Source organism: Castanea sativa, chromosome 6 (genome assembly GCF_040712315.1).
Source record: "Castanea sativa cultivar Marrone di Chiusa Pesio chromosome 6, ASM4071231v1".
NCBI classification, from domain to species: domain Eukaryota; kingdom Viridiplantae; phylum Streptophyta; class Magnoliopsida; order Fagales; family Fagaceae; genus Castanea; species Castanea sativa.
This window is the reverse complement of record NC_134018.1, coordinates 40108920-40160458: the sequence shown is the minus strand read 5'-3', so window position 1 is coordinate 40160458 and position 51539 is coordinate 40108920. Positions and strand designations below refer to the sequence as shown.

The window sequence follows — 51539 nt, the reverse complement described above, 5'->3', positions numbered from 1 at the left end:
ACCCTTCCATTTATTTTTATTGTTTATATTTTTATATGGAGCAATGATGTGTCAAGTTCTCCCCTCTGACTCCCACCGCCTCAAGTCCACCATTGTCTCATAACACCCCCTCTGGCTCCAGCCTGTACTCCGTCTCCCTCCAAGCCAGCTTCTTGTCTTGTGATGCACATTTATGATGATAATAGAAGCCCATAGTAATATTATTGGGTTTGGGTTATATTAGGTTGGATGTAGTTCCAAAGCCCAATTCAAAGTTTAGTTTAAGTATGGACAAAAACTTGGCCCGGCAAGGCTAGGTTTTAGTTGGGCTTGGATTGTAGCAGCTATCAAGTATCAATCTATCATCTATGCGCAGATATACATGTCCCGCCAAATGCCAAGCATTCAAGAATTTGACAGCTTGACCTAAAACTTTGATTAAGACAGATTTCGAAAATCGAAACTGCTGTGTCGGAATACAAGATTGTGTCAGAATATAGCTTCATTTCCTACTTGAGGTAACTTTTTGCCATTAAATTTTAAAGGTTTACTTTTGTCATTAAATTTTAAAGTTGTATCGGAATGGCAATGAGCTTTTGTTTATTTTAAATTAAAAAAAGTTGTCAAAAAGTTTTTTTTTTTTTCATAAAATGTTTTTTTAAATGGTTTACCTAGAGTATTTAGCATTAGGAGTTAGAAAAAAAATACTTTATTTACATTTTCAAACATTATTTTACATATTTTACTAATTTATTTTACAACTTATTCTACATTCTAGTTTTTAATTTTACATATAATCCAATAAAATAACTAATAAAATAATAAAAAATATTATTTTCTCTCTTTTTCCCCCACTCACGTTTTCTCTTCACACACAATTACATATTAAATTTTTTTTTTTTTACAACCTATGAACAATAAAGTTGTAAAATTTTTTAAGTTTATAAACCTGGATAGAGTGGATTTTGGGTTTAGGTTGTAAAATAGCAACTAGGAGATGTTTACACCCCTAATGCTAGTGCTGTAATGTATGCTCTTAAGGCATAGGATATACGTTAGTAAAACCCTTGTTCAAATAATATTTCCTTCTCTAACAAGAATATAGGTGTAAGATAAGGTCCTACACTAAGAAGCACAAACACATACACAGACACGAATATGGGTACGACAAGTAACACGAGCAATTATTGAAAAATTATAACATAAAATGGCCAGTACGACACTAGTATGACAAGTGTATGACACAGATACAATACGGGTACTACATCTTAAATAAAGTATTCATGCTTCCTAGGTCCTAAGTTCAAAACCTATTAAAACTGTGGAATAAAGTTTTGTCTTTTACTCTGGAACACTGGATCCAAGGAAAACTCAAGTGATTGTATAACTCGTTGATTAAAAAGAGAGAGATAGAGAGGTATAATCAAAAATTGTTTCTCAATTCCAGCATCCTAATTGGAACAATTATGAAAATTTTCTAAATTTCAATGAATCGACTTGGTTGATGCTTCTGGTCCTGACTCCTTCAAAGCCTATGATAGAAATTATGTTCGTGCTTGCCCCAAAAAAAAACTTTAAAAGTTTAAACTAGTGTTTGTATAATATATTCACAAAAATCAAATGCCTTTGATTTTCAGTGGGTCTCAAAGCAAATTGCGGAGCAGATTTTAGCAAGTTTGGAAGCTTTTCCATAATTTTGCTTTAGCATGTATACCGGATGTTAGGGAATATGTTCACCATCTAGAAAGTTTTTCTAACACCAAAGAAGTCTTTGATCACAAAAAGCATCGTCAACATATCCACCCATCGATCTTGACCATATGAATTGACTCTGTCATCAAGGATTTGTCATGCGTCCTCTTGACCCATCAAATCGTTCCCATGCCGATCGACTCTGTCATCAAGGATCCATCACGTGTCCTTCTGACCTATCGGTTTGGAAGACCGACGAGCCAGGACCTCCCCTCCCTTGACGATTGATTACTCCAGACTCCATGTAGGATTTGCATGCTCCTCACTCATATGCCTCTACATGGAAATAACTTGCATACCACGCCCAAATACCCTACTACACAATCAAATCTTCCATATATGGGAAGAGAAACCCTAAGTTATCAGGGCCTTTAACTCCATATCCTCTCTATAAGGAAACCCCCTACACCAAGGGATTCGGGTCAGATTTCCACTACTATATAAGTACCAAACCCTAAACTTCTCAAGGTACATGAATTCTCTTTAGCTCTTGCGCTCTTGAGTTCTTAGGAGATTATTGTATCACTAACTTAACCTTTGAAGGGTCTTTGGCCGGCACTCCACTGGTACTCTTTGTTTGGTTCTTCTCTTTTGTTCTTCTCTTTTGTTCTTCAGGTACACCCATTGGCACATGTGTGGACAATCAACTCACTGACAATTTTGTGCATCATCATTGGAGAACCATTTGTATGGTTCAATGTTTCAGTATCTTGTACAATCTGAAATTTTTGTTCCATAAATACGGTCATGCATATAATTTGGACCAAGCAGACAACATTCATTATTCATTAACAAAACTTAATGGAACACTAATCAAGTTATGAAAGACAATATTTTGGATTGAGACAAGATTTGATAGCTTTGAGATGATATATCAAGAAAAAGGGTGAAATGTTCAAATCCCAGTTAGTGTATAACACTATAATTTAAATCACTACAAGTTATTTGATATCTTCTTCACTCTCAAGTCTCGTGCGAATAAGAGATCTGAAGTTCAATTCCCATTTGAACCAAAAACTGATTGGTGTCTTGGTTTAATGATAAAGAGTTATCATTAAAAGCAAACACCATAAGTTAGAACTCTCTAAAAAAAAAAATAAGTCTCATGCTAATAATTAATAAATGTTTTCCATTTGCAAGATATCAACGTCCCTGCTTTAGACACGACAGTTGCTTTGAAAATATGTTTGAAACCAGTAAAGCCAGCACGTTTGGGCACTAGTGTGTGGTACTAGTTAGCCACATGGGCATTAATGACATGCTTGAAATGTTTGGTTAAGCATCAAACGAATTCATTTGTTTTGGGTGAGAAATATGAATAGCTTCTCATATTTGACATCAATGAGCATCACAAATTTTAAAACCATTCATCCAAAATTATTGGGATAATTGCAATATGCACCACAAATTTTAAAATTTGGCAATTGCATCCTAATTTTAGATAATTTGCGATATTTAACCCCAATCAAAATTAAAAAGTGTATATTGCAAATATTCTCCTAGTTTATGTTCACATTGTAAATGTGCTCATAATTTAAGATGAAAAATTTCTCACTAAACTATTAATTTTGACATTAATTTGAAGTTGGATTTTGACAATGCAATCTAATGTTAGTTAAGGTATTAAACTATAAAACTATAAATCCCTGATAGTTTATGGTAACGATTGTAATTATTAACCCTTAGTATTTTCTATTTTTCTAAAAGAAATTATAGATATGATAAGATTCAACCTATAACATCTACTATATGATTATTGTTCTTTATCATTATGCTAAGACATTAATTAGTTCAATTAAATAAAACTCACTTTTCAGTTTGATTACAATAAGGGGCGCTAAGAGCATCCACAGCAGTGGAGCTAAAAATTTAGCAATTTAGCTCCACCAAAAATTACTTTATCTATTTTACCTACACACATGTTGCAGCAGTGGATCTATTTTAGCTTTCAACACAATAAAATAATATAAACATCACAATAAAATAATATATCTACCACAATAAAATAATACATCTCACTACAATAAAAACACCACAATAAAAAAGTAATGTGAGCACAAAATAAAAAATTAATTTTTTTTAGCTTTCATGAATAGTGCACATCTATCTATAGATGTGTACTGTAGCAATGAGCTAAAAAAATATAGATTTAACTCCACTGCTGCATGCTTCTTTTTGGTGTTTTGGTGGAGCTAAAATAGCTATATAACTATTTAGCTCCACTACTGCAAATGCTCTAACACACAACCGTTTTCAATAAAGGGTGCTTGAACCTAGGTGCTTAAAATGGCAGCCAGACTGCAAAGTGGCTAGGCCTGGCAAAGGTGGCATGTAAACCTCATGTGGTTTTCAACTCAAAAAAGTACTCCTCACATCTCACAGGAACGAAGACTACTTTCTCACCATGACAACTGCAATCAGAGGCTTGCAAATGTAACCTTTGCCAATGGGGCAAAAGTCTTCTCAAAATCGATACCAAGAGTGAGTATGAATTTCCCTTAATAGTGGTCTTTCCTCTAACTAGATTCTGTACAATTCTTTACTTCCAAATTTTGGAGTGAGTTTCAAAACCATATAAGTCTAAATAAATGAGTTTTTAGTTAGTAAGTTAGTAATAGAGTTTAATTCAAAAGCATTGAACTTTCTCTTTAATGACAAAGTTTTTCTTCAAACCAATATGTTATTGGTATGAGATTATTAGCTAGCTTTCTTACTTTTAGTTTTTATGCATATTTCTTTAAAACTCTACTCTTTTTTTTCACTTTTTCAAAATATAAATATATTTTAGCATATTTTTAGTAAAAAATTAAATAAACTGTTTTCAAACGGACACATTCAAAAGTGTTATTACATGACTATACATGTTTGTTCTAATCAAATGAAACACTTAAGTCATGTTTTACAAAAAAACAAAAAAAGACTAGCTCCAATAAGGTAATGGCAGAATTTGATTCATTAGCATATATCTAGAATGTGTAATGAATAATTCAAGTTGGCACAACAAACAATACTGCTCACATTTTGAATTAGCAAAAGTGGGCCTTAAACGATTTTTTGGTTTTATTTTTCCATCTTATCTCTTATGACTATTTGGAGGCTATTTTAAAAGACAAAGAAGTCTTTGGGTTTGCAATAATATATATACCATCTTTGTATTCAAAACAAAAGACTTACGTAAAAAATTATTCAACATGTTTGTGCATCAATATTAGTAATGATAAGAACCATTTAAAAAATGAACAATAATCGTACACTTGACTCATCCTACAATCTTTGATGGCAATAGGAAAAAATATATGCAATCGAGAGAGTGGATCCAAATTTTTTTTCATTTTTTTTCATACGAGTGGATCCAAATTTTGTACCATAGCGCCAACTTGTTGTAAATAATTCCCCCACGTGTGTCATGTTCTTTAAGGAGATTGGAACTGCCCGGCCCTATTGACCTCTTTTTTGGTCCACCAATGTTGTACGAATTAGTAGTACTAGATGGACTGGATCTAGTCGTGTTTTTTTTTTTTTTTTTTGAGAATCAAGTCGTGTTTGGTAGTGGTCGTCATTTTGCTATTTACGCCTTCTTAGAGCAACCACATCAGCTCTTTTAAAAATTTCCTCTATTTTACACAAAAAATTTACCTTTTCTATTTTAAACTATCACTTTTACAAAATACCTATATCAGTTCATCTATTCTAACCCATCTTTTAATTAAATAATCAACTTTATCAAATTTTTTATTATTTCTCTTTTAACCACCACTATACATACGCGCCTCATTCTCTCTCTACCATTCTGAAATTGCTCTCTCTCTCTCTCTCTCTCTCTGTACCCATTTTCCAGATCACTCTTCGATTCGAGCTCCGATCCAACAATCCACCACAGCTCCGGAGCTATCCAACGATCCACCACAGCTCCGAGACATGAGCTCTGATCCGACGATCCACCACAGCTCTGATGAGCTTCGATCCGACTATCCACCACAGCTCCGAGCCACGAGCTCCGATCCGACGATCCACCACAGCTCCGACGAGCTTCGATCCGACGATCCACCACACCTCCGAGCCACGAGCTCCGATCCGACGATCCACCACATATCCGAGCCACGAGCTCCGATCTGAGCTCCGATCCACCATCCACAGCTCCGATCCGAGCTCCGACTCACGATCCACCATCCACATCTCCGATCCAAGTTCCGACCCACGATCCACACTGCGATCCGAGCTTCGATCCACCATCCACAGCTCCGATCCGAGCTCCGACCCACGATCCACACTCCGATCCACCATCAACACTCCGACCCGAGCTCCGATCCACCATCCACGATCCACGAGCTCCGTGTTTGTGTATCTCTGTCTTTTTTTCTTTTTCTTTTTAGCAAGTGTATCTGTGTGGATGTGTTTGTGCTGGGGATGAGCAGTTAACTGGGAGAAGAGAGAGAAAAAAATGAGCGAACTGAAAATTATTAAAAAATTAGATAGACGAGCTACAGTACCCGTGTAAATTTACACGGTACTGTAGCAATTTGAAGGAGCATGTAAAATATAGACAGTTATGCACGAGCTGATGTGGACTGTTTTTGATAAAAAAAAATGTGTAAATTTGAGCATTTCTTTTATTATACACACTTATACACCAACTGATGCAATTGCTCTTACTAATAGTATTTCATGCATAGTTATACTTTTACACTTTACCCTTTATTTATTTATTTTACAAATAAAGTATTGCCATTTTCCTCATTGAATGCAGTCTTTCAATTTCACATGCACTAGGTAATTATAGGGAGAATCTCAAAAAGTGACCCCAAGATGCTCGTGAGAGATTTTGAATCCAAAAGCTCATCTCATAGATATTATAAGGCCTTAAGAATCATTAAGTCAGCTCTTTAGAGTTATTTTTACAGTTTATAGTACTAGTAATTTCAACTAAACAAAGGGGTTATATTTTTATCTTTAAATTTTCAAAAGCTCTAGTTTTTGTTTTTTGTTCAATTGTCAAATTACATATATCATCCATGTGATATATGAGTCATATATCTTTAAAAGACACAATTTGGTTTCAAACCAATTTGATAGAAAGTTTTTCCAACTTATTATATGATGACTCAAATTATTATTTATATGTAATTTTAATTATATGAAACTACTTAATAGTCATGTCAAATATAAATTGCTTATAAATTATGCAATTTAATCTACTTGAGTAGTCTTTTAAACCTCCATGCAATGTGTTTAAGAAGATTTCTCTGATACAGTTTGAAGGAAAAATTTGTCCATCCTTAAAAGCATAGAGTTACCATGTGCTTCATTTTGTGATACTTATCGTATTTACAATTAGTACTACTTGGCATTTACATTTTGACTTCAACAATATTTGATGACGTAAAAAGTGCCAATATCATTAATTGACAAGGAATTGAGGAAAAAGTATGTTCTTCTCTAAGGCTAGGACAAAACATTAAATGGTGACAAACTTACTTTAATTTCACAATCACTTTTATTTCATAAGTGTTAGGGTAAATCAATTCTTTTCTTCAATTTATTTATAATAAATGTTTAACATATTTCACATTATCAAATTATGTTAAAAACTCAAAATTAATGGAAGTGACTAGCTTGTTTGGTATTAGCTTCAGCTTTTAGTTTTTAATTTTTTCACATTTTCTCATTTTTTCAAGGTACAAGTATACTTTAGTACAATTTTGTTGATGCTCATTTTGGGAAAGCCCAGTAGAAAGAAGAAGCCTAACAACGTGGGCAGAAGAGAGTTAGTAATTAGATAGAAAAGTCATTAAGCCCAAGCGGCAGGAATAATGGATCATAGGTCTATAAAACAAACAAATGGATTTCGAGGAAGCAAACGGGCCTAAAAAGGCCCGGAAAGAGAGAAATAGCAAACCCATGGGCAGTATGTGATGTAGAAAAGTGAGAATGGACCACAGCAACCACAATGGGCCTGAAGTAATGCAAGTAAAGAAAGTAAGGAGTAATGGAGAGTCTATAAGCTCTAAGGATGAAGGATAGAGTAATTAGGTCAGGGAAACCCAAGGAGTTAGTAAAAGCCCATGGGAAACGCAAAATTAGAAAGGGCATTGCTCAAGGAAAGTAAATGGGCCAAGGATACTCAAAAGGAAATAAATAAGACACAAGAACCCGCAAGTAATGTAGTAAAAAGACCAATAAGAATACTAGGTCATTAAAAAAGAAATAAGCAGCAAGCCCAGCATGATTGGGTCAAATAACATCACAGCAGAAATAACAGAATGATGCGGCATGAACTGATAGCAAGATCGCAGAAAGAAGCAAAAGAGTGGCCTAAGGGAAGGAAAGCCCACAATCAAGCAACGCTTAGCCCCCCTAAAGGAAGCAAGCTAATAAAGAACGAGAAAACAGGAAAACAGCTCACGCTGTAAGAAGTCAAAGATGGACGGCAGAATGTGCAGACATACCTTTAAACCGTAGCGAACACATGAGCAACATGCAAGTTTTGGACGAACATAAAAGTGAAGCACGTGCAAGGCCCAGACACTACCAGCCTGTACCCAGCCAATACAAGAAGTGGTGAGTCATGGGTCAGAGGTAAAAGGGCATGGTCTAGCGGTGGGGAGAGGGGAAAACTTATTCCGTGGTTCTTGCTCAGGCTCTTTTGGGGGAAGTGTCGTGCTGGGATGACATACCACCCAAAAAAAGTAAGGATGAGTTGGAACCACTAGGTGCATGTCATGAGGGATGGAAAAAGACAGCACCCACACCGTGGTAGGTAAGAATGTCACGGCAAGCAAACAAACAAAATAGTTCTCTTCGTCTGGTGATGTGGAGTGGCGCGGCCAGCATAGGTAAGTGGTGCTAGTTGGGCAACTGACTAATCAGTAATGATGGGCAATGACACCTACACTAGACAGAGGTGGTTAAAGGCTAAAATAGTAAAAGCTAATTGTGGCAAACATTGTATAAAAGGGGGAAGGAGCACGAACAGAGTAATAGTAACCTCTAGAAAAGAATCACAACAAAGAAGCAAGCATTGAAAAAGAAAACGGAAAGAAAAGAAAATGAAAATTAGAAAGAACAAAAATGAGAGAACATAGAATGACAGACATACACCAAATAGGTTAATCCCCTATCTCCCTCTAAGCCCCTGCTCTCTGCTAAAAATAAGAAACTCTTTTGGGCATAAACCATTTAGCTCCATTTCCTCAAAGCAATTAATTTCTTTTTTGAGGGAGATTATTTGCATTGAGGAAATAGTTCCCTTCTTGATTTCAGCCCTGTAAAATAGTTTGACACGGCAGACTAATGTTCTATTCTTTGATTCAATAAAATTTATTACTATCTTTTCCCCATTCAGTTTCAATAAAATTTATCACTATCCTTTCTCCATTTAGTTCTGTTGTTTTATGAATGGGGAGTCTTTTGTTACCCCCTTTATTTATTATGTCTAGATAGTGAACGCATTTCCTTTGTTATCTTTATTATATCTGTCTGCCGTAATTTCTCATAGCAGCTTTGCTTGTCATAGGCATGTGATCAAAAATCTTGACAAACAGGACATAGTTTGTGCACAAGTTAGACTAAGGTGGGTTGCAATTGGACCGATCTCAACTTCTTAATCTAGAACATTTTGGGTCTAGTACAGCAAGAGGCAGCCCAACCCAGCCCAACATTACAAAAAAGGCCCACCACAATTTTTAGCAAAAAGCTAGATAAACTATTTCCAAATGGACACCAATAAACTAACAACTGAGGAGGTAAAGGTTACAAAATAAATTACATGGTAACTCTATGTTTAAAGGTATATCATCGATAATTTACCATTTTTTAAGTAATATGATTCTTTTATTTATCATTTTTATAACATTGTCACAAAAATTATAGATGTGAATTTTTTCAACATTTGACATGTTAACAATTTGTCGAGAAAATATATTAGTCATCATCTATTTGTTGTTTCATTTCAATAAATTGAAAGAAAACAAAAAATTGAAACCCTTAAAAAATGTAAGAATGATATGGAGAAATTATTCTACATTTTAGATCTTGAAAATATATTTTAACGATTTAATATAAAAATGTTGAAATATATTTTTCGTCGTTGAGAATTTGGAATAAGTTTGATTTTTGTTTCTTAGAATGCTCTCAATTGGATAGAAGAGTTACCTAATGGAAAAATAAGAGTGGAGAGAAAATGAAGAATGGGTTAATTAATATTTATATTTATTCTTATTTGGTAAGGTAGAAAGTGTAATGAAGATTCTTAAAAAAAAAAAAAAGGGTTAATGAAGATGGAAAAATCAAAGATTATTGCTTCTATTCCTTCTAATCCCCTTTTTCTTCTTTTTTGCCCCCCCCCCCCCAAATGGGAGGAAAAGTATGAGAGAAATGTATTATAGTTATACAATTTATGGGTTTCAATTAGCTTATTTGGTAAATTATTTTTTCATTGAACAAGAGATTTAGGGTTAAAATCCTTTTTACACTAAAAATCTACTAGTATCTTGATTTGATGATAAAAATCAATTATCATGGAGAGGACTTTGTAACTTGAGCTCTTGAACTACAATGTCTTTTATGTTAAATTTATGTATTCTTACAAAAGATTCCTTTTTTCAATTCTTGTGCCCTAGTGGCCTAGCCTCATTGTTATCTACGTTAAAAAAAAATGAAAATATTTCTTTTACCCTTTATGTCTAATAGGCAACCCCAAATAAAGCAAACGTAGAAAAATAAAAACATTTTAAAAAAAGTATTAGCATTTGCAACACTTATTTTTGCAATTAAGCAATCACGACCATAATAGAAATGCACATTCTAGCAAAACACACAAGGACAAAAATCAATACCATCTACTCAAAACCTTATCATTGCCACAACCCTAAGCTCAATCTTGAATCGAAATTATCCTCCTCCATCATGAAGCATGAGCCAAATTGAAAAATTTTCCTCATGTAAGACTCAATGAGTTAGGGTCCGTTCGGTTAGAGAAGTGGAAAAGTGGGAGGATGGAAAATATTTAGTTTTCCCTCTTGTGTGTTCGGTTAGAGGGGCGGAAAAGTGGGAGGGTGGAAAACTCTTTTGTTTGTTTGGAGAGAAAAATGGAAGGATGAAAAATGTAATTTATATAAATTGACTATTATAATAGTGTACATATAAATTTAATTGGGCAAAAGATTTTGTAACTAGCAAAAAGGTGGTTACAAAATTAGGTCACGTTGAAAAAAAATAGATCTGGTCACATTGAAAAAAAAGAAAAGAAAAAAAAAAAAGAACATTGAATAGATCAGGTCTAGTTGAAAAAAAAAAAAGATAAGAGAACGTTGAAAAAAAAAATAGGTGGGAAGAGGGCATTTTTGTAAAAGTGCTGCTATAATACTTTTCTCCCCAGATTTTCCTCCCGATTTGGGAGGAAAAAAAAATGTGGGCCCGGAGAGTAAACTTTCTCCTGGGTTTTCTCTTCTTTCTATTTTCCTTCCCCAACCGAACAGTGGAAAACAATATTTTCCACCCTATTTTCCTCTCTCTATTTTCTATCCTCCCTATTTTCACCCCAAACGGACGAACCCTTAGGCCTGACTATATTGATCCTCTTCCAAGTTTGCAGTTGATAGTTGATTTACTCAAGGATTTCATACATCTAGAGCTAAATTGCATCACTTGTGTGATATTTTAAAGCACATTTGACTAGATTAGATTGTAATATTGTATTGATATGCATTGTGCATGTGTTAAGTCTCCTATGCATAAAAGCAAATGTAAAGAGTCATAATTGTAATTCAATTGGTCTTTTTGGGGTGTAAGTACAACTGTGGTTAATGCTTTTTATGTGAGAAAGATTTTGAATACCCAAATTGTTTGGATTCGATGGTTGAATATGTGTATGTTATGCATACATTTGCTTAGTCTCACAGCAAGTATTTACTAAGTGAATATTGGACATACAAGTAATTAGAGGAATCTCAACAGTAACTTGACTATTCATTTTAGGGTATGAGCATAGATGTGATTGTCACTTTCCTCAAGTCAAATGTGCCAAGTGCCAACAATGATAACTTGTTAAGGGGTCATTTGACCTGCTTAATGTGATAAAAGGGATACAAGAAAATTTTTCGATAGCAAATATGGAAGAGAAAGATGAAGGAAATAAAGTGGATGAAATTTTATTTATTTATTATATATTAGCATGTGTAATTTTTAATTCAGTTATAAAAGTAATTTTTGTTGATTGTATGCTAATTTCCTCCCCTCCCCCCAAAAAAGATTTTCTATCAAAAATCTAAATTTAATAAAAAAATACTAATGGTGAGGAGCAAATTTGCTTACAAGAATATAATAGTCCAATATTAAAGTTAAGAGAAGAGATTAACTGATTAAGATTGACTCCATATTCTAATTCTAGGGGAAAAGTAAAACTAATACTTAAATAAATAAATAGAAAATATGAAGATATAATAATAACTTTCTACTAGATATTTGGTTTTATTGCTACTTGTCTTTTTTCCCACCAAACACTATAATATATAACATTAATACCTCCTTTCTTCTTCTTCTTTTTTTTTTTTTAAAATCTTTATTACTTTTTATTTCCTCTCACTTTTCTATCACTTACAAAATTAAGTTTTGAATTTAAATTATATATGAAATGGGTTCAAGTTACATCTGGTGTAACTCTTTAGAGTTACACATTTTTTAAACCATTGGATTTAAGTTAATCTAGTGGTAAAAAAAAAGAGCCTCGTTGATGCTAATATTCTAATTTATCTCATTTATCATCATTTATTTAATACATTTCATACTTATTTCTAAACCCAAAAAAATTTATAACACAACTGTTGCTTTTAGTTGTTCTCTATCTCTACGTTTCTCTCCCTAGAACACTCTCTCTTTTGTTGCATCTCATGCCCAAATGTTTATCATCATTAGCAGATTGTTACGAAAGTTAAACAAATAGATAAACATGGGGACACTCTACCAACAAAAACAAAAGTTAAAAACAAATATAAAAAAACTCTGATTTTGACGATAAATTTAATTTTTTTTAAGGGGCCATTACAATGACCAATGGCTTATTTCGAACTTTCGGCCTCAGAAACAAAAGGGTAAATTAGTTTATCTTCATAGTTACAACATCTAATGTTGTTGCAGCAGATCATGTCCAATTGTTTGTCATCATCAGCACATAGTTTACAAATTAATTTACACAAACATAATAATGCAAGAAACTTAAGGGTCTGTTTGGGAGTTCATAAGGGAAGAGAATGAAATTGAATAGAATGGAATGTATTTAAGTAAGGGAAATGAATGGAAAAGAATGGAATGGAATAGAATTAAGTAACCTTGATTGGATGTTTTAAAATAAAGGAATGGAAAATAATGAAAATGAATGGAATGTAAGTAATCTTGTTTGGGAGTAACATGGAGGAAATAGAATGTAATCATTTTATGACAATATTACTATTAGACCCCTATTTTAAAATAAAGGGTTGAATATATAGGGGTATTTTGGGAGTTTTAGTAAAAAATTCATTAAATCTAATTTCATTCCCTCCCATTCCTCCCAATTTCGGGGGGAATGAAAATTTGAGGTTTTAAGGGAATAGAGAGGAATGAGTGTTTTCTCATACCCATTCCATTCCCTCCCACTTAGGCTCCGTTTGGGAGTTCATAAAGGAATAGAATGAAATGGAATGATCATAAAGGAATAGAAAGGAATAGAGTGGAATAGAATGTATTTAAGTAAGGGAAAGGAATGGAAAAGAATGGAATTAAGTAACCTTGATTGGATGTTTTAAAATAAAGGAATGGAAATGAATGGAATGTAAGTAATCTTGTTTGGGAGTAACATAGAGGGAATGGAATGAAATCAATTTATGAGAATATTACTATTAAATCCTTATTTTAAAATAAAGGGTTGAATAAATAGGGATATTTTGGGAGTTTTAGTAAAAAAATCATTAAATCTAATTTCATTCTCTCCCATTCCTCCCAATTTCGAGGGGAATAAAAATTTGAGGTTTTAAGGGAATAGAGAGGAATGAGTGTTCCCTCCTACCCATTCCATTCCTTCCTACTTAAACTCCCAAACAAGGGAATGAACTTTCCATTCTCTCCATTAAAACTCCCAAATAAGGGAAGAGAATAATATTATAAAATTATTCTTTTTATTCATTTCCCTCCTCCCAAACAAGGCCTTAAACTCCCAAACAAGGGAATGAACTTTCCATTCCCTCTATTAAACCTCCCAAACAAAGGAAGGGAAGAATATTCTAAAATTATTCTTTTCATTCATTTTCATTCCATTCCATTCCCTCCTCCCAAATGAGTCCTAAATTTACAAACAAAAACAAAAGAGAAGGAGAAATACTTTCTTAAAGAATTAAAAAAAATCCAGAGCAGAGTGTTCTAGAGAGAGAGACGTAGAGATAGAGAACAACTAAAAACAAAAGTTGTGTTATAATTTTTTTGGGTTTAGAAATTAGTATGAAATGTATTAAATAAGAGATAATAAATGAGATAAATTAAAATATTAATATTAATAAGGTTTTTTTTTTACTGTTGGATCTACTTAAATCCGATGGTTTAAAAAATGTGTAACTCTTTAAAGTTACACCAGGTGTAACTTGAACCCATCTTATTATATATATATATATATATATATATATATATATATATATATAATGAGATGGGTTTAAGTTACACACACACATATATATAAAGTTAATGAGAGAGATAAGTTCAAGCTTCAAATATGTATTGTGGGTGGTAAGAACTTGGTGTATGTGCAAGTACTTGGGCCCTTAATTTATTTGTTAGGGGGTTGAATCTCAATCCTACCTACGGGGCTCCAATTTAGACTTGGTTATCCTCCCTCAAACTCTTATCTTCCACCCTTTTTTTCTTCAGTTTCTCTCTTATCACCTTCCTTCCCTCACTTCCCCCCCCCTCCCGCGTAACTATGGCCTAGGCCTCTTTTTATATCCCTCCATGAGTGGAGTGGCTATCATTTTTATTCCTACTCACTCACATATTCCCACATCTCTCAGAATCCCAAGGGACCCTCACAAATTCCTAGGATTCCCTTGGAACTTGTTCCAAACGCCGGTTAAGGTTTGGTAGTGGGTTCTTCTCTTAATTATTGGTTCTTGGTTGCCAGCCTCCTTTAGACTGCGTATAGAATTCCTTCATGACTGTTTTAGATCCCCCATTCCAAAAGGACCCCTCGGGTAGGTCCGTGCTGAACTCTCTATGCTCGGCTGGTGATCGGGTTAAACATGAGGAAGCCCGGGGCAGTCTTTTTGTGGTACCCAGGGCTTGCTACATTCAATGGGCCCTGGGTTTCATATTGGGCTTTGCTTGTATGGACGGCCTAGTCCATCAGGCCTAGTTCACCCACATATATCTTCTAAAAAAAAAAATACAACTATTTACATCATAGATTCCTAACAGGATCTAATAATTAAAAATGGACTATAGGCTATGTTATCAATTTTCTAAAAATTAATGTTTTATTTCATATTTGATCAATCAATTATAGTAGGTTCTACCCCTAAAAAAAATTATAGTAGCTTCAGTTCTGCCTTAACAGGGTCTTAGAGATGTATACATTTTTCCCTAGCACAATTGCAGTATCACCAAGCTTAGGTTTTTTTTTTTTGTTGGTGAGAATCAACAGTAGCCTTAGTTTAAGTTGTCTTTTGTAGGCAAGAAAACATTGTAATCAATTTCATCACGCTATTATTCTAAAAAAAAAAAAAAAACAAAAACATCATGCTATTAATGTACAAATTTGGAAACATTACCATTTGGCTTAATCTTTTTTTTTAAAAAAATTTTATTTTATATTAATAAACAAGTTATACTCATGGAGTATGTAATTTATTCAATAACATATGTATTGAAGATAAATTTTGGTATGGTAAAATGTATTTTCATTGGTTCATTTTGTTTAAATAAATTGATTAAAAATACATATATATCATTATCAGGAGAAGTCGATCAAGCGTTAGTGGTATTAGGATGGAAGGTTGAATGGAATGGAATACAATATAATGAGATATGATTTACTTATAATTAAGATTGAAGCATATTTGGAAAGTTATAAAAGAATTGAAAATAATAAAATAAAATATAATGAAATCATACTCTTAAAAGACCTATGATTAGATGGAAAATGAACCTGCAATAAAAATAGGATAATAAAACTACTATTTCATCTATTTTATTAATGAATTATTTCGTGGAAGTAATGTTTATGAGAGATCCATTCCCTTGTATTAAACTCTATCATATTAAACTCCCAAATAGGAAATATAAATCAATTTTCAAATGTAACCATTGTAAGTAAAAATATTAAATAAATAAATAAAAATTAAAAAACAAAAGGGAGAGAGAGGGGAGTTTTAGGCAGTGTTTGGCAAGCTAGTTCTAATAACTTTTTACACATTTTAAACAATATTACACACATTTCAACCCACTACTATATTAAAAATACCAAAATAACATACACTCCTCTCTCAAACCCCTCTTAATCGACGAGCAGAGTTAATTGCACAGTTGTTTGTTTCACGCGGACGAGAAGGTGTGTGTGTGGATGTTGGTGAGCCACCAGCTGTGCCAGCTGGCTGTCGGAGAAAGGTCCCAGACCCAGATCCCCCCTCTCGCTCTGCACGTGACTCACCACCTCTTACTCTCTCTCTCTCTCTCTCTCAAACCAAAAGAAAAAAAAAAAAAACCCATCGCTTTCTTCAGCGATCAATTATATCAATCAAAAACCCCCCAAAAATCAAATCCATCTCCCTCTCTTCTCTCTCTCTCTCTCTCTTCGTTCCCCTCGTTTACATCAATCACTCTCTCTCTCTCTCTGTGTTTATATATATTCTCTCTCTCTCTCTCTCTCTCTCTATTTGGTTTTTGTAGGGATGAGGATTTGGAGGCGGAGCGATTGAGATTTGAATGTTGGTGTATAAGACTGAAGATTCGGATTCAAATGCTCGGATCTGCTGGTGGTAAAGCTTTTCCCTTTTTTCCATTTCAATCTGATTTTTCCCTTTTTCTCTTGGATTCTTGATCCTTATCTATCATTTCTACGTTTTTCCCATTCAAATTTGAGTTAGTCTTTTGAATCTTGCGTTGATTTTGATGGTGAAGAGTATTGGAAAATTGTTTGTGTTGCTATGTGATTTGGATTATCGAGATAGGTTTTGTACAAAAATAGGTCGGTTTCGAAGTTTACTTAAGGAATGTGTTTGTGATTTTTAGGGACTGAGGTGAAGCATCAGTTCTCATTAGCATTTTTTTTTTCTTCGAGTAATGGATGTGTTCCAAAGATCTTGGAATTTGATTTGAATTTGGTTTTTCTGTTATTTCTATGCAATGCTTTTGGTTTTTGGTTTCAGTGTTAAATTTTTTGAATTTTGGGATTGACTAAAGTTGGGAATTATACTCTATCGTAAGATATGTTGTTGGTTAATTGGTGAATTACACGTCTTCATTTTGAACTCGCGTCTTCATTGTGCGTACCCTTAATTTTAAGAGGAGAAAGTGCCATTTGAGCATTTAAGATATAGTTGAATTTAAATGGTGACACGGCTATTTGTTATGGGATCTATGGTGGAATGGGGATCAGAAGGTTTATCATTTGTGATAGGATTTTTATGTATTTTGGGAAATATATAAGAAAACCGTTTTTGGGAGGTAATTCTTGGTTGCTTTTCCAATAATGACGTAATCTGTTATTTGATGACTATGTTGTTGGAGATGGTAACATTGTCTTCAAAAATACGCATTTCTTTTTGTGGTGCAAAAATCAGAAGACAATGTTGGAAGTTATCCAAAAGAATTTTTATGCTAGGGATTCATTTTAAGGGTTATTGTTGATACATGCTTAAGTGGAGTTCTAGATCATTGAGGTTTAACATATCTAATCATTTTGATCTCCTACACTGTTCTCTCTAGCGCATCACATAAGGGTAGCTATGTAGCCTGGAAATTTTGATCACTTCAAATTCTCCTATTAAATTTAAATGATATTTTAAATAACTGTACATTTCCCCCAGACGTTGCTAGTGTGGACAAATGCTTCGGGTGTTTTTACTTCTAGTTATTTGACTGATTTATTAGATAGTTGTACTTTCATTGCACTACAGTTTTGCTGGATCCTTAGCACACTCCCTGTGTGCTTTGGTTCCCTGTATTAATTTCTTTTTTCAACGACATTTTGTTACTTATCAAAAAAATAAACTAAACTCATATTTACTGGTAGAAAGAAAAAAAAAATAAAGCATGTGTTCAAATAGTTTTTCTTCTTTGATATAAGTACCATCTGACTGACTGATTTTTTTGTGAGACATACGATATCTCCATTGAGATATTGGATCTCGTTTGAGATATTAGATATAATGACAGTATAGTTTTGGCTCTGGGAGCTTTATACTTTTCTCTAGTCATAATATCAAAGTTGTGTTTCTTAAACTTTAATGTTTTCTTGAGTAGAACTCTAGCTCCTTGACGTAGCGTTAGATTGATTGTTTCCTTATAGAAATTGTGTTTGTTAGGTATTGGCAGCATTTTTTTTTATGAAGGGGATGTGATTGGGGAGGTTTAGTGAGACTCTGGTGTTGGCCTGTGTAGGCTGTTACTACGTGCATTGGGAAATTTATTTCCTAAAGCAGATTTGACCATAAGTAGGAATTGGACTGTTTTCACACCTCATAGGCCTTGGAGTTATTAATATTAATAGGGAATAACACAATAGATTTCACTTGGAAGTTGGAAGCAACATGGAGTGTGAAGGCTCATTTGAGGGCGGTTTTCTTTGTGTGGATGGCTTCTTTGGGGAAGACACCCTGATTAGGTTATCTCATAAAACTAGGTATGCTGTGAATCAGTGTGTTTTGTGCAAACAGGATTGAGAAGACGTTGAGCACTTGCTTCTGTAGTACCCAATGGCTGGGGAGTTCGGGAATTTCATATTTGTGGCCTTCTGAGTTAAATTAATTATGCCTAAAGCAGTGACTGGAGTGTTATGATGCTGGAGTCTAAGATTCTTTTTGAAATTGGGTTTGGGATGTAGCTCCATTGTGTTTGATGTGGCAAATAGGAGGGAGAAGAATGGGAGGACCTTTGCAAGTTAAGAGTTGAATATTGAGTGGTTGAAAACCCAATGTTGGGTCCCTTTTCTATTGGATTTCTTTGGATGGTTTTAGATCTTTGAACTTATGTGATTTCGGAGATTTGCCGTTCTCTTGATTTTGTGTGCATACTTATGGGTATACAGCTGGTATACTCCATATTGTCCCCTTTGTACTCATTATGTAATTTCTTGTATCAATACAATTGTATGGGATAGGATCCTTATAGGTGATAATTTGAGGGGTAGAGGGATGGTTTTTGTTGACTGGTGTGTCATGTGCCATTGTAATGGGGAGACAGTGGGTCATTTGTTACTTCACTGTGGTAAGGCTCATTGGTTGTGGAGTTTGGTGTTTAGATCTTTTGGGATTTCATGGGTCTTGCCAAGATCGGTAGCGGATACTCTTTTTGGTTGGTGGAATTAGCCTAGAAAGGATGTGTCCAGCATTTGGAATTTAGCTTCTTTATGCTTGATGTGGTGTCTTTGGAGGGAGAGAAATTGGAGGACGTTTGAGGACATAGAAAGTTCGGATGACCAGCTATTGCCTTCTTTCAGTGGCTCTCTTTTTGACTGGTCTAGGGCTTGGGGACTCACCTCTAGTGACTCTCTCCCTATGTTCCTTAGCTCTCTTTTGTGTAATTAGTATATTTTCCTTTCTTTTTTCTCTTTCTTTCCCTTTGTATTTTTCTCTCTGCCTTATGCTTTTTGCATAAGGTAGTGTTCTTGAATATATATCTTTATTACTTATCAAAAAAAAAAAACAAAAAAGTAGAAAAGAAAAGAAAAGAAATTTCGGAATCATTATATAGATAATGTAAAATTCTGTTTCTTGGGTTTTGGTATATTTAATCTGAAAAAATTATCTTTGTAAATTTTCCCCTTTTAATGAATAACCTATAAAAAATTTGTGGACGTATATTGTATGTTAATTTTCATTCTTGTTCTCTTGTTTTTGCTCTCTACACTTGTCCTTGAGTTTGTAGGGGCATATTGTTTGTGATATTTTTCTAAATTCCTTGCTTGCTTAACATGTCTCTTTTTCCCTTTTGGTCTGTGTTTTGCAGGTCATATGGCCTCCAGCTTGAAGAATTCAGGACTATTGAAGTTTGTAATCCAATGTCTTTTTGGTCTAAGAACTTCTTGTAGATTGATAACATCTTTTATGGGGTGAGAAGTGGGGGCGAAATGGTTTTACATTCCAAATACTTAAAGACATGGAGGAGACACGAGGTGATTCAGGGCCAGCAGAGCAAGGGCCTTCAAATACTTCATGGTGGCCTTCAGATTTTATGGAAAAATTTGAATCTGTTTCTTTGGGTTCTCAAGAAGAGACCTTAAGTAATAAAGAATCTCCTAGAACTTCGGAGGAAGGTGGGCTGTCACCTCAGAGAGCATCTCAAATTCTCTGGCGCACTGGAATGCTTTCTGAACCAATTCCAAATGGTTTCTATTCTGTCATTCCGGTGAGTTTGAAGTCTGATTTTACTGGTGTAGAAAATCAGTCATTTTTTGTTGCAATAATTTCTTCCAGATATATATCCTTTGCCTGACTTTTGCTGGAACCTCTGTTGTCCGAGGGATTTATTATTGATATCACAATAAGGGAATGGAGTTTTCCTTTCAGTTTCTTTTGTTTTTCCTTCAAATGCTAGAATTTTTTCTTTTTGTGAATTTGATATGGTTATCTTCTTAAAAAACGTCCATAAAGTGAGTGTATCTAAAATGAGAATGTTCAAGATGAATAAATAGAATTAAAAGGAAAGATAGGATACAAAATGAAGAAATTCTAGATTTCATCCCTATGATTCAAAGTTATCCAGGATCTGTTTATCCATTTTCGATGAAAGTTGTCGTAAAAATGCCAATGTGCTCTAGCTCAAATGGTACTTCCAGTGAGGTCATGGATTTCAGACCTATTGGGTGCGCATGTAAGGATCAATTTGAAAAAAAAAAAGGAAATCTGACATGGAAATCCTTGCATGTGTTGATTTTCTATGGCAAGGCATTGAACCAACATAGTTGCTACCAGCAGTAGGTAACAACTGTTTGATAAGATGTCTTTGAACCTTGCACCATTGTCTGTTTACTGATCTATGCTCTAACTTGTAACTAGACGGGTTTTGTTTATATTCATATGTTGGTTGTTTTTTGAGATGGATGCTGTTCTTGATGCTTGTCTGATTTAGCTGGTTTGCATTCAAAGCCTAGTCTCATATAGCTATGGTCTAAATTGATATTATAAAACCGTGAACAGGAGAAAAGGCTGAAGGAGCTTTTTGATGCTATTCCTACTTTGGATGAGCTTCATGCTATGGGTGAAGAGGGTTTTAAAGCTGATACAATTCTTGTAGATGTAGAGAAAGATAAGAAGCTATCTATGCTGAAACAGCTGATTGTGGCGCTGGTGAAAGGGTTGAACTCAAATCCACCTGCAATGATAAAAAAGATTGCTGGATTGGTGAGAATTTTCACAACCCTTATGCTAAGAAGTTATTTTAAGTGTAATGCTTTACTAAATCATTGATGTTTATGATGATGGGAATGTAGATGTGATGCCCAATTTGGTTGCTTGGTTCTGGATGTGTGCTACTAGTCTATTACTTATTCCTTTCTTCAAATAAGTCATTTTGTTTACGTTTGAACTTTGTCGGTACACTTACATATGTTGTTCATCATGTGTGTTGATGATGAGATGAAAAGATGTTCTGGTGTGCTGATTATAAGATGTTTCACTGTTCAGATTGTGATACAATCTCAATTTTATAATTAAAGGAGTCTTTGTTGCCCAGCCATCATTGGGATCACCATTTACCATAAGCATTTAGTTTGTCTATATGATTTGACAAATTACTGCTGATCCCAAAAGTTTAAGCTAATATTAAGTTGGAAATTTAAGCAATATTATATGACAACATGATTAATATTGAGAGAGAATGTATTTCGATATTGCAGGTCTCTGATTTTTATAAACGTCCCAGTTTAGAAAGTCCAGCAAAAGCTGCACTAGAAGAAACCTCTCACATGTTTGAGAATCGAGGAGTTCAGATGTTGGGGCAAATAAGGCATGGTTCATGCCGTCCTCGAGCAATCTTATTTAAAGTTCTTGCCGATGCTGTAGGTCTTGAAAGTAGGCTCATGGTGGTAAGCTTTTTAACTCATTTGGTTAGTTAAACTGTTGCATTTTGTTTTTCCTATCAGGTGAAATATTAGTTGAATGACAAGAAAATTGTGAAAGATTTGTTTAATTGATCTAATGTCTGGATTTTCCCCCCTTCTCATTATTCTTATCAGGGTTTGCCAAATGATGGGGCTGTTGAGTGTGTAGACTCATATAAACACATGTCTGTGATAGTTGTCTTGAAATCTGTGGAACTATTGGTTGATCTTATGCGGTTTCCTGGCCAGCTGCTACCCCGATCAACACGTGCAATTTTTATGACTCATATTTCTGCAGCAGGGGAGAGTGATTCTGCAGAAAATGACTCCTGTGACTCACCACTGGAACCCAATAGTCCTCTTTGTGGGGTTTCAGAGAGACTAGATCCTGACAGGTTATTTAATGGCGTTTGGTTTTTACATTTTGAACCTGTATGAGTTCACATAATTTCTGGTAGTTCATGCTCTAAAGCTGGTTAGTATATAATTATTCTTGTTTCTTGTGCCACAGTACTGAGAAAGATGATAGCCTTCCGTTTCATAGGAAATTTGAAGCATCCTTAAATGTATCTGGGCCTTCATTGCAAAATATGATGATGCGATCAAATTCATCAATTGAAAGGAAGTTGAGGTAACATTTATTGCCCTGTCTCAGCAGGTTCCATTTTGTTTTCTGAACAGCTTTCGCAGTGACCCTTTTATTTTTTGGTGAATTCAAAACCTTGAAAAAGTGTATTTTAAATAAAAAAGGTGCATACATTAAGATTTTTGCCTATTAAATCTTTTTGGTCAATTCAAGTAGTTTGTCACATAGTGAGCCCAACATCGCAAATACATTTTGGCGGCGTAGCCGGAGAAAGGTCATTGCTGAGCAACGGACAGCTAGTTCCAGGTTTTTCTTATTCCCCCTGTTTTAGATTGATATGTTATGCAAATTGGATAATGTCATGTTTGAAATTCAGTTTTTTGTATTATTCATGATGGTAGGCTCCATGTTTTTGGTGCTAGTGTAGGTTACAAATTCGTCCAGTTTTATTTTGTATGCAAGTTTGCCAATTTTCTTTAGCTTCTCAGATGATAATTTATCATCCATGGGATAGCCTTGCTGAATACTTTTAATATAAATGACTTTGGATGTTTGAGAGCATGGTCTTGGTTAGTTGCTCATGCCTAGTCAGAGTGATGGTTGATTGCATCGCATTTTATATGTAAAAGTTATGGCTTTATGATGTAAGAAGCACAATGAATTTTATATCATAATCTATTGCTTTTCTAGATCATTTTTGAATTTTGAACTTGTTTCCTTTTTAACATTGAAATTTGAATTTGTTCTTTAATGTTGTTGAGGATTTTATGGGATGTAATTGTGGCTTAGGCTTTGGTTTTCTTGTTGGAAAATGTTTTGCATTTTTGGATGTTTATTTTATTTTTTAAATCTCTGTCAATCCGATTTTCTGTTGACTAGGAAAATATGGTGTAAAAGTTTGGAAAACGTTTTACAGCTATATTTTTGTAAAATATTTCCCAAAACTTAGATCACACACAGACCACCCTCCCTTCTTTCTTGCACACAGAATGCCCCCTCCCTTCTCTCTTTCTCGCACACATGGAAGCTGTTGGTGCGAGTAGTGGTAGTTGACACAATGGCGATAGGATTCATGGTTGTTGGATCATTGGGATTTGCAGTTGAAGCTGGGGGGTGGTGTGAAGGCTTTGTGGTTGATGAAGGCTTTGTGGTTGACGTGGCTTTTGCAATTGATGTTAGGGGGTGGCGCGTAAGCGCAAATTCTTAGTGGTTGACGGGTTCGTGGTTGACAGTGTTCGTTGGCGTGGTGGCACAGGGTGCTGTCACTGCGCAAACTGGCGAAGATTCTTCTTGGTGTTGAGCCCAACTTGACTAGGGCCGTGGGTCTTATGGGTCAGGTTTATGCCGATCTGGGGGGGTTTTGGCAGTTTTATGGTGGGTTTTTGCCAGTGCATCGGGTTTACACCAATCTTGAGTTTTTTTTTTGTCACGCTGAGCACTTGAAAATGTTTTTTGATGTACCTCTGCAACATTCTATCAGTTATTGATGACATTACCAAATGGATGAATATTATGGCACTGCCTGGACTATTCAATAATATTCACAGAAGTTACTTGTTGAACTTGTAACTTTGAAAATTAAAATAGTCAAATTATACTCTGATTTACGTGGCCAAATTTGTTTATAAAATGAATTAGTTTAGTTTAAATTCCTGGTTCTTAGTTGCTTATAAAAAAAAGTGCCAGGTTTTTGGTCTGATCACCTGAATCTGACAATGTCCTAAAAAAAAGTTCTGCCTGGCCTGTATGTTGTTATTTTTGATGATAAAGTGTCATTTATTGGTCCCACGATTCCATGAAAGGTGACATGCTCACGCGTAAGCATATAGGAGTGCTTGGACACTAGCACTGACATGCTTGTGAACATTGATATACCCAAATGCTAACTCATTTGTCCTTTAGTTGGTCCACATGATTTGTCAATTTTGGTGTCTTGATTTTATTGTTAAGCATGTATATAGGTGGCCGAAGTTTGTAACTTAACATGAAATTTCTATATGACGTTTGCAGTTTAAGTTTGTATATTATATATTTGAAATGCTTTTGGTTGTGCAGTCCAGAGCATCCTTCGTTTCGGGCACGTGGACGTTCCATGCTTAGTGGTGACAGAAAGTCATTTAGAGAATTTTCTGATGATGTCGCTACATCAAGGTTCATACCTCTGATCTCATTTTAGCATATGCATAAGTAACATTAGTAATTCTTGTGTGTTGGAAGTGTTTTTACTGAGAGAGACTGAAGATCACTTTATTTTAGCTGCTTGAGTTTGATTTTAAGGTTGATTGTAGAATTTTGGTTCCCCAATGTGCATTGTGAATGTTTCTCACTTAAGCTAAATATTCTCAATTTGAATGAACTTTTCTTTAGTAAGTCTAGAGCCCTTGGTTTATCCTCATTGGTCATTCCCCTCATAATGAGGGGGCTAGTGCCTTTTGGGCCAAGGGCCCTAGACTAAATATAATTGACTTGAGTATATCTATGAGTATAACTTCTTGGTGAATCCTAGGTGCTGCTATCCATGATTCCTGATTTTTATATAAATTCTGTCCTCCTGGCCTGAAAATCTGTGGTTTATCTGGTTATGTCTAGACATGCATTCCTATCTATATTAGTATACCAAGGGTCAGAACTGAATTTTTTCCGAGACAGATGAAGTAGAAATGCAATCTTTGTGGCCAAAAATCCTTTTTATTAGACTACCTCTGGCACAATCACACTATGGCTACTGCCTAGTTATAATGAATCATGATGGGATGCGTTGTAAAATTGTAATTCCTCTTGTACCCTGCAATTGTGAGATTTATTAATGTTTAATGAAAATTCAGAGAACACATTGTTATATTGTTCATGGAATTGGAAATCCATTTGTCATATCGATTTTCCTCTACTTTTGGACATCCTTTATTGATGATATATATTTAATTTCTATGAAGAAATCGTATATATATCATTCTTACTTATCAAAAAAAAAAATTTCTATGAAGAAAAAACTAGTAAAGTTCTACAAGCACACTTTTCCTTGGGAAACAGGATCTAATATGTGTGAGTTCCAATATGGTTTTTTATTGTTGCATTTATTTTATGTTAGAACAAAGTTTGTGCCTATTATTAACTTAAAGCTTGTCTATATTTTGTTGGTCCCATCTTTCTTTTAATTCAAAATTTTCTTCAATTATGTCTAAATTACAGTAGGAATACTTACTCTTTCTTTTCTGCTTGTTGGAGTTACTTCTTGTTATTTTTTATATTAGCTTGTTATTCTACATTAGCACAAGCAACTTGTCTGGGGAAAAAAATTTACATTAGCATAAGGGTATTCTAGTAATAATTTACCATTAACCCTATTATAAATATGTGCTAAGGTGAGGGACTAATTAACAGAGCCATACACCTCTTTTCAAATCTCTCTCTCTCTCTCTCTCTCTCCATTCCTCTTTTCTCCTTTTCTTTCTTTTGACGCTAATATATCATATGTTAGAACTCAACTTGGTATTAGAGTGCACTGATCCAACCCTAGAATGTGTTAGAACAATTTGGAGGTCTTCATCAGATGACTGGGGTGTGATGACATGTGTTTTGAAGGAGCGAATTTGTCAGCCTTTATCTTTTGCGTTTGTGTTTAGTACATAATTATTCTTTTTTGCTTTGCCATTTATTTCACTGCTTAATTTACTAATTGTTAAAGCATATGTATAATTTTGCACTAATTTATTTGACTACTCATATATCCTACTTTTATATATGGCTACAGGTCAGATGGTGCATCGACGTCTGAAGCTCGTAGAATAAGAAGAAGAAGCATTAGCATTACTCCAGAAATTGGTGACGACATTGTAAGGTTGATATTTATTTCATTTCTTTCTTGAAGAGTGGTTGCTTTATTATTAACTGTACTGACTTTATTTATGAATCATACAATACTAAAATAAAATTGTTTTCTTGCTCTCTCTCTCTTACTCTTCCTCACTCTTACTCTTTTTTTTTTTTCCTGTTTTAATCCAGTTTCATTGAATAACCATAATAAATTGGTGATTTTATATATCAAATTTTCTTTTTATGATTGCTAATAAGCTCCTGCCCAAATGAACCCCTCCCCCAATAAGAAAGAGTGGAGGGTGAGGTCGTGGATTCAAAATCCGTTGGGTGCAGCATGTGTAAGCTTACCAATCAAAAACCAAAAAAACTCTTTTATCAGTGTTTTATTCCAGAATATTTTTGTTTTGTTTTTTTTTTCCTCTCTTAATCAAATGTTATTTCTAGGTCACCTTTTGTTTTCTTTTTCTTCCTTCATCAAGTTTTTGTCTCCTGTTAAAAAGGACAAATACTCCATTATAATACCTTGATCTAGAAATAAAGAAAAGAATCATGTTATGCAACTCCAAATGATTTAAAATGAGATTGACATGTATTCATTATTTGTAATATAGATTTCTTTCTGTAGAGTTTTTTTTACCCTATATTGCTGGCATGAGAGGGAATGGCTTGTAGGTTTTTGAGAATTTTATACTTATAAAAAAAAAGGTATTTGAGAATTATCAAAAATTGAATCTCTCAGTCTTGCCATAAGTGGTTAATTTGATATAATAGTTAAAAAAAGAAATACGCTTATCAGAAAAATTAAAACAGAAATAGAGAGAGATTATCTTGGATAATTGAAAGATGAAATATTGATAGTGATTACTTTCTAAGTGACTTTTGGGAGAAAAGTTTAAGTATGGGAATAGAAGTGAGAAATTCTGCCTTACAACATCTGTATTAGTGATAGCATCTCTGCAATTGACGTCTTTATTTTCAGTATGATTAGAGGAAAAATAAAAAGCATTTAGAAAACCTGGTGTCGATGTGTGGTTCAGATTTGGGCTTATGACAATAATATGTTAAAGGAATAAATTTGTCTGCCATTTTCCTGCTTTAAGCTCACTTTTCTTAAATCTCAGATATCTTCCTATGTGGCTACTGAAGTCGGATTATACATATGTTAAGCATTTGTATTTCACCCTTAAGTATTTACTCAATCGAAGGCAGTTCACTGGCTCAAAGAATGCATTTTTCTAAATTACTTTGCTTTTCATTAGATCTGTCATTCTTCTGGGTTGCTACAAGTTGGGTGATTTTCACTTGTTTGTATGTTTTACTTGGGTCAAATATCAAACTGATCAATAATTTGTTTTGATGGTGTGTAAATCTTTTAAACTGGTTAGTCCTGTATTATTTTTATCAAGTTGGGGCCTTCACTACCTAGGTTGTTCTAACCTGTTCAAGTACATTGCCAATCCTATTTTTGGATAAGGCATTGCTTTTATGTAATTGAGTGTGAGCCATTTTGTTTGTGTAATGAACCCAAGTGAGCTATTCAGTTCTAAAAATGTAAATCTTAGTGAAGTAGTTACAGGATTGCAAGAAAAGCACTAGGTTAGTTGCAAGATTGCAAGAAAGAGCCTAGTTAGTTTAGACTTGCAAGAAGGAACAAGAAGTGGAGCCTGATTAGTTACATGTTATTTGGTTATGCTACCGTTGCTAATGCCTTGTATAAATACTTGTAAGTTAAGGCATTTCATTCATTGAAGAACAAATACCTTATTTTCTTGCTTTTTCTCTCAATTCTCTCTTCTCCCTTTTCTCTTATTGGAGGGTGATTACCTCAAATTAGTCAATTTCCCATTCATTCTCTTTCATTTCCACAGCAATCCCATTCATCAACCTTAAAGCCTAGCAGGTTCACTACATTTTGAACTTGCAGGTAATAAAAAATTTCTTATATTGTGCAATAACTTGGTCTATAATGAAACCCCCCAGGGCTGTACGTGCAATGAATGAAACATTGAAGCAAAATCGTCTTTTGAGAGAGCAAGGTGATGACGGGTCATTCTCTCCTTCAAATGACACAGTTTCAGATCTTCAGAAAAATGTATGTTTCTTATGTCTTGGTAACAGAGGACCAGTAAAATGTCTCTTCATTTTACAAATATACTGTTTCATGTCAAGACAATCATATAGATGAGTATGATCTTCCCCTTATGGTACATAAGTGTTCTACTTTGCTGCATATGACATGTTTTTATAATTTGCTGTATTTTCCAAGCCCTACAATAAATGTTTAAGATGGTGGGTTGTGATCATAATCTTGGGAAGGGATTTTTCTGTTATTAGTTTTGGGGTTTGGTTGTCACTTTTTCTTGGTTGGTACTAAATTTATCCCCATTCATCTTATTTTGTGCTTGTATGAGGTGGGAGATGTATTAATGTCCTTTGTTCCAACTGCATCTTAATTACTGTTTAGGAAACTTCTGAATGTTGCGTATAGCACATTTTAAAGTATGAAATTGCAGAAATTTTATATATCAATGCTTCTTCCCAATTTCTCAATTGGTATTTAAAAATTATCAGCTGTTTTTTATGCATGTAAAGGTTTGCATTGGATATCCTGTAACCTAGGATGCACGGACGCGGCGCCAGAGGTGCCGCACCCACGTCCGACACTGCGCGACGCGGCGACGCGCGAGGGATGCCGCTGCTTGCGCGTTGGTGCCGCGTCGGGCCGCGTCTACCACGTGTTTTCATTTTTTTTTTTTTTTTTCAGCTGTCTCGCGCCGACGCGGCTTGACTCGTGCCGAATCGGCTTCGATTCGTGCCGATTTGGGCCGAATCGGCCGTATCGGGTCGTATTGGCTGGCGGCCGAAACAGGCCGAAATGGGCCTTAAATCTTGCCGAAACAGCCGAAATCGGCTCTGAATGAGACCCAAACACCCTAAATCTGTCATTCCTCAATTTTATTTTGAATATTTGTTGCTTTTTTTGTGTTTTCTTTTTGGTTTTGTGTTTCTTGCTTTCTTCTTTCTTTGTTTTGTGAATCAAGGCATAGTAATATGTTTTTTAAGAATATTTTAATAGTAAAAATATATAGAAAATATAAATAAAAATATTTTTGATAATTTTTTAATTGCCGAGTCCCGCCGCACCCGCACTCACCTTTTTCAAAAATTGCCGAGTCCTACACCCGCACCCGCACCCAAGTCCCGAAACGCACCCGTGCTTCATAGCCTGTAACAGCTTGCTACTTATTTAAAAAGAAAAATGCAGTAACTGCCTCCATTGGGGCTCCCCTATTACTATGGCCATTGATCTTCTTTGCATTTTTTTCCACCATTACTATCACCACCCATCATTCTTTTTCCTTTAATGTCCACATCTTCTACGCAAATATTCCTTGATCTGTTGGCCTAAAGATTGCCAGTTTTTTAAGATCCCTTATTTCTTATCCGGTCATTCTCTGGACTTGACTAGTATGTTAAGTAAAAGTTTATGTTTGAAGAGTTGAATTTGAACCAAGACCGATTACAAAATAAAATAGGAGACCAAAAAATATATGGAACTCCTCTTCCTTACAGAAAATCCGATTATGTTTAACCACCATGTTTTTAGATAGAACATTTTACCCCTTCCTTTGGAAATTAAAGTTTCATGAAAAGAAAAAAAATCATTTCTATTAAAGAGCACATGTATGTTCCTTGCAAAACTGTTTATTTTTAGACATGCAAATTTCTGTCTTATGTGTCCCTTGCATTAATCACTTTTTCTCACTACTTTAGGCTTCCAATTTCCATCTTGATGGTCATCATGGCATATCTGGTGGAAGGTCCGCTATATATTCACTTCCCCGGGACATGCTAAATTCTCAAAAGGCGATGTCATTACCCTCGTCACCACATGAATATCGGAGTCAAACTTCTGAGAGAAGTGAATATGTTAGAAATGATGAATTGGTCTCAACATGGAAGAGAATTCTTGAATCTCCGATGTTTCAAAATAAACCTCTAATAGCTTACTCAGAGTGGAATATTGATTTCTCAGAATTGACTGTTGGAACTCGTGTTGGGATTGGTAAGCATACTCTTTTTAACATTCTCTGTAGTAGTTTAAATTTTCAGTTTTGTGACCCCTCCACTAAAATTTTGTTATTATTATTATTATTATTTTTTTTGCCACAATGTATAGTTGGAACAGTTTTTTATCCAAGAAAAAAAAAAGAATAATGAAGAGTAAAATTCTAGTGCACCCTTTCCTAAATTTATAAAAACAATAGGTTTTAATTACTTGTTAGTCAAGAAAACTTGCACAAAGCGGATTCCAACAAATTGCCTAAATTCAGCTTACCCAAAACCTATTCAAACAGGAGATTCATTCTGCTTTGCCAAAAGATTAATGGCTTCATATTTCATGTTATTCATAATCTTTTGTGCATTGTCGTATTTTGGTTTCAGTGGTAGATCCAGGAATTATAAATTTGAGGTGCAATGGAAAATTTGATTTAAAAATAATAATTCATTCACATAATTTTGTTTCCTTGGTTTAATTGAGTACTCTGTTAAATCCTCCCTCCCCCCAAAAAAGAACTTTTATAAATTTTAAATAGATAAGAACTACCAGTAATTGCAGTTCTGTGGCTGTTTTGGTGACCTAGCATTTGAGGAAGAAGAGAGAACTTATCAGTTGTATTGAAAATTTTAAATTATATTTATTTCTCTTTTATCCTTGTCTAGGTGTAATCAATGTGTCAGTTGTTATCTATAAAACATGAATGTAGCTTGAAATAAGTAATTTAATAAAATACAATCGAAACAAGGAACAAAAATTACCAATATTGTCAAACGAAAGATGAACTTATATACAATAAGAAGGTGAAATGTTGAATGATGATGGAAATCCAACAAAAAAAAAATGTTTTTATTTATTTTTATACTATGGAAGAATTCTAATGCTATTGAGTGGGTAGAGACCAAAACTAAAATCAATAAGTAAAATTACCAAAAGGGAAAATTTATTGTAATCAGACTTTGTTCATAATTTTTATCTGAGATTTAGAAAGACGCCATTTACAAGCATTTTTTTTTATAAATTTTATAAAATACTTATAAAAAAAAAGCATTGTTTATTAAAAAAAGAAGAAGATGCCATTTTCAACTTGTTGATTAAAAAAAAAAAAAAAATTCTAATGGACTCTCCTTTGAAACTTAGGCAAGTGTCACAGAGGAAACAAATTAGTAAAACTTGTCAGACCTGTTATTATTAGGTAAAACTTTCTTCGTTCAGCTTTATTATTCAAATTTTAATACATTAAAAAAGAAATATCTGCTAAAAGTTATTTTCAAAGCTGCAGCTTTTTGAAACTTGAAGATGGTCCCAATTTTACAACTCAAGAGTCAAGACACATGGGACCATATGGTATAATTAATGACATCAATGACACTTATTAAAAAATGACATCTGTGACATAGAGCTTAGCATGCTTTTCTGCAAGAGATCGTGGGATGCAGTTTGCTCCTCCCAAATCACCTCTACCTGCCATTGGTTTAGATTGGCAACAATCTGTTGCTCTTTCATTCTTTGACCCTGGAAATCCTACCAACTTCAGGCTCCAAAGAATTTAAAGAAGTGATGTCAACCTAATTGGTTGAGCAACATTTTACAGATCTCCTTAAGTTTAGAAGATTTAAGGAGGTGAATTACTCATTTATATATATTGAGCTGGTTGTAGGTTTCAGCATACTTGATGTCCTACCTATCAAAAAGCATACTTGATGTCCTAAATTTTCTTGGCGTCATAATGCTTCGTACAATAACAAGTAGAACTTCTATTTACAATGTTCCCATGAGTCTTGCTTGGCAGCACACTTCTACGTTTCCTCATTGTTAATATGTGTCTGGGTATTCATGTTCGAAAGCATTCTCTCTTTAATATAGTAAATATTAGGGGAAATTATAATTTACCTCACTGTGGTTTTGTACTATCACAATTTAGTTGACAAACTTTCAATTGCTACATTTGACTCCTTAAGATTTGGACTAAAATGAAATCATTAAGGTTCTATCCAAAAATTCCTTAACGATTTCATCCAATCCAAACTTTAGGGGTTAAAATGTAGGGATTGAATAGTTTTGTGGGACAAATTTGGGACAAGGTTATAGTTGAAAGTGTCCACAAAATTTAAAACCTATTATTTTGGATGGTACCCTTAATGATTCTATTGAAATCCAAGCATTAGGGAGTCAAAATGAAGTAATTTAAAAGTTTTGTGGGACTAATTTGTGACTGGGCTAAATCACAAGAGGGCTAGCTGTAATTGAAAGTTTGTCCACAAAATGAAAAATCTGTCAATTTGGACAGACCATGGAACCCCGACAATTTCATTTTAATCCACACTTTTGGGGGTAAAATATAGCTATTGAAAGTGTTTATACTAAATTGTGATAGGAACAAACCACGGGGTAAATTGTAAATTTCTCTAAATATTATATCAGAAGATGATGGCATGAGCCCAGCACTTGTCTGGTTCACAAATGCTCAACAGAAAGAACAGCTTTCATGAATCAAAACATACAAAGTCTATCAATTTGTAATTTCTGCTTCTGGCCACTGGAATTTTTACTTGGATCATTACAAAACTGCCTTGGCAATGAAATTTTACCCCATTGCTACTCATGAGAAAGCTGGCATCAAAATGGAATAATTGGGCACTTGTAGCTGACCCTATGAAGTTTGTATTATTCTTTTCCCATGGAATAGTATTTACACCTTGCAAGATGTCCCATATTTTACTATACAGATCGGCAAGCAACACTGTATAATGTACCATGGAGCACCCAAATCATTCATAGTTCTGTTATTAGAAGAAGAAAGAAGATTAATTCATATATGACTTCAATTTTTGGAACATTCTCCATTGTGTTGAGATTAGTTGTATTTTTCATATCCAGGGTTCTTTGGAGAAGTTTTCCGTGGCATTTGGAATGGAACAGAGGTTGCAATTAAGGTTTTCCTAGAGCAAGATCTAACTGCTGAAAACATGGAAGACTTCTGCAATGAGATATCCATTCTCAGGTATTTCATAGTTGATATGTTAATTGTCAAAAAATTTCATCTGTATTCTCATTCTGACTTACGTGCTTTGTGCTTGCACGTGTGTTTCACTCCAGCCGTCTTCGACATCCTAATGGTACTTCCTTTCACCTGACATTGTTCAAAACATGCCTTTTCATCTTTGTTTGTCTATGCTTGCTGCATATATGGGTTAAGATATTGTTCATAACACATAACTATATAAGCATAATAATCTCTGGTGTGATGAGCAAGTATACAATTGTTATCAAATGTTGGTTATTTTTTTTTTAAGCAATGTTGATGAATTGAGTGTTACTGTTTTGCAGTTATTTTATTTCTTGGTGCATGCACAAAGCCTCCACGCTTGTCAATGGTTACTGAATACATGGAGATGGGATCCTTGTATTATTTGATTCACTTGAGCGGTCAGAAGAAGAAGCTTAGCTGGCGGAGGAGACTAAAAATGTTGCGTGATATATGCAGGTGTACACATTCTATCCATGACTTAGAATTTTTTTTCCCCTCTTTCTTTGCCTTGATGCTTAAAGGATATGCTGTATCATGGTTATCTGGAATATAGTAAACCTGGGGAATCAATACTTCCACCACAGCTCTTCTTTAACATAGCTTATGAGTAGAGGGAGTACAAAGATTTGAAGCAACAAGAGGTCCATGAGATGATTCTTGTGCAATTATTTAATAAGGAAAGACTTGACTGATTTTTTCTGGAGTAACCTTGGCAAGTCCAGCATAGGGCTTTCAAAGTGTTTTAGTCAACATATATCAATCATAATGCAGAAACAATGCTTAATGACAATTATAAGTACACCCTGCTTCATTGGAAATGCTGGTCAGCCATGAAGCAAATCTGCGGAATGTGCATTACTGAAATTGAAAATTGGATTATGTCACTGGTGAGTGGCATAAAATACGTATACATAAAATAGAATTGGATGCTTTCCAATGTCTTAATGGTAGTACTTGTTGGTGGCAAGATGAGACTTTTTTTTTTTGTGGCAAACTTGGCAAGATGGACTTGGGTAAGATAGTACTGGGACAAAGATGGCATAATATGAGTCTCTGATTCTAATGATGAGTCTTAAGGGGCTGAGATAGGTAGGCAATACCTTATTCATGTAGCTTTCCCAAGTGGTTGAAAATTTTTGGTCTAGTTAAGTTTCAAATTAGACTAACATATGAATGTTTAGAGGCGTTGCTTTGTGAATTTGTGCCTTCGTGGAGTGAGGATTTTGTGCAGTGATAGTCATTTTAAAATAATGTTCCAACTCGATGCATCATTATTCTAGCTTGTGCATAATAATAATCCTGTAGATAGCCAAATAGTGTGGGCTAAACTCTGAGCATTTTCGCTTGAATAAATGTCATTGTGCAAGATTCAATGTGTACACTGCTGAATATCAATATGACATGGATAATAGTAATAGTTTAAATTGTATCATCGGCAGCAGAAGCATCATCATTATCATCATCATGAACATCAAAATTCCACCTTTTACTTTTTAAGTGATGAAGAATATCAAAGCCATATTGACTCGAGCTTCTTGCTATCAATACAGGGGTTTGATGTGTATACATCGGATGAAGATTGTTCATCGTGATCTAAAAAGTGCAAACTGCCTTGTGAATAAGCATTGGACTGTCAAGATCTGTGATTTTGGGCTCTCGAGAATAATGACAGAATCACCCATGAGAGGCTCTTCATCTGCCGGAACTCCCGAATGGATGGCTCCTGAACTTATTAGAAATGAACCCTTTACTGAAAAATGTGATATTTTTAGTCTGGGGGTGCTAATGTGGGAGCTCTGCACTCTAAATAGACCGTGGGAAGGGGTACCGCCAGAGAGGGTATGCTTGATATATGTATAATCTATTTATTTGTTGAATTTCCATTCAGGTTTTGACTTCAAAGTTTAAACTTTATTGTTTACTGATGTTTTTGTAAAATTACTAAAGCATGGACCTTTTAACTCTGCTCTTTAGGTAGTTTATGCTGTTGCCAATGAGGGTTCCCGGTTGGAGATTCCGGAGGGTCCACTAGGCAGGCTAATTGCAGGTTTAGTATAGCAGAAACTTAAATTTTCAAATGAATTTAGCTTCAGTCATTTTGTACTTCTGACAAGCTCATGTTTTTGCTCCTGTTTGCAGATTGTTGGGCAGAACCGCACGACCGGCCAAGTTGTGAGGAAATACTCTCCCGCTTGCTTGACTGCGAATACTCTCTCTGTTGATACAATCTGTTTGTTTGTGTATAGAAAAAAAACATGGTAGAGGTGTTACATTGTGTTCCCGGCTTAAGTTGTGTACACTAATGTTTTTTCCAGTCACTTTGATAAACATGAAGTGGTTCATTTTTCATTTTTGAATGGCTCAAACACTTCCTCCTTTTTCGTGTAATCAAAACCAAGATCAGGTTCTGGTCTGCATATGAAATGGATTTATTTTTTTGAACATTCTCGGTATCTTACTCATATAAAAGCCAAAGTTTAAAGACAACAAAAACGTGAATTTGAAACTCAGTACTGTCACGCATGCCGCGCCTAGAGATTGGTATCCTCAACTGGGGGGCTTCTCTTGATCACCACGGATTGGCAATGACTCATTTCAATCAGGGATCGGACGGCTAATCAAATCATTCAATGCATCTTCAAAGCGACAGCACGAGTCCACCCTCATTTCTGTACTCATGTCATTTTCTGGTGCTGGATAGTAATCCTCTCGCAGCTGCACATCCCTTAGATTAGTTATCCTTAGCAGGAAGTTCATGAAATGCTCGTGAGCTGTCCCATGGATGAAAAGCTTCCTTAGGGAATGGCATTCTGCAAGCAAGCCGGCTGCTGGGAGTGACAGACTCCTTTGATTAACATCCTGGTCTTGGGGTGGCCAATAGTCAAGCTCGTTGAGACTCAAATTCCCAATACCAGTCAGGAAAAACCTCTCCCACAGGCTCAAATCCATTTGTCCCGAAGGTGCGGTCAGTGCAAATCCTATCGCATCACTACAATCTAATTGCATCTTAGACAGCTGAGGGTACTGTGCAAGTGTGCTCAACCCAAACCCAAGGGTGCGGTTGGACAGCCTCTGCCTTTCCCTGCAATCTCCTTCAACCTGTATTCGAATCTCCTCCAAGTTAGGACAATCCTCCAGACCAACCGTTGGCAGCGGAGTTAGAAGCTCGCCAACAGCAATCCAAAGAGACAGATACCTCAGCCGCTCCCAGCTCTTGCACCAAAACCTATTCCCATTACTTTCCATATACAAATAATTAAATTCGGCTTCCGCTTTCTCTTCTGCCTCAGATGAGTACTTACATTTCTTCTTCTTCCTCGTATCCTCAAAGTCCATCTCATAGCCATTCTGGAACTCACCCACTTCATTGGGATCAAAATCACAAACACCTTCCCCGGTACCCTCGCCTTCTTCCCCCAAGCTCCCCCCCCACAAGCAATCAATATGCAGTCGCTCAATCCGATCACGAAGCGGCTCCAACGCCCTCAAAGTCGCAGCGGCATCAAGATTGATACAAGAAGAAATTTTAACCTCAACCAAACTCTTACTTAGCAAACAAGCCAAAGTCCTCACTCCCTTCACGGTAATCCTCTTACACCCAATCACCTCAAACCTCTTCAATCTCCCACAGCCCCTCCCGATCTCAATCAACCGCATATCATCCAAATCCGCCGAGTTCTTAATAGACAGCGACTCAAGCCCTTGACACAAAGCAACCCCATCCAAAGTCGACCCAGCAGCCATACACACGCTATGAAACTGTCCCAACTTCAACACCCTCAGCTTGGGACACTTAGATCCCAACACTTCCAAAGCCAACCCACTATCCCTCACATTCTTACAAACATCAAGAACCAATTCTTCAATCAAAGGCAATCCAGAGAAAAACTCCACCAGCGTGACGTGGCTAATCCTAGCGTCCTCAGAAGTATATCCGTCGTGGTCTGGGTTCCCACGTGTGCTCCCCAACGACGTCGTGTCAGCCAAGTGGAGAAGAGTGAGTTTAGGACAGTTGTTGGGTACAGACAACAAGGCCTCCTCCCCGACAAAACCAACGTACCTGGGATCGAACATACAAGCTATGAGGAGATGAGTGAGGTTTGGACAAGCCTTTGTGATGTCTTGGATCTCGCTTGATTTGAATCCTTCGGAGAAGGACTTGGTTAGGAGATTGAGCTTCGTGAGCGAAGCTGACGTGGCTGGATAGGCTTGGAGAACCGGAGGGAGATCTTCGGTCCAGTAATAGAATTCCGATAAGTCCAGTGAGGTCAACGAGGAGCATTGCTCGAACAATGGAGTGAAGTCCGATCCTTGAGGGATTTGAGGCCGTTGATGCCATCGTACGAGCTTGACGTGGCGCAATCCAGGCCATTGGGGAATCAACACTTCTAAGATCGACGGCGATCGGGAATAGACGGTTAAGGATGTAACTGAGGGGAACGCGCGTCCGAGGTTGTGAGCGATGAGCTTGGGGTCGCAGGAAGAGGAGAACAGAAGAGCGTGGCCCCACGGGGAGAGCAAGGAGAGGTCGAGGCGCGTGACGGAGCGGAAACGCTGGGGGATCATGAAGAGGTCCCGCGCGTTGCCGCGGAGGGTGAGGGAAACGCGCGTGGTTCTCTCCAATAGGAGGAACCTGCGACACGTTAAGGACAGGGAGTTCCGAGTACGAGTGTCGGAAATCAAAGCGAAGGCGTTGATTAGAATAGCGTCCGGCAGGTCGTTTATGGTGGTTGTTGTGGCCATGATGTTGTTGAAGCCTTTGGTTTTGGTTTTGGTTTTGGTTTTGGTGAGAGAGTGAGTTTCTTCTGGGGGTTGTTGTTGTGGATTTTATTTATTTATTTTGTTTGTTTGGTTACTTATTTAGAATTAAGGTCCTTAAGGATTAGGGAGAGAGAGAGTGAGAAGGGTAGAGAGTAGAGAGTCGAGAGTCGAGTATAGAGTAATGGAATTGTCGGGGCGTGGAGAGCCACGTGTGAGGAAGAAATGGGGAAAGGACGATAATCCGGGGTTGGACGTGAAAGCACGTGGGAGATATAGTCAACATGTGAGGGTTGTCTCTTGAGAGAGTTGAGAGTGTACTCCTGTTGACATGGATATCTGTATCATCATGTTATTGGGGGGAGTTTTCCTTTTCTCCAGTCTCAACTCTCAACTCCATAACCCAGGAGGTTGGCTGAGTTGGTAGAGCTCTCAGTCTCAAAGTGCTTGTACTGGGCTCAGTGTCTTTCCTGGTTCGAGCCTTCTTCTGCACTTTGAAAAGAATTTCCCGCCAGTCTTTTACCCCTTCGTAGCTTCTCACGAACAGTGATTAGTCTCATTGAAGCTGAGGATCTGTACACTGCAAAAAAAAAAAAAAAAAAAAAAAAAAAAAAAAACTCTCAACTCCATCTCTCCCCAATCATCAAAAAAAAAAAAAAAAAAAAGAGACCTGTGGATTTGGGCCAGTTGTCTATGGGTTATCAAGTTTATATTATTGATGATCATTGAGATTTTAAAATTTTTTTTTAAAAGCCTATGGGTTTGAGCCAGTTGTCCATGAGTTATGCTCATATTATTCTACAGTAAAAGTATGTACCATGTAATTATTTTTAATACGCAAAATTAAGATGGAAGTTGTCAATTTTGATAATTCTTATACTTCGGGTCAATATTACACAATTCTTAGCAAGGATTAGTTTATAACTGACCCAAATTCCAAGGGTCTTTGCACTTCGGCCTTAATTTATGGACCATTTTGTCTTTTACTTTTCTCTTCTATTTTTACGAAGTACAATTCAATGAACTTTTTTTTATTCAATTAAGATATATTTTAAAAAACATGTCTCTAAAAATAGTAATTTTTTTTCAAAAAACAAGGAACGCATTCCAATCGAATACAATATACATTTTTTTTTAATAAAAAAAATATTAGATTTTGTATTGCTTGCACGAAAATTCAGCCACTCTCATTTATAGTAACAAATCAAGAGGAAAAAAAATTGACAAAAATTTGTCGCTTATTTCACTAGAGTCTTGACTTCGATGGATTTGCTACAGCCCACAAAGGTTGTGTTTGGATAACTTATTTTTTGCTAATTTATTTTATTATTCATTTTATTTTTGCTATTATTTATAGACCTCATTACACTTTTTGGTACTATTTATGGGTTCCATTGTATTATTTCAGCTAACTTTTACATTTATATACAGTAATTTCAGCAAAAAAGTTTTCAGTTTTAGCAAAATAATTACATCTCAAACAAATTCAAAATCCTCAAAAAGTCACAAAACAATATTATCGGTGACAAATCAATAGGACACAAAACAACTCATAATGCAAAAAGAAAAAAAAGTGTTTGGTACCATGTGTCTAGTAACATATTTTCAAAATTGAAAAAATACAATTGGGTGTTTGGCATAAGTGTGTTTTTAGAAAAAAAAGTGTAACTTTTTTGACATGAACAATGAGTTTATTATTTTGGGTAAATTTCACTAAACCACCCTGAGGTTTGGGTTAATACCGACTAGGTCCAAAACTTTTTAAAAATGACCAACTTGATCCTTAAAAGACAAATTTGTCCTTGACTCTGTTAACACCGTTACTTTAGCCCAAACCCTTCTCTTCTCCTCATCTTATAACCAAACCCTTCTCCCCCCTCTCTCTCTCAGAGCTCTGGCTTTTTCCTTTTTTTTTCTCTTTCACCCATGGCGGCTGCCTCTCTCTCTCTCTCTCTCTCTCTCACCTACACCCACGATGGCTAAAGACTCCCTCTTTCATGGCCGAAACCCTTGTTTTTCCATTACCATCTTCCACTCTCTTCTCAAATTAGTGCCATTGAGACATTTGGCTAGGGATTTTCTAGCTTTACATCACCACCAATACTATTGTTCCAAGCCAACAGCTTTGATCTAGTGTCAAACATGTTTGGGTCTTCGTTTTTGGGTTTGGGTCTTTGTTTGTGTTTGCGTTTGTGTGCCAAACATCAAGGGAACGTTTGACAAAGACCCACGAGCTCCGGCACCACCATTGGCGACTCCAACACTGGTGATCGCCGATCTTTATCCTCTTTCTTTGTTTTATTTTATTTTTATTTTTTTTGTCTTTTGGTTTGGTTCTTGGTCAATTTAGGGATTATGTTTTCTAAGGATTTGGTGATTTTTGATTTGGGTTTGAAAGGGGGTTTGGGTATGGTCATTTGCAGATTTGTGGGTATTTTTTTTATTTAGGGTTTGTCTCAAAATGACTCTAATATGGTGATTTTGTTGGTGTGTGCATATGAATCTGTGCGTACGATTGGTAATCTGGGATGATTTTTGGGGGTTTCGGGTTTTGGAATTTATATGGCTATGTGTATATGTTTGTGTTCTATGACATGGTGCAGCTGTGTAGTGTGATTTGTGCTCAAAACCATGTTCATGTTAGTGTAATCACGGTGAGTAGAACTCAAATATCTTAGTATGTAATAAACATTTACTAGAGATGAGAAAATATGAGAGGAGAGAGTGAAAAGAGGGTCTGAGATGAGAAAGAGAAGATGAATATAATGTGAGAAACAAGTAACTGTGCTAAACTGAGTACGGATAAAATTGTCTTTTAAAGACTACGTTGGTTGTTTTTTATAAGTCTTGGACCTAGTTGATATTAGCCCAAATCTTAGGGTGGTTTAGTGGAATTCACCCTATTATTTTTTAAGAGAGTCTCTCACGCCTAACAACTCTTTCCTCTTTGTTTTGTATCTTTTTCCATCTCCCCCACTACTCTTCAAATGATTACAATAACAAATATTGAGCTCAATATCAAATCACAATCATGTGACCCCTTGCCAAAACAAAATAACATAATATTATATAAAAATAATATGACAACAAAATTAGAGAGATGATTTTTGTGGGTTTTGTTCTTTTGATATAACCAAATATTGCTAAACTTGAAACAAAGCTTATGGGTTTCGTTATTTTATGGATGGTTCTATGGGTTTTATTGGTTTCAATGTTTCATTCTTTTGAGCTCATCTATTTTCGAATTTATCAGAAACAACTCAAACAAGTGATGAGAAATTCATAAAGTGAAAACAGAGAGAGAGAGAGAGAGAGAGAGAGAGAGAGAGAGAGAGAGAGAGAGAGAGAGATGAGTCCTTTTTCTATATTTGTGCTAGCTTGTGTGGGTCCTATGGTTTTCACAATAATTATAACAATGCCATTTCACAATATTACTTAAAAAATTGAAAATTGCCCTTGATGTGTTTTCAAAATACAATATTTAAATGCCCTAAATTGAGAACTGTGGCTCAAACACCCTTAATTAAACACTTTTACCAAACATTGATTTTTTTTTTTGGGTCCACAATTTTTAGTGTTTAAATATTGAAAATTATTATTTGGACTCACATACCAATTAGGCCCTAAAGCTGTATCTTGCTGCTTGCTAGTTTTTTTTTTGCCAGGGCGTTAGGTGTTACTCGGGCTTTCTTTATAGTCCTTTTGTCTGCAACTTTGCTGCTTGTATCTTGAGTTGTATCTATTGATTTAGTTAATAAGATTTCTTATAAATAAATAATAATAAAAAACTAAGGAAGAGAGAAAATAGTTTTTTTTTTCTTATTTTTTTAATGGAGAGTGAGAAGTAAAATGAGAATCCTCAATGTTGGGGATTCTCATTTTGGCCTTCGGGGGAAAAATAAGCAACAAAATACATTATGAGGAAATACATTTCACATAAATCAAGAAATTTTTCAAATAGTATAAAGAATTATAAAATGCATTTTTCACTTTTATAGAAATTTGTGAGATGCATTCTCAATAAATTTTTTTTTTGATACAAAATAGAATTTTACTCTAGTTTAATCTAAGTGTAAATGTGTGTGAAACTCACTCCTAGAGACTTGAAGCTTGACCCTTGCCCCTCACACCCCACAAGTTTTTATACTTGTGGAGTGACCACCGCACCAAGGGTGCGTGGTGGTTCTCAATAATGTTAATCAAGGGTGTTTTTGGGTGTTTGCTATTTTAGTAACTTTGTTATGGAAAATTGAAGGAATCAAGAGATTCTGTTATGTGTTAACAGGAAACAAACAATAGGGAAATATTTGCCTATTTTCAATTGTTAACGGGGGGCACATTAGTTGATTTTATCGTTTAAGGAGATAATTATGAACTACCCAAAAGATAAAGGCGAGAAATTGCAATTTAGCCTAAAATTAATCTATTTAATAGAAAAAATGAAAAATATAAAAACTAAAAAATTTGCGTAAATTTGTTAGGGTAGGATTAAAAAAAAAAAAATGTTTGACCTCTTTTAATGTTTTACAAATAACTCAAAGTGAATCTCAAAGTAATATTCCAATTCGAAGTGAGATTTGTCTTCATGGAATATGGTATGGGGTTTAGAAACGTCCCACTTACAAGAAATTTTTGTTGTAATGTGAATGAATTTTCCTTCTATAAACTTGAACCTCAACTTTTGATGGTAATTCCTAATCTAAAAAGGCATTGATTATTTTAATAAAGCAATGAGATAAATTTGCAAAAGTGGGTGACTTTTTCTATCCAAAAGTAAATAAATTTGCGTTTCTTTCACAGGAGAAGTGGGAGTTGGACGAAAGTGCGGGATCCTCTCAGGAAAGTTAAAAGCAAAGAAGCATGTGATAGATTAGAAACTGAAGGATCACGGCATTTTATATCATCGTTTGGAAATGAAACAGTGAGCACCACCAACTTTTTACTCATAGAGCATAGGCATTGGCTTTTTTTTTTTTTTTTTTTTTCATTCATCCCGAGTGGAAAATATTTATAAACATAACAATAAATCTTAACAATTTGCTGGGTCCAACCGTCCAACTTACAAAGGCACGTCAGACCTGAGGGCTGGGGTCTGCTTTTAAGTATTGGATTGTGATTTGAGAGCTAGTTGGTATCTTCTAGCCGCATGAGATGGCTGGTACCAGAAGGCACGGGTTGGGACTTAAGAGCCACTGAATCTAAGTTCTGATTTTAGTAAATGTTGTGTCGTGTGAGCATCATGTTTGGCCCAATCAATCATTGTCACGTATATATCAATCCTATCTCCAAGTAATTCCACTTTGTTCAAATTAGTGAAGAAAATATAAAAATGAGAGAGAGAGAGAGAGAGAGAGAGAGAGAGAGGATTGTGTACGTGCTTTGATAAAAAAGGTTATGTTTATAAAGAAAATCCTATATTACGATCAATCTTAAGCAGGGTATTAAAATTGTTAAAGTTGTTGTGTAATTAGAAAGAGTTCATTGATGGAAATCAAGGTAAATGAAGATATTTGCATTTAAATAAGACTACAGTGGTTTTGCTTAATTTATATACACATTTATAGAGCGGACTCAGTCGGTTAACAGAAACTAAGATCCGTAACTAATTAATAAACTGAGCAATTGATAGTGAAATGACACATAAAACTCAAACACTACAATTAATGGCATTGACTAGTATTGATTGATGGAGAGGGAAGGAGAGTGAAGTGGGTTGGAAGTTGCCAATTCTACTCTCTTTCCCTCCTTCATTCTTCATCCAAACCGGCCAAAATAACTAATTATAATAAGATTATAGACATCATGTACCGACTTGTAATTTACACACGTACAAGATAGAAACCGAATATAGATTTGGAGTAAGACTAAACTTCTTGTTCAATGACTGAACCTCTCTTCTAATAATAAAAAAAAAAAAAAACTGAACCTCTCTAATAACTGATTTTAATAAATATTACCCCTAATTGTGTTTTACAATATATTGAGTTTCTTCCTCTCAAAAAAAAAAAAAATATATATATATATATATGTATATTTTGAGTTTCTTGGACCATTACACATAAATAAGCCATAAACAATCATATTCTTTTAACAGACTTGATCTCTATGATAAATTATCTTGTCTTATATCATCAAAATTAGCTGCACGCTTTTGTCAGAACGATTGTTAAGTATCATTCAACTACGGTTGTTACAGTACCACACATATTATAAATAGATGTTGAAGACTCTTGAAGTATAGTTCAAAGTATAGATTTAAAGAAGGAAAAAACCAAAAGATTTTGAAAAAGTGTTGGAAGCAAAGCCTCGACATTATGACACCATTTGGAACATGCGAATCGTTCGTCAAATCAGCAATTACAGTGCGTATCCCACAATCATGGGTACAAATCGGCAAGAGCTACAGCATATTCCTAAACAATCATTACTCAATAGTCGATGTCGGCAAGGCAAGATTTAGTACCTCTTAAATTTATGACTTAGGCAAATTATTATCCATTCTAGCATGAGTCTATCTCTAATTCAGTTTATTGTTTCTAATTTTATTGATAATTATGAAAATAGTTATATTGAATTACTGATAAACTTGTTGTAAATTTGTTGGTTTCTTTGACTTACTAAATAAGTTGGACAAAATTAAACTACATATAAAAAAAAAAAGATTTTAGAAAATTGTATATAGTCAAGACCGCACCTTTTGGTATTTTTTTTATCCGTCCTTTTAGTTTTTTTAATGGAAACGTTTATAGTTCAAATTTTTACTATTTTAACTATAAAACTAGCAAATTAAAAAAGTTGTATATAAATTATTATTATTTGTTTAAAATCAACTAATTAAAATTTTTTTTTGGCTTACTCTATTTTTGTCAAATGGAGATCCATATCACATAGTCAAGAGGGCCATGCAAAGGGGATCTACTATCACTTTATCTGCGATCTTTGCACGCTTTTGCTGAGTTTTGTTGATAGGCACTGAAGAGGTGTTGGCGATCCCGTCACATATTTGCCAAGCTTTGTGATTCAATTACTCGCAAATATTAATTAGCAATATCCCTTCCGTGTCTATGTTATTTAATTTTACTTTTAGGCTAAAATGCAAAATTCATTCTCTATGTTTCATCAGTTTTCTAAACGTTTTTTTTTTTTTTTTTCTCGTTCATTTCAATCCTTGAAGTTTCAGTTTTTATTCAATTAAGGCATTTTCATCAATTTTTGTTAAATGTTGTAGTTAATTGTCCAAATTTTTATGTTTGTCTTCAAAATTTCTAAATTAAAAAATTCAATTAATGATTGAAAAATATTTTCCATTTTTTTTAAAAAATAAAAAAATTAACGGTAGTTGTCAAAAATGCATTAATTGAATAAACTTGAAACTTAGAGAACTAAAATGAACAAAAGCAAAGTTAGAGTATTAAATTATTGAAACGAATTATGGTAAAACTTAGAGAGTTAGTTTTGCATTTAGTCTTATTAAAAAAAATTTTAATCTTGATTTTAAGGACATGGGTAAAATTATAAGCTGTGACTTGATTTTTATGCTTAGATCTGCAAGGTTAAATAGGGGTTCAATTTTTGTTTTTTGTATATTTTTTTTAAACATGGGTTTTGGCCATGGCATGAATGAAGTGGCTTTCCCATTTGGATTATGGGTTGAGTGAATGGGAGGAAAGGAGGCATTTCGTGGGTCTTGGAGTTTGGGGTATTAGATGGAGGGCGGGTGTGGTGGTAGCGGAGATATGTGGTGGAGATTGGGTTTAGTGCATTGGGGACAAGGGATTTGGATTAGGTGCAACTAGGGTATTGCAACTAGTGCAATTACCGCATCCTTATTCACAATTTTTTTTGTAGGACGTTCACTTTTTAATTTCTTTTCACTTTATTTATTAGATGTTTGAGATTAAAAGTTATTTTTTTTTTCAATTCTCAATCTTAGTCATTGAGAACTATTGCATTAAGTACAATACCTTAGTTATTGCATGCCATGCCATGGTAGTTATGTGGTTGGGGTGCTGTAAAGAAAATAAATAAATAAATAAGACAAAAAATAGAGGAAAAAGTATGAAAAAATAAAAATAAAAGTTGAATTATATGGTTTAGTAAAATGTAGGTTGATATGGCCTAAATATTAGGGCTCAAGTTGACATAGTTTTGAATAGAAAAACTATGTTGGTTTGAGCTTAAGTGGAGTTTATTGGTTACCTTATCAATGGAAATAAATGGAATGGTAAGATTCAAAATGCCATCTAAGAATTAAAATTCAAAATTTAAAATTTAGAGGGTAAAATCAAAACAATTCCAAACTTAAAGGGTCTAATTTTCATTTTAGTTTTTATTTGTGTTCTAGTAAACAAAGAGTGAAAACAAAAATTATATAGGAAACATAAATGTCTTGCATAACATGTCAAAATTTGAAAGTGTATTGTGATAGCATCTTTTTTTTATACATATACAAGAAAGTCATATTTTTGCTTTTGGTAATACTATTCCATTTTTTGTCCATAAGACACTTTGAAAACCACAAGAACCGATGGTGTGGTGGCTTGAGCATACAACCTTTGGGTTTATGTCCTATCCCAGATCAATAAGCCCATCGCTTGAGTATCCCAAAAAGGTTGTGATAGAATCTTAAATAAGAATTACGGGAACAATTTTATTTTTATTTTTATTTTTTATGAGAGGAAAATCAATATGTATATACACGCACGTTGGGATGAGATAATTCCAATTCAGATTCTCCCCATTAAAAAAATTGGAAAAAAGAGAGTGAAATGTGAATGATAATACCACAGAGCCTTAAGACTTAGAAAAATTTTAAATTTATTCTCTCATTTATCTGTAAATTACTCATCCCGCACCATTTGAATTGGGCATCCAAGAAAGGCCCTTCCGAAGAAAAGCATGTTGCTTTTTAGTGAACTTAATAAAAATTCTTCTCATAGTTTACTAGTCAGAAGTTCTTAACTTGTGGAAATAGGATGCTACAATCATTAGAATAAAACCTCATACTGGGTAAAGATTCTCAAGCTTTACTTTATGTAATCTGGTAGTTGAGATATGCCAAATATTATATATTTAATCTGTGGAATCGCTCAAGTGTGCGTTAGGGAATTGACTAGTAATGCGGTTTTATGCTCTAAGAGATAAAGATTTGTGGGGCACATGTATCTTTATGGGGATGGATTGTGTTTTTTTTAGGTTACAGCTAGGGGGATGAATTATGTTGGCTATGCATGGCAACTCGGCTTCTATCCTTTCTTTTTATTGTCAAAGCTTCAATCGCATTGTCGTCCTTCAAAATTTTCATATCAAAAGTAGGATAAAAATCCTCCCTATATCATGCGAGATGTGACATATGGACATTTTAAAGTTCATATGTCATTTTTTTCTTCTTCTTTTATTTAACTGTGTACATGCATGCGAATGCTTTAAATAAGATGACACCAAATACACATTTGTGTAATATTTAATTTGAAAGTGTGCAGCATCGTAAGACATTTTTTTATTATAAATCTGCTTTACATAGAATGTGCTGCGCAAGCATGCGGCTAGCAATCTTAGAACCCGTTGATCCTTCTTATCATCTCCCTCAAGCAACTCCCTATGCTCAAGAAAGTTTTTGATATCGAAATACTATAGTTTCTCATTGTACACTCTATTATATTCTATTAACTCAAAAAAAAAAAAATGTAAAAATTCATTTAAAAGTTGTTTAAATTTCTTTAAATATTTTGTATTCAAATTTATTAATATTTACAAATTTAATACTTAATCAAATTTAATTAATTATGACATCTTAACTGTCTGGACTTTTATAGAACCCTCTTAAAAAGTCCCGTCTTCTTCTAAAAACAAAATAATGAACTGAAATAAATCATAAAATGAATTTGGTAAGGTTGACTAGGTAAGAAATTCATTTTGTTAAAGATACATTAAGTTCCTGAAAGTTCATAGCCTTAATTATATATCTAATATAAAATAGATATAAAAATACTTGTGAAAAGTCTACCAAATGATGTTATTTTTCATTTTTTGGATGGAGTTGGTGATATAAAGTCATAAATTTTTGTTTGGGGGACGAATATAGTATTTGACATAATATTTAAAAGAATCCTAACACACACATGACACATACACATGATAATATATATATATATATATATATATATATATATATATATATATTGATGATGCTGAAAATCGTCAAAAGGTCTGTCGCCCAAACCTGCTGTCTTCCTTAAAAGGTGAAGAGTAGTAAACCTGCAAAAAATAGAAACACCTCCAAAATGCATCGGTGTGGTGCCAATCTAAAGCCCCCTGAAGGTTAAGTTAGAAACTCACAGTGAATTTTTTAGAAAGGAGTTTCCGAATAATATTTTTTTGCGTACCTCAAAATTGGAGTGTCTTGGTGTTTATATAGGGGTCTATGGATGATCACCTTAACTGCATTGTAGGGACATGGGGTTATCCCTCAACTAACTTGTAGGAGTTGGAGTCTATCCCATAACTAATTTGTAGGAGGCGGGAGTTATTCCTTAGCTGATTCGTAGGAGATGAGAATTATCCCTTATCCAATAGTCGTGTGAGTGTAGGAGAGTCTTAGATGACGCGGGCATTGTAATGCGGGCTTAGTATGCGCGTTCTCACCCGTCAGCTTTTGTTCACGACTTACATCTTGTGGGAGTAGTGATACCCTGCACTAGTTGTATCTGTTCTTCCGCTTCTGAAATATAGGTATTTTTGGAAGATCAGCTCATTTGCGAAGAGTAGCACATTTCGAAAGAGTAGTTATGGAGTTAGTTAAAAATTTCCCCATCATATATAGTGTTCCATATGTTAGATTTTGTGAGAACAACGACAGAGCTTTTTTTTGGAAGGGCCAAATGTATTATTTGATATATAAAAAAGAAGCTAAAAAACACATACACACAAGCATATAAATAAAAATATATCTTAATTTTTAATACTGGAGTAAATCATAACTAATAAATATATACAAAATTATTTGATGCCTAATTTTTGAAGATAAGTTATCATCTTAATATCTTAATATTGAGTGTAGATAGAAAACTAAAAACACTTACCAAACAACTAAGTGCAATGTGGGGGCCATCGTTTTCTGTATTTGAAAACAGAATATATTTTCAAATTTAGGAACCAAAGGAAAAATGAATTCATGAAAGTTTAATTCCTAAATCACTTCCGAGTGGTTTGCTTTCATTTAGATAATTAAGATTGGATTCTAGGTTGTGGGTGAAACATTACCCTTTCTCCTTTTCTGGTTAGGAAATAGGTTGCTTAGCGATCTGCCTCATTGTGGAGGAAGGAACCAGCAACTACTAGAAGGAAGCCTAATGGTATAATTTCAGACCATGCTTGGGAAAATGGTATGGATGATTAGATGAGGGGATTGGGCTAGTCAAGTATGCGAGCTAGCGGGATAGTTGAGTGGAGAGTACAGGAGTTTTTGTTTTTTTCAAGCTTCAAAATTCTCCAATATGCTATAAACATGTACGTACAAAAATATCACCACGATTTTATTATGACATTTTTAAGATCTCTAGTATTCCTTAATCCTTCCAACACTACTACCATCTGCAACCATAATATATATATGTATGGACTGGATTTAGTTCCTGAGCCCAAACGACTGGAGGACCCAGGCTCAAATAGCCCTACACAATGCATTTGTAGAGAGTGGGCTGTAAGACTAAGCTTCAATGGGTTAGATAACGTTCACAATGGGCCAAAAATAACAAGAAAGCTAGGAAAAACAGAAGGTAACCACAATATTGTAAAAGAAGATTCTCCTCGGCCAAGTCTGAGGAGATTGGTTCTTGAATATATCATTGTAGGACTTGTTTACAGTTTCAGTTCTTTGTGTTACAATGTTTTTTCTGCTATTTTTCCGATCCCCTCTCTCTGGGGGACCTTTTATCTTATATAGACCCTCTCAGATGATCCTGACCTTACATTTGTTGATCATGCAGGCCACCACTCAAGTGCTACTCCCATCAGGCACCTTCCTAGAACCCCTGTGAGATGTGACAACCAAGGCAGCACAGCGCAAGGGTCTTTTCCACATAAATACTGTCAGGAGGTTTGGTGAGATGCATTAAATGGGGTGGTAGCTACCATCCCCTCAGTGTGTCAAGGCTAACCCTCATTCCTAGCTCATTTCTCTACAGTATGTCATTCTCTAGTGGCGTACCGTTGACGTGGCCCCCCCATCCGAGGGTGGGATCTCCTCGGAATTGCCCTTACCTCCTCGGCGCTTGGCATGACACGTGGCAATGCTACTTTACCAAACTGCTGCACCCCACAATATATATATATATATATATATATATATATATATATATATATATATATATATATCAAATCTCCTCTATTTATAATTTTAGATATTCCTTTAAGTACTATATAGTGAATCGAATATTTTGAGTCTTATTGAAGTACGGATAAATAATTGAAAACATAGGTAAATAAGACATATTTTTACAATTCCATATATTAAGAAAGTTCTAGTTTTGCCCCCTATGTGTTCTAACTTCTAATTGTTATAATACCACTTGAAAAATCTTGTTTTAACTCTAGTATATATTTTAGTTTAGTGAAATTAAACCTAGCTTAACTTTATTATCGGAGTTTCACTAGTAAACCCCATGAAAGAACCGATTTCACAATGATTTCCGTTAGGGGGTGTTTGGTTTATTATTATCTTACATTAATGCAATCTTAATACAAGAATACAACATTACATTGTTTAGGAATGTGATGATATTAAGATGATGTGATATATTTTGTAATTTTAAATTATGGTAATGTTTGAAAAATAAAATAACCAAAAATTTTAATGTCACATCATTGTAATATGTATCAAATCAAATCAAACACACCTTTAGTGTTTGTGTATATTGAAGCAAATGAAACGCACCTTGACTTTTGTAATATTCCTACGTACCACAAAGAATCTCAACTCCCATGCACAGAGGCCTTATGGCTTTGAGGGGCTGCTGGTTGGCGATCGAGGAAGGAATAAATGGGGAAGGGGGGTTGTGAAGAGAGAGGAGAGAAGAAGAAGAAGAAAAAAGTTACATACAAATTAACCACTTGCAAAGGTATATATCAAGGTAAAGAATAAAAATAGTATTAATGGTTACTCATGTAATTTGTTTACTACTATCTTTACCATGGTTTATTATTTTTTTATTTGACAAACAAGGGTATTTAGACCTTTTCAAATACTTGATTATTCCCTTTGAACATTTAACAAAAAAAAGCT

The 51539-nt window shown here is 34.8% G+C and overlaps 2 protein-coding genes across 3 annotated transcripts; one reads left to right on the top strand and one right to left on the bottom strand.

Annotated features, from left to right (window-relative positions):
* The first annotated feature begins 16466 nt into the window (after positions 1–16466).
* Positions 16467–35943, top strand: LOC142641382 (serine/threonine-protein kinase EDR1-like). 2 transcript variants are annotated; one of them, XM_075815803.1, is made up of 17 exons: positions 16467–16724; positions 19915–20313; positions 21105–21308; positions 21803–21991; positions 22142–22401; positions 22518–22637; positions 22809–22898; positions 24648–24743; positions 26344–26430; positions 28389–28500; positions 30183–30474; positions 33349–33472; positions 33568–33587; positions 33799–33955; positions 35050–35338; positions 35474–35546; positions 35639–35943. In XM_075815803.1, exons 2-17 carry the CDS (start codon positions 20065–20067, stop codon positions 35719–35721), a joined length of 2445 nt encoding a protein of 814 aa, XP_075671918.1. In that variant the 5' UTR covers positions 16467–16724; positions 19915–20064; the 3' UTR covers positions 35722–35943. The 2 variants fall into 2 exon arrangements, with proteins under 2 accessions (XP_075671918.1, XP_075671917.1); XM_075815802.1 differs by having other exon boundaries at positions 22806–22898.
* Positions 35885–38389, bottom strand: LOC142641383 (F-box protein MAX2 homolog A). The gene has a single exon (XM_075815804.1). It carries the CDS (start codon positions 38240–38242, stop codon positions 36095–36097), a length of 2148 nt encoding a protein of 715 aa, XP_075671919.1. The 5' UTR covers positions 38243–38389; the 3' UTR covers positions 35885–36094.
* Positions 38390–51539: the final 13150 nt, after the last annotated feature.

Bases quoted from the DNA above. Each gene is read 5' to 3' on its own strand.
- LOC142641383 (XM_075815804.1), bottom strand. From the start codon at position 38,242: ATGGCCACAACAACCACCATAAACGACCTGCCGGACGCTATTCTAATC.
- LOC142641382 (XM_075815802.1), top strand. From the start codon at position 20,065: ATGGAGGAGACACGAGGTGATTCAGGGCCAGCAGAGCAAGGGCCTTCA. The intron at 33,473-33,567 runs GTATTTCATAGT...GTTTCACTCCAG, and splicing joins AATGAGATATCCATTCTCAG to CCGTCTTCGACATCCTAATG. The intron at 35,547-35,638 runs GTTTAGTATAGC...TCCTGTTTGCAG, and splicing joins ACTAGGCAGGCTAATTGCAG to ATTGTTGGGCAGAACCGCAC.